This window comes from Lepisma saccharinum, chromosome 6, assembly GCF_977018435.1.
Source record: "Lepisma saccharinum chromosome 6, izLepSacc3.1, whole genome shotgun sequence".
NCBI lineage: Eukaryota > Metazoa > Arthropoda > Insecta > Zygentoma > Lepismatidae > Lepisma > Lepisma saccharinum.
Window position 1 is genome coordinate 73,317,715 of NC_139234.1, and position 72,089 is coordinate 73,389,803.

The following is a 72,089-nucleotide window of genomic DNA, read 5'->3' on the forward strand; positions in this document are numbered from 1 at the left end:
CGTAGTTGTATGACTAGGAAAATGGGGGCCCAGTCTAAGTATCCACTGCGTGGTACGATGTTCGCACGTAATTTGCTTCCTATATAGAGGCCAAATACGTAGGGATGTCATATCAGTTAAAAAAATTCAGGAATTAAATAATTTTATAAAATAAATTTAGATTATATACCCTACATAGCATTGTACTTTTACAACACTAGTCCACTATTTAATAAGAACTTAAAGATATATTTTTTTGTTGATTTTACAGTGTATTATACAAATATTATACTATTATAAAAAACATAGTGCTCAATTGATGTGTGTATATGTATAATGTGCGATGACAACATATTGTACGCAGTGGTAGCGTCGTCACCACTTTAAACTGTAGGTCCAGTCCCGATTAGCCTTACTGTGAACAAAGTGGACTTAAAACACTAACTCAAACAAAATAAAACCAAACCAGACAACATACTGTACTTTGTAAATGTACATGCACCAATGCCCCCCAGGGATACTTTCGGTATGAAAAATTCTCAATAAAGTTCTCAAATTCTCAATGTTCGTTACTTCACGTAATGTGTCGTCACCTTTGAATTTATTTGAACTTTGAACCTATAGTGCTACGCTAGCCACTCCGCCACAGAGCTTGGCAGTTCGGTTTAACCAAATTGTATCATCTTTGAATTTGCCGGAAGTGAGTGAAGGAAATTGCATCTACGAAAGACTGCCTTAAGTTCATTTTATTCATAACCGGACTGAGGAATTGAAATGTGGCTCAGTCGGAAATGGAACATGGGGTTTATTGATTAAGATGGCCGTGTTAGCCATTACGCTACTAGACACCTCACTGAAACACGTCACTTTCCTTTCTCTTCCTAGTTTCATCAATTGCTATTATGTCTTCACTCTTCCGTTCTTATTACCATCTATTTCTTCGTATGGTATTACAATCTTTTGATTCTTCCAGTTGTTTCATATAATTTCTATTTTCTTTTTATGCTTCGTATGTTCTATAATCCTTCATTCTTATACACTAACATTGGTCACGTTTTCATCTTTCTACTCTTTTAACCAGTCTTCCATTTTAAACGACTTATGTTCTATTTATCTATATTCTATGTACTGTGAATCGTCTTAGTAAATATGCACTAACCTCATCTGAGTGTGTACGTTTTTCTACCTGTCACATCTCTTTAAACTGTAGGTCCAGCCTCAAAACTCTACCACCAGCCTCTGTAGCGGAGTGGTTAGCACATAGCACTACGATGGCAGGTGTCCCGGGTTAGAATCCTGGCCTGGGCATGGGTGAGTGCCCATCAATTTCATCATATCATCACTCATCCCCATCTACGAGATTAGCCAAAAGTGGCACAAAAAGCGAAGTAAAATCAATCAATCAATCAATGAATCAAAACTACCTACCAGGAGATAGCCAAACATGCTACGTGCTCATTCACTATCTTCACAGCAAGGTTCTAGGTTCAATCCCTGCCCTAGGCATGAGTTTTCCTTTACGTCTGTCTCTACATCGATTTCATCTTCATCGCCACGATTAATCCAGCAAAATAAAAATGCGACGAGCAAAATGCAAGTACAAACTTTATATTTTTCTATCTTTATATTCCGTGACCTTTCATCTCGATTCAAGGAAGAATGTCTTCCTCGAAGTCCTTGAATGAACGGCTCTTGTTATCACCAGCCTGTGCAACTCCAGCAGAGGTGCAGAGATTGCCAGAACATGTTGATAATCACGTAGGCTACATTATGGCCAAGAATGGCTAGAACGCTTCCTCCACACGAAATGCGCTTTCAGCCTTTCACTACCCTAACTCCTATCACCAGCCTTGTACAGTGGGATCCATGAGTATTACCGTGCAAATTGCCCATCACCATGTTCGTGCACTTTATATGACCCAATAAGAGCTTCAAGAATTCAAAGAAAAGTCAAAACAAGCTGTTGACAACTATTGCACCAGCATACATAAAAATCCATCGCTTAAAAGCCCATAGGATGTAAGAGAAAAAATAATGAAAATAGTCATGGACAACTTGCCAAGCAATACTAATGGATCCCACTGTACACTCGCCTCAATTAGTACTCCGGCAGTTTGTTTCTTTATACATCATATTTGCAGAAGATACAATTCAATCTACAAGTGTATCAATTTACGCTGTATAAAACACAATTTATTATTAACTTCGTTGACCCTGCCTGTACAGTGGGATCCATGAGTATTATCGTGCAAATTGTCCACGACTATTTTCATTAATTTTTCTCTTACATCCTGTGTGTTTTTAAGGAATGGATTTTATGTATGCTGGTGCAGAAGTTGTCAACAGCTTGTTTTGAGTTTTCTTTTAATACTCATGGATCCCACTGTACAGCCACTGACACTTATGGGTTGTAATAAAAGAGATAATGGTTGGCATTGAAACCAGATGTACATATATGTGCTGTAAAATTTATTTGTTTATCATACATACAATTTTAATACACTTTCTTGAAACTTATTTGCTGAGAAAGGGTGTTGTAGCCGTTGCTTTCAACCTCCTCGGTAGAGCTGAAGAAATCTTGCGGCAACTGAATAGATTCTTTAATTACTGAGTACTGGTAACACTGCATAAGAAACCTTGTGCATCTGAAAAGTGATAATGAAACATGAAGAGTTGTGCTGACATCTAGCGTAACTTCTTTAAACTTGATTGTAATTAATGACGAGCGGCAGCTTTAGGAACTTGGAAATATGATGTCTGTAATAACTGCTATGCAGTGGTGCAATCACAAGGGAAGGGGGTCACGGGAGCGAGTTGCCTCCACCCCCAACCTTCAACGGAAACCAAATCTAGGGGAGGGGGAGGGAGGGCAAACTTTGAAACTAACTAAGAGTAGCAGGACAAAATTATATTCAAGATGGAATTAGTTTTCATGTATTTCTTGCATTTTTTTCTTCCAGATGGCCAAAAACTCATAATGGTTTTTACAGTTTTTACAGTAAACCTCATCTTATACCTAAAGATAATATTTTAAGGGAAGTCATAGTTAAAATCATTGATTAATATTTTTATAAATTAACCATTGTTCAAATTTACTGATAATAATAATGATTTTTTCTTGTTTTGTATTTTGGAACGTTATATACTATTGTATTCATAAAGTATTCACTATCAATCCTATTTGACAAAATGTTTTGTATCAATAAATTAATTTTATATTTCCTTCTTGTGCTCAAGGTTGTTAAATTAAATAGCTACCTCAAACCACTCCATATAATTTAGTGATATGTAACTTTTCTTCATTTTCATACAAAGCAACGTAATAAATAATTTCTGAGTTGATTAATTTTTCTCGGTGTGACTATTTGCTGCTACGTTCCATAATAATAATAATACTAATAATAATAATACTAATAATAATAATAATGATTGTGTCATTATTATTATTATTATTATTATTGGCACGTTTATCCTCCTGGCACTTGCTCCTCCCCCCCCAGACAAATATTCGTGGGTGTGTCTCTGCTCTATGACATTTACGTATTAACTGTCTGCTGTGCAAAATACGATAAGCACTAAACCTAAACTGTATAACCTAATCACATGTTTATTTTTGCTATTACATACACAAATGAGTAGGTTATGCCGGTCAGGTTTGGTGCTATTTGCATTCATCTCCAAGTTGCTATAGCTCGCGCTAGCCGATCGTTAATTAAAGAACTGTTTCTTAATTGGCCACTTAGTAAGAAAAATGATGTAAGCCACGAACGATTGGTTGACGAACTTGACAATGTTTGAAGCGACATCTGTTATGTGCTATATTGTAACATGCTGTGCTTCTTGTGAGTCATCGGAGAGGTTCTCCCAATTGTCCTTACCGTGAAAGTGAAAAGTCTGGAATACAGACAGCTTGCTCACGAAGTTGTTGCACTAGTCGTGTGTTGGATGACGTCATGCACGTCCGGTACATTCTGCCAAAAGAGGTAAATTAAATTATGTTCTTCAACTTGAAAATAATATAGTATTTATTAAGAAAGAAAGATTGCTTTATTGAATGGTTTGGTTTATTTTACTTTGCTTTTCTGAGACCTTTCGCTATAATCGCGAAGATGATTCATTGATTGATTTTAACATGTTGGGTGCGTTAGCACCTAGGCTATTTTCAACTCGTCACATTATACGGGGTCCAGCCCCTTACCATGACTAAAATATAACTAATAATAACATATTTGCAACTTCAGAAGACTAAAATATACTAAAAAGGTCAAAATCTGAGGCTGTAAAGGGGCACTCAGCACACATAAGGACAAAACAGAGGACAACAGACACACGGTCCTACGAAGTATACTGGCCGTAGATCAAGACGCCAGAGCAAGATGCAGTCCAGGGTGTACTACGAGGATGGGTGAAGATATGAAATTGAAGAAGGGACACTCACAAAGAACACCCATGGCAAGGTCGATTTTCGAACCCGTAAGAGAGAGAGAGAGAGAGAGAGAGAGAGAGAGAGATAGAGATATCTGTTAACTGGACCACTGCGGAATTCATAAAGAATCATCGGAAGAAGAAAACGAGAAGTAAGTGAATAGAGAAGCAGAGGAAAAGAAAAAGATAGGAAACAGAAGAGGAAAGAAAATATAAAGAAAAACAGAGAAAGAATGCAACTTAATGAAAAGTAAAGAAAGAGAATAAGTAAAAAGGAAGAGCAAAGTAGAGAGAGAAACAGCGATAAAGAGAGAAAACGTAGAGAACAGAGAATGAAAAGAAAGGACGATAAATATAGGAAGAAAGAGAGAAGGAAATAGGTAGGTAGAGAAATAGGAAAAGAGAGAACGAAGAGTAAAGGGAAGAAACATATAGACAGCAGACATGCCCACCCAAACTCACTTGAAAATATTGCATAAAACATCATCCAATCAGAACGAAGCTTTCTGGTGATGCCATTCTGGTTGGAGAAACAACGCTCTATCATGAAGCCATACGTAATCTATCCACATATAAAATACAAGTGTCTGAACAATTAAGAATATTACTGGTCATATTAATTTACACACGTCAAATAAGAGAATAATCATGGGTATTTCTATGCCATCTGCTACGAGTTGTAACTGACAACTATGATTTACCCTTCCGTAACCCAAAAACGAACCAACCCACAAATTTCATTGTCGTAACATTTTTACATGTTTGTGATACCAAGTTGCAGATATATTTTTTTTAAAAAATGACTAAATTTTGCAACAGCAAAGCGAATTTCAATTACATATTATCACTCACATAGTGTTGATGCACATTTAACTTAATTTTCCAGACATCTGAGAGCAAAGAAAATAATGCTTTTATAATTTACACATAAACTTTTTTTTGGAAATACTTAAGGATAGATGTTACAGTTTATTGTCATTTTTCTGTTATGTTTGTAACCAAATTTGTTCTTTATCTTTGTATAGATGCTAGACATGTAGCTGTACGTACATATAAGTTTTTATAAATTATATTTATAAATAGACTCTTGATAGTAGTTTTAGTATAATTCTTCTGAAAACTTAACACTCCTGCCACCTATTGTTGAAAGTAAAAAAAAAATGAAAATGTATTTTCAATCTTTCCTTTGTAATGATTTCATATATTTCAGAGGGATAAGTATTTTAAATAATTTACTACTATTATTGTTGTTTGAGAAAAAATAATGTATAATTCGCTACAGTGAATCTTAATATGTATATTTATTTTATTATCATCTGTACTTTTCTCAAATTTATTTCTATAGATTCTACCATTGGTGAACAGCAGTGTACCTTAGTTTGGGGGGTTGGCAGGGGTTAAATGCTTAAAAATAGGGGAAAATATTAAAAGAAAATCAAAAGCTGCAACTATATTCCTCTTTTCAAATCTATGGATACACCAGGACCTCACAAGGTAATCAATTAAGTATTTTAGTGTTTAACTTATTCTTTCGTGAATAGATCGTCGTGGAAGTTCACTTTACACTTTACAGTTCTAATCATTGCCATCAAACTCGCTTGAATGTTTAAAGACAGTTATGAAAAGTGTTCCAAACACTAAATTTGCCAACCCAGAGAATCAATAACCACTCTTTGGAGGAGCTACATAAGAATCCCATTACAAATTAGACTTTTTTTTTGGATGCTGGACGCAAACACACAAAGTATAATGATTCATTTTCATTCATTTATATTAAACTAGCTGATTACCAGGCGTTGCCCGGGTATTTATTTATCCCAATCTTGTATTAGACAGGAAAATAATTAATTCTAACTATAGTGTAAAATGTAACTAATTTTAAATGTGATCCTGAATGTCACCAATTCGCTTAGCGACTCCGAAAACTATGGATTCGACACTAATCTAGGTCATTTGTGGCATTTTATTTTTCACCAGACCAGGATATTCGTCGTTACTGTACATAATGCACGTCAACAATCAAAAGTTTGAGACCGACAATTTTCTCTAATAAGATGTAGAAATATGAATAAACATGAATAACCACGTTTTCTTGAGCACAAGCATCATTTTCTAAGTCAACTATAAGCCGTGGGCTACCTTTGGGACCCACAGGCCACTTTGGGAACAGATGTAACGGTTTTTAATTTTTTTTATTATTATTATTTTCTTAAAGTTACAAGCAATATTATAAAATGTCCATTTAGTACATGTTGTTAAATAGTTGTAGGAGTTATTTCTGTTAATTTTAAAAAAATCTCTCTCATTAGAGATTTGTAAATTGACCTAGAAGCTTAACTAGAGACACCTTTGGTTCGCCTACCTTATTATATTAAAATTACATGTAATGTAAACGCCTCACCGATTGCGTACTTGTAACGTAGTCGCCTTGTACTCAAGTGGTCTCGGATTCGATACCCGGTGGAGTCACGAGGCAAAGTGGATTGGATCCCACTTTAAACTGTAGTTACAGTCCCGATTAGCCTATTTATGCATAAAGTAGGCTTAAAACAGAAACTCAACAACAACAACAACAATACATACAAGATATTGTACATCACTGCTTTCCAGATGCGAGAAATTGGTGTTCATCTATCTATTTATTATTTATATATATAAAAATGGATGTATGTGTGTGGTGTGTGTGTGTGTGTGTGTGTGTGTGGGTGTGTATGTATGTTTGTTCCGGCATAACTCTCGAACGCCTGGAGAAATTTCAACCAAACTTGGTACACGTATCACTTGCAATATGGAAATAATATTTTGGGGTAAGACACCCCTGGCACCCCTAGGGGTGGGATGGGAAGGGGTGACATGCAAAAATAATCGAAATTAATCGATATTAAATTCCGCACAAACAGATATCCGTGACTCTATTCAATCCCGCACAACGATAGTGTTTCTCGGGTTGTCTAAAATTCACGCTGATATGACTTTGTGTTGCGAAAACGCCCGATATTAGTGTGGAATCTATAATTTTCGGAGTCGCTCCCAATGCCGTCCAACTCCAAGTTCATCACCTATCGGCATGGGGGTGAGAGGGGGGCGTTTACATTACATGTAATTTAAGTATAATAAGGTAGGCGAACCAAAGGTGTCTCTAGTTAAGCTTCTAGGTCAATTTACAAATCTCTAATATGAGAGATTTTTTTTAAATTAACAGAAATAACTCCTACAACTATTTAACAACATGTACTAAATGGACATTTTATAATATTGCTTGTAACTTTAAGAAAATAATAATAATAATAAAAATTAAAAACCGTTACATCTGTTCCCAAAGTGGCCTGTGGGTCCCAAAGGTAGCCCACGGCTTATAGTTGACTTAGAAAATGATGCTTGTGCTCAAGAAAACGTGGTTATTCATGTTTATTCACATTTCTACATCTTATTAGAGAAAATTGTCGGTCTCAAACTTTTGATTGTTGACATGCATTATGTACAGTAACGACGAATAGCCTAGTCTGCACAGTCCCTACGACGCCACAATACCTTACACAAAATGGCTGCTGACAGACCGTGACAGTTCGTTTTTTGCATGGTGCACCTGAGGGGGACTGGGTTAGTGCCATGGGCGTATTTAAGGGGGGAGGGGTTCAACAGGTCGAAACACCCCTTATGGTTCAATAAAATTACCAGATTACCTGTTCTATCCGCTTGTTCATAAAAAATTCTTCGGACTTATTTTATTCTCCTAAATTCGAGACATATAGGACGGGATACGGATGGGAAGAAAATTACGTAATTTCACACACTAGATGGCACTGGAGACCAAATGTCTGCAATTTCCTGATAGTTTCGGAATTTCTGCGATGAGAAACTGCATTGGGACTGTCAAATGAGTTATATTTTTTTCCTTTGAGTTTTCTTAAAGAAATGTGTTTTTTAAAAACTCAGTGAAGAAAACCAGAGAAACACCGTAACATTCTCAATTTGTTTGACACAAGATGAACAGAAAAGCATCAATACTAAGTAGCGTGGCTTGAATTGTATTCACTTATAGGAAATGGAAACTATGGACCTTACAATTTCCTAGTAGAAGATAAATTTTTCAGGAAGATCTTCACCTTCTTCACTGTGGAACCTGTGGTGAGTTTGAAACATCTTCATTTTAACCAAATTGTTTTCATACAATGCAAGATTATGTTTTGCACCTCAAAAGGGGTACTGTGAACATGTCAGTATTCTAAACGAGATAATAAAAAAAAATGCCACCCCGAATTATGAACTATCCGCAGATTTTTTTCCACGGAGGGACAAGCAAGGTATTTTTACACGGGGCATATTACCCCGTTAATAGTGTTGCTCCCTCAAAAAATACCACTTGAATTTGAAATTATCGCACTCCCGCATCCCCATTATAATAATTAATGTAAATTACTGTAACTGAAATCAAATTATACGTGAGAAATATATACTTTTAGATTGACATTCGTTTTCTAAGGGGGAAGTATGGCCATCCTTGTCCCCCTTCCAGATCTCCATTCGCCTGTATTATACTTTCACCTAGAAATTTAGTGTAGAGGAATCTTATTACCGTTATTAAACGATATTATATTTTCAAGATGATGAAAGTTCAAAGCAACTGCAAGCAAGAGGGTGCAGTGGACGGAAACCAATTCGGGGGGGGGGGGGGGGCAAACATTTAAGTCAAAGAAAACAAGGCTAACCGAATCTAAGAGTAACAGGACAAAAGAACACTCAATATGGTATTAGTTTTTACGTCTTTCTTGCATTATTTCTTCCAGACGGCCAAGAGAACCTGTAGTGGAGGCACAGAGGGGTAATTGCTCACTCAATTTAAAATTTTACCGAGAGTTGGCCCTCGGCGCCAAACAATCTAAATGAAAAAAATGTAAAGAGAATGCCATTAAATCAATATTGTTGTCAGTTTGCAAAAAATTGAATCAGAAATTTTTCTTGCTTGCTTCGCTTGCATTTTACTTATTTTCTGTACTGCATTGTAAATTACTAGAAAGACAGAGAGAGAGAAATAATAACAACTTAGAACTTCAGACCGTTGCTGCTAAACAGTCTTGTCTTAAATACAGGAACAATTGTTCGGAGCCCGGCCCCCGTGGCGGAGTGGTTAGCACATCGCGCTACGACGCCAGGGGTCCCGGGTTCGAATCCTGGCCCGGGCATGGATGTTTGTGTCAATTCATGAATTTCATCATATCATCACTCATCCCCATCTTCGCAAATTAGCCAAAAGTAGCACAAAAAGCGAAGTAAAATAAAGCAAATCAATCAATCAATTGTTCGGAGGTAAAGGTGCGGGCACATATCAGAGACAATTTATATCATTTTTACTGTTGATTTGTTATGGGAAAGATGAATTAATTATGTACGCCCTCAATGCAATAAAACAAAAAGAGTGAGATAAAATTAGGTTTTTCTTTCCAGACTGAACTCTTTCATCAAGGCTTCTCTCCTCCCTAATCAGAGGGTCTGCGCACGCCTATGTCAATGATATACTTCGAAATAGATTTCTGTTTCCTTTTAAGAAGTGTAAAGAATATGATAATGGGTATGTACGTACATACACTCAACTTTGTCGGGTCCAGCACCTCTACCTCTCCCCCCCCCCCCGCTCCCCAACAAGCTTCAGGTCAGCTGTGTTCCGGATTTTCACTTATGAAATATAGCAAGCAACCCTAATCATACCAAAAGTTGACCCCCTCCTCCTTACGTGAACTATATATACGCCCATGGTTAGTGTCATTTGTTAGATATTAAATACTAATATGATTTTCGTAATGTGGGCCACCTTGGGAACACGGGCTACCTTTGGCTCACCTACTTAACAATAAAATATAATATAATATGTAATGTAATATATAAACTATGTATGCTGTCTGTTTGCGCATTGGAGCCGGTTTTACATTCCCGTTCAGTCTGTGTCCTCTATTTGCAAATGAATTTCCTGGCAAAGTTGGCTAAAGTTAATGACACTTGTTATTCCAGCCTGGCTAAAGACTTAAAAACAACAAGATTAGGGCCAAAATCAAACATATGTAAGAATCGGAATCTTATCTCATGTTGCAAAAAATCAGCACAGGCTACATCCACTTTCGTCGGCAAGCCTTCTATTCTGAAGAGTAATTAGGTCATTAGAATTTATTGCACCTTGCTTGACATGACGCCCAATTATAGCTAATGATCTTCTATTTCGAAGCGACAGAATAGGCAGGAATACACTGCCAATATGACACACATCGAAAGGAAAAGTTAAATGACTGCTGTGCTACTTGTCGACACGGAATATCGAGACAAAATTGTACATTAGCTGTATAAATTCTTGCGAGCATTAACATCAAAATAATTCGTTAATTACACTGGTGGACATTTTGAGAAAAACGTTCGGATGTTTTCAAATCAATAGGTGTTTCTGGAACAATTTTGAATGCTGATCACGGAAATAAAATCCATTTTTTTCTGATCAAGTCAGTATTTTACAAAATTTCACGATCAAAATTCTCATATTCGCCTCATTATTACGCCTGTTACAGAACGCAACAAGAGAAATTTCGGTTGTTTACAAACCAATAGATGATTATGGAAGTATTTTGAATTCTGTGACGTAGGGTTTGTATGACGTGGAGGAAAATCCTGACCTGATGGGAAGAAATTGATGTCATTGAGTATTGGACATTTTCTGAAGAAAATCTTCATGAGAGATTTCAAAAATAAAACTACGTAATCAAAGTTCGTACAATTTTCATGCCAATGTGTCAAATGAAGGTGGAAAGTGGATTAAATACACACAATTTCATATACATTTATGTTCAAAATTGTAGGACTTGTATTGTAGAAAATCAATATTTTACCACTATCTAAACAGATCCATCTATTGGGAAAATAATGGAACTACACATTTTATTGTGAAATTATGGCAGTTAATATATTATTGTATTTTTTTAAAAAAAACTAGATGTGATGGGTAAAAATGGATTTGATTTTTGGAATCACCATGCTGAAATTATTCAGACAACAGTCATCTGCGAGTCATGTCGACCGGTGTTATGCAAAGCTGGGTCAGAAACTTTAAGTACCCCTTATTGGGGCACCTGAAAAGGTTATTCTTGAACCACAGCTTTGAACCTTTGTTCTAGTCATTCTCAAATTTGTAATATTTGGAAGATACGAATTTTGTAAATCATGCAGACGAAAAGTTTGACGGAAATTTCTGAAAGTAACTTTCATTTTCGGCATACAATTTCCATTTACATAACTTAATATGATTGGTCACGTATAGTAATACTGTCTTACTATAAAAAGGTTCCTATTTGTGTGTTGAGCATCAAACAACCATAACAAAGGTCTGCGCAGTACTCATTTAACATCCCTAAAACTGGGAGACATAACGACGAGCAGCATGTAGCTATAATAGAATTGTGAACAAAAGTCATAAACCTGATTTCAATCTTGATATTGCAGAATGTTAAAAGGCAATAAAATCAATACTTGTCAATAAATAATCATTTTCACAAATTATTGTTAAAATCTTCACATTCATTTAATTATAATTTTCTTTGTGCTATAATCTGTATATAATTATAAAAATAACAGACACACACACACACACACACACACACACACACACATTATACACACAAGTATAACACCATTAAGCCTTGTTTCCATGATATAAAAAACTCAATATGCTGACCAAGGCAGTAATTTATTTTATTATAAAACATAAACTAAACGTAACGTTTCAACCTTCTAGCAAGGTCTTCTTCAGACTCTGCACCAAGTACAAATGTTTTTAACATTTGTTTATGTTTTATAATAAAATAAATTACTGCCTTGGTCAGCATATTGAGTTTTTTATACACACAAGTGTGTGTTTGTGTGTGTGTGTGTGTGTGTGTGTAGAATTTAATATCATATTTTTTGCAAGATCATATTTATAGGTAACTTTTCATTTACGTTGTATCATTGCCACTATAATTGAAGAAGTAAATATTTCCAAATAATCTAGTCATAGGCGCGCACACGAGGGCAAGAGAGGGTCAATTGCCCCCTAACATTTTGACTTAGAAATTTAGAGCAGAAGGATGCTATCATCATTATTAAACAATATATTAAAGCTTCAGGCAACGAAGGACCATTTTTCCTTATGTACTTGAACTTTCCAACTTCATTCCCTAGCAAATTCCTATTTGGTAACATGCTACACGCACAAAGGAACTCCATGTAATCAAGGGGTTGTGGGTTTAATACCCGGGTGGAGACACCCAGTACAATGCTCGTACCACACTTTAAACTTTAGGCATAGTTCCGACTAGCCTGAACATATTAATACGCAAAATATAAACCAATAACAATGCAATGTTGCCACCTTGGGATCAAAGGCTGGCGATTTCGATTCTGAATCAAGTCACCGTTGTCTCTTTCAAACATATCAAATTCCACCTACATTACTTCAGCGTGTTGTAGTGGATTTTCAACAAGCATCGACAAAAACTAGTTCCTCGATAGTTGTTGTTCAAGTGATTCACCACAGACCAAGTAAATGTTACCTCTTTGGTATCACGTTTCGCTGTTCGAGTCCTCTGCCAAATAGACTGTGACAAGAATCCCAATGCCTAATCAGCAACACCCATTCAAGCCATATTCGTTTAGGTCATAAGTTTTATAGGGCCTTGGTCCTCTGCTTTGTTACCATTCGGTGCAGTGGTGCTAACCCTATCATGATAATCCTGAACCTAGTATGATTTTAATTTCGTTCGTACTTTCTCGGAAACTATACTATTGTAGATCCTTTTGTGCCTTTTTTTCAATTTTTAATGCAAAGCTTTATATGTTGTATATAAATTTCAAGAATCGAGACGAGACGAGACTTGGTAGTGTTTCCATCTCATTCTCATCTCGTTCTCGTCTCAATTCTTGAGATTTATAAACCAAATATATAGCTTTTCACCGCACAAAGAGTCACAGTGCATAGAGACTGTTAATAAAGACAACTTTTCTTAATAACGCATCGTTTCTACGCCACGAATCCTCAAAACAGTTTTATCCTGAATATATAGGCAACTACGCAGCACAGGCTCACAATGTTACTTGTGGATTGGCTACGCAAATAATATAAACAATTATATAATGTAAAGGTAAAGTTTCCAGTGCACTTTGCACCATGCCATGAGGGGGTGTGGGGGGAGGTACCCACACATTCCATCGATCTCGGTTATGCTGGAGGTGATGTGATCAGCACCACGCTACAGTCGCCTTTACCCTCCAGAGTGCTCCCAGATACCCATTTCACTGAGGCTGGTTGAGCACCAGAGCTGCTACACGTTACGTTTCTACACTATATCAGGGTCCCCCTCAGATGGAGAAATAAACTAAAAAGCTTCTTTTTTAAGTTTGATTTTTAGTTTAGTTGATGATGAAGACCCTGATATAGGGTGGAAACGTTACATGTAAACTGCTTTTAATTCTTAATAAACTGCCTTGGTCAGCAACTTTAGTGTATTTAAGATGGAAACAAGGCTTAATTGTGTTCAGGTAATTTTTTTTTCAAATAATGTATTGAACGAGACCGAGAATATTGGGACACTATGTCTCGGTCTCGTCTCGATTTTTGCATGGCGTTTTGCATGGCCTTCTCGGTTTTGGTACAATCTCCACCGTATTTCTTTAAAAAATAATTTGCGCGCTTTCTTCCTTCGGTGAGTTGGCAACACTTGTTGACATTCGGCAACATTAAGGTAGTCCGGAGTTGGCATCCGGCGTAGGCATCAACGGGGGCGAACAAGGCCGGGGAGATGTCGCTCCTGAAGGGTCGCCGACCTGCAAACGTCTGGTCACACCTAGTGGGAAAACCAACGACACCTTCGCTTAAAACTATTGACAGCTAGTGGATGGCTACACTGAGCATCATTTCTGGGATATTGAAGAAACCCAACTGCGTTGAAGAGTGAAGTTGGTGGTCCATGGAACTTGATTTTCCAATTTAAATTCAACACTGGAAAAGGTTCTGAACTGGAAACGAGTCACAAACTTGATTTTACCAGCTAAACAAGGACATATTTAGGGGGGTGCAGGGGTCTGGACCCCCCCGGAAGAGTTACTAATAACAAAAATTAAATAATGAAGTAATTGAATAATGAAAATAAACTGTTCTTTAATCGAGGATTATTTATTTTCGCCAAACTTATTGGAAGGCAAGGATTATAGCTATTGTAATCATACTTTTTTGAATGACATGCCAAAGTAGATTTTTGCAATATTTATTACTACTTACAATGTAACATTCATAAAATATCATCAGGAACTCTACTTTTCGTCAACTGGATCTAACATTTTTTTTATATTTAATAAATATTCAATTCTTTATCTATTTGACATTAATTTCCTTGCCAGGGCAGTTTTTTTTGTACAAATTTTGCCGACCTTAATTACACGTAAGCTAGATAATTAATACGCGCTGTTGTATCAATATTCTTATACCGTCCTTTTACCTATTCATGTAATACAATACAATATTATTTAATTTTAATATTTCAATTAATACTATTTTAATTAATTTAATATAATAATTATTTTTGTATAAAAATTCTTATTATTATTATTATTAATAATTTGAGACACTTGGTTCGGACCCCCCCCCCCGAAACATATTTCTAGATACGCCTGTTGCTAGATCATGTCTTGTATGTCCTGAATGTCGAGATCAGCCAATCAGAACCAAGGTTCATGATGCGACAAGGATTGCGTAAGGTTCTATCAGTTAGGCTACAGCATTTAAAATGAAGATTCTAGGTTCGGGAATATGACTTCGATTTGCAGTTTATCGTTCGAAAAACGACCAAAGAACCTCACCATGAACGAATAGAAAATTGTAATCGTAAACTGGACATAAGCCCGAAACATTAAACATGCGTTTTGTAGCTCGATAGTAAAACATAACAACAGAATATGCCCAGCTATGATTTATTCCCAGACCAGCTCAGTAGCCGTGTCAGAAAAAGAGAGGGGAAAGATGCTCAAGAGAGACACAGAAATAACTAAAGAGAAAAAGAGATACTCGAGGGAGAATAAACTCGACGTGGAGAGAGAGAGAGAGAGAGAAAGAGAAAGAGAAAGAGAGATAAAACAAACCAGAAAAGGAAAGATATGAAAGAGAGAGAAAGTAACAAAACGAAACTTGAGTGAGAAAAAGAGGAAATAGAGAAGAAAGAGAGAGAGAGAGAGAGAGAGAGAGAGAGAGAGAGAGAGAGAGAGATAAAACAAACCAGAAAAGGAAAGATATGAAAGAGAGAGAAAGTAACAAAACGAAACTTGAGTGAGAAAAAGAGGAAATAGAGAAGAAAGAAAGAGAGAGAGAGAGAGCGAGAGATAAAACAAACCAGAAAAGGAAAGATATGAAAGAGAGAGAAAGTAACAAAACGAAACTTGAGTGAGAAAAAGAAAATAGAGAAGAAAGAGAGAGAGATAAAACAAACCAGAGAAGGAAATATATGAGAGAGAAAGTAACAAATCGAAACTTGAGTGAGAAAAAGAGGAAATAGAGAAGAAAGAGAGAGAGAGAGATAAAACAAACCATAGAAGGAAAGCTATTAAAGAGAGAGAAAGAAAAATGAAAGTTGAGTGAGAGAAAGAGAAATGAGAAGAAATGAAAGAGAGATAGAGAGAGAGAGAAAGCACTCGCGCGCGACAGAGACAGGTAGAGAACGAAAGCAAGTAAGAGACGGAGAGAGAGTAGGAAACATGGAGATAAAGGAAGAAAGAAAGAAGTAGTGAGAGAAGAGGGAAGGAGAGAATCTTAGCAACTCATGACAACCGAAGGAAACAGAGCTAACTAACCCTTGGCTTACAAGGGGACACAGTAAGCTACTACACTATCGGGGAGGCCCTTTTAATTTCTTCCGTATTTGGAATAAAAATGTCGATGCTTATGAAAAAAAAAATTCTGTTAACACTTTTTACTTGACAAATATCTGTTAGTAAACTACGCGTTCAATAGAAAAATTGTTTTCCACAAAAGTTGTTTATTTTTGCACGAAGACTAAAAATAACAAACAAAAAATTCGGTTTATATTTTTAAAAAATTTATAGACCTACAAATGACTTCGTAAACACTCTAATAAAACAAGCATAATTAAGTAATAAACTTGAATTTGAAATGAAACATTTATTTCTTGATGCTTCGTGAGATATTTCGTAAGATCAACTTAAAAGGTCCAGCCTATCTGTATAAGAAAGGTGTATATAGAAAGAGACAAGATGGGATAAGGAAAAAACTCGATTCCTTCCGCTTCCAAGTCCTTATTGCGTATCTCTTTATTGCACATTTTCTTCACTGCAATCACCTTTCAACATTCAATGGCTTCTTCACTAGATCGTACAACGTAAATAGCAAAACCAAGGAGACATCTGTTGGACAGTAAAGGCACTAAATTGACTATTTCTAAACGTATTGTGGCACACGGACGCATAAATGAACTTTAGAACTTTACCACAAACGAACCAAGTCATAAAAATGAAAGGTTTTATGGAAATTGTTGTGGTTAGATGTTTGTATTGCGTAAGAATGGACTGATCTTAAGCGAGAGTAGAGTTCTGCATCTAATCATATATTTTGCAGTCTTTTTCTATATTCGACATTTTATTTTATTTTTTAAAAAAGTAAAGGAGCTTATAATACATTCAGTATGGACGATGACTCTAGTAATAATGTTATATTCATTTTTCACTCTTTGTAAATATGATTTTAAAATATCTTTCACCTTCAGTAAGGAGGGAAGTTGTAATTCACAAAAATATAGAAAATATGGCTAAAAAACGATTCAATAATATAGGTTGAAGTATATTTGGAAATATGCTGCATAATGAAACGGTTTGCCGCAACACTGAGGATAAACAGGGTGTTTCAAAAGTCGCGAATTGTTCTTTGAGTCTTTATAACATGGAAACCGCAAGAAATTTTCACACCAGATTTTAGACATTGTAAAGCTTCAGCCATTGAGATACTTTATATTGCTGTTGTATTCTGTATTCGTTTCATTTTCCCCACTCTACCTTTCTCTCTCTCTTTTGCCTGATCCTCTATTACTTTCGTCTGTTTTCCCACCTCTTTCCACCTTTTTCTACTCCTATGTCTTTTCTTCTTATATCCCCGGTCATCTGTTTTCTCGATTTTCCTTTCTCCTATCTTCCTTTGAATTTCTCTCTTCGCTCTTCCGCCTATATATTCTATTTTGTCTCATTATCTTCTTCCTCTCTGCACCCCTTTGCTTGTGAGAAGGATTCTGTACATTTCCCTTTTCAGAAGGCAGGCTGGTATTATTTTACCGGCCTGATGGCAATAAAACATACATAGACGGGATTCGATACCCGGTAGAGGCACATAGTGGTTCGGATTCCACTTTAACACTGTAGGTCCAGTCCCGATTAGCCTTTCTGTGCATAAAGTGGACTTAAAACACCAAATCAATCAATCAATAGACGGGAGTATGAACCTTTACAGCTGAACATGCCGTACAAGCTTATATGTATAGTGACGGCGCCAACCTTATACACATGGGGGAGGGGGGGGGGCTACAAATTGCCTTTCAAATATTCTCGGGGTCTAACATAGGCGTAATTTGGGAACTAACTTTCGGAGCGGAGCGGGGAGGGGGAGCAGATTCGAAAATTTATCCATTGCATAATAATAATGTCCAGGACTATTTTACTAAATATCTGCTACACTTGAGGGAAGAGATAGAGCAGTCAACCTCTAGTTACCAATCCGATTAAGAAGGGAACACTTGATTTGCTGCAAACTAGAGAAAAATGTCTTTCACACCCAGCCGTTGATGGGGGTATGCGCATTGCAATAAAACAAAAGACAATTTAAGTTTGAACCATTGCAAGCAGCTACTGAAGGATTATTATTTTGAGTTTCCTCTCTGCCCGGTAGCGTGTCATAAATTTAGGCATCAGTTTTAATTCAAACTCTAAAACTGTGCATGTCACAACAGTATAGTGGGCGGTAAAAGATTGTAGCTTTTCGTCGGCACTTTTTGAACTGAAACTTCTAACTCCAATTAATACATCGTTATCCTTATTAAAGCTTTCATTTAATTTAGAAATTAGCGTCATCAAGAAATGTAAAATGGATCTTCCTCTGTACATGTGCTTTCACATGGAATCGAAATGGGGTGCTATGGCATTACTGCAGAATTGATTTTTAACTTCCATATGCCCTCCTGTTGCGCCGTCTCTGTATATAAGGAATGAAATAGCCTTGTATGATTTCAATTATTGAATTGAACGTTGTGCAGGAGGAGTTTCTATACATTAATCGTGAATGACAAAAACAGTTGGGAACCGAACATTCGTAGCCACCGAATGGGCTAGTGTGGGCTCCGTACTAAAAATAGTATTGACGGGAAATTTGAGAGTATAACACACAGTGGGGCAAAGACAAGGAACGAGAAAGATAACAAATGCCAGACGAAAATAAAAAGAACGTGATATGATATTAGTGATTCTAGTAGCATTGGAAGAAAGAAAGAGAGACAGGGAGAGTGAAACGGAGGAAGAAGTAAAAATGTAAAGATAGAAACAAAGAAAATAAAGAAAGGAAAAGCTATATAAAAAGATGAACGGGCTAGAAAACAAAAGAAGGAAGCAATTAATACGAAAACAGATCAAAATATAGAAAGAGCGACAGAAAGATCAAGAAAGATAGAAGGATAATGAAACAGAGGAAAAAAAGAGAGAAGGAGACATAGAGAAACGGGAAAAGTAGAAAGAAAAACTAGAAACAATAAATAAGTAGAAGAAGACGATGAAAAATAGAATAAAATGAGGGGAAGAAAAGTAAATTTAAGTTAAATATTTGTAATGTTTGTCAAAAGATCTCATATATATATATATACACAGGAGGAAGCCCGTGCGTGCAAAATTACTTTTATTTTGCACTGTCAAACTCCAATCACCTACCGAGGAATTAATTCGAGCAACGGACCTGCGAAGTGGACCTGTATGTCAGACATCGTGAAAAACGAGCAGTCCCTAGATCCTTCACCGCTCTGAAGCTTTCGTGCCCCGTGCGGGACAGGCATGATGGCAGAATCCGAAGGCCGGTTGCGTACAAGGGGAAAGAAACGAACACATGCGACTCTAGATGACATTTCGGAGGACATCGCGACGCAATTCGAGGCCATTCAGGTCGTCGGTCTTCGCATCGGATCCGAAAATCGCCACTTCGGATTCGAGAAGCGGCGGAAATTACCGCAAACGACCCGGAAACTGCCGAAAACGTCTCGAACGTGCCGAACTTTCTCTCGGAGACTTGACGTGACGTCACACGCGAGGGACGTGTGCCCCAGGTGTGCGGTGCAATGTTGTTCTGCCTCCTTCGGGCTGTCGACAGCTGACTCATCGTTCAAGGTCGGGGCACGAACTGGGGCCTGAGAGGAAAGCATTCTCAAATTCGAAGCCGGAATGTTATACTTCCAGCGACCAACTTTTTATATGACCAGAGAACGGATTTATATGTAAATATATATTTATGTATGAAACTGAAATCAATTATATTTTGTATTATCCTTGCGCATCATGGCATGTAGACTCATAAAATTCAGTTTTTATTTTCCATATTTGTAAATACCGTGCGTCCATTTCGATCTGCAGCCGAGAGATCGGGAGAAGCGTGGCGGGCGGCGCTGACGGAGAAGCCGACATTTGCGGCCTGTAATGCCCGCTTATTTTTATAGACATATGCAGACATTTATATAAATATTGCAAAACGATCACTAACCTGTGTTATAACACGCAAAAGTTCTTCTGTAATTCATCCAAGTTCTGCTCTTATATACACAAATAAATGCGCTATAGAAACGATGTTAAGAGCCACAGATAAAAAAGCATTTTAATCATGGTTTTGATCAGTAAAGTCCTGCTTAAGTTTATATCCTTGAAAGAGTTTTGTGGCGATGGGAATCGTTTGGAGGTTTCGAATGTGCAACACTGTATCACGATTACACTGCAGACGAAACCGATAAAAGTGAATGGTTTTCGTGAGCTTCCTCGCAATCCGAAATATCCGAGCTCGAGTTTTTTGTTCCTTCGCGACTAGATGAAGACAGAGTTGTAAATATAGTGGCGAGCAATGTAAACCAAGAGCGTGTTAATTTCGTACTGTGCGCAAGAGTGTTATTCTTGGTTACTTGCAGTTACTTGTTTGTGTTATTGTAGTGTGTATGTGTGACGTGTCAGTGAGACGATTGGAATGCCAGCCGCAAGATTCACGTTAGAACAAAGATTTTTTATGTATGACACGTACCTACGTGAAAACAAACTCGCGTAGAGACGTGTGTAGGTAATTTGTACAGAAATTCCCATGCGTTTCAACTCCACACAGAGATACGGTTAGATATCTTGTCCTTAATTTACGAGAAACTGTATCGTTAAATTTTAAAACACCTAAGCAAAAACGACGGATTCTAACCGAAGCAAAACTCGATGATATTGGTGCAGCGTTAGAACGTTTTCCAAACAAACCTCTACGCCGTGTTTCACAAGAGGTGGGCGTGTCAAAATCATCGGCACATACAGTCACTAAGCTACTAAAATTAAAACCATACTCTTATAACACAGGTTAGTGCTCGTTTTGCAATATTTATATAAATGTCTGCATATGTCCATAAAAATAAGCGGGCATTTCAGGCCGCAAATGTCGGCATCTCCGTCAGTGCCGCCCGCCACGCTTCTCCCGATCTCTCGGCTGCAGATCGAAATGGACGAATAGGATTTGGCTCATATTTTACATATTATTTTCCATATTTCAGAATATTTTCAGCATATTCGCGCAATAACTACATGTCTCCGTGTAACCCAAAGAGTTTCGAATAATTGACAAATTTGAAATACACTCCCATTACTTCTTGCGATGTTGAACGCAGTTGTAGTCAATATAAATCCATTTTAAGATACAACTGAAGGAAATTCATGTTCGAAACCCTACAACAAAATTTTGTTATTCATAGTAGTACAGGAGCACCGGTTCTGAAACCGAAAATGAGGCTCGGTGAGGCTCGCAGTGTTGCCAACCCCTTACTCGAAAAAATCACCAAGGTTTTTATCTCGGTCTAACCTAATTTAAAGCAAAAAGCTGGCAATACTGCGAATCTCACCGAGCCTCATTTTCTTGCAGTGTTGCCAGCTCGAGCGAGGCGTAGCCTTTTACGGTGTATGTTAACGGTTTGCTCTCGTAAGGCATGAGCCTTATTTTCTCGCAGTGTTGCCAGCTCACCCCAAGAATATTCCACCATGTGATATTTTACAGGCGAAGCTAACCTACAAATGGGAGTTGGCAACACTGGCAACATCAATTGCGGTTCAGTGTTGCCAACTTACCTCAAGAATATTTTACCATGTGATATTTTACAGGCGAAGCCAACTTATAGTAGTAGGTGGAACGCTACGTTCTGGAAGGGCCTTTTGACCTACTTTTGAAATGACAGTGTTGCCAACTTCTTACTCGAAAAAATCACCAAGGTTTTTGTTTTTGGGTATAACCTAACCTCAAGCAAAGAGCTGGCAACGCTTGAGGCTTTCTCGCAGTGTTGCCAACTCACCCCAAGAATATTTCACCATGTGATATTTTACAAGCGAAGCTAACCTACAAATGGGAGTTGGCAACACTGATTAGTGGAGGTGCACGGGTTCTGCAACATCAATTGGCGATCAGTGTTGCCAACTCACCCCAAGAATATTTCACCATGTGATATTTTACAAGCGAAGCTAACCTACGAATGGGAGTTAGCAACACTGATTAGTGTAATCAGCTCAGTTGAGCGCCATCAATTGGCGATTAGTGTTGCCAACTCACCCCAAGAATATTTCACCATATGATATTTTACAAGCAAAGATAACCTACGAATGGGAGTTGGCAACACTGACTAGTGGAGGTGCACGGGTTGAGTGCCATCAATTGCGGTTCAGTGTTGCCAACTCACCCCAAGAATATTTCACCACATGTTATTTTTACAGGCGAAGCTAACCTACAAATGGGAGTTGGCAACACTGACTAGTGGAGGTGCACGGGTTGAGTGCCATCAATTGATGTTGCCAGTGTTGCCAACTCACCTCAAGAATATTTCACCATGTGATATTTTACAGGCGAAGCTAACCTACAAATAGAAGTTGACAACACTGGTAACATCAATTGCGATTCAATGTTGCCAACTCACCTCAAGAATATTTCACCATGTGATATTTTACAGGCGAAGCTAACCTACAAATAGAAGTTGACAACACTGGTAACATCAATTGCGGTTCAATGTTGCCAACTTACCTGAAGAATATTTCATCATGTGATATTTTACAGGCGAAGCTAACCTACAAATGGGAGTTGGCAACACTGACTAATAGAAGTGGCCGGGGTTGCGTCCGAATCAGCAGCAGATGTCACCTAGAGCGCCGTTCCATCCGGGACTCAGCCAATCTCTGTTGTCCGAATTTGCGGTAGACGTGGAGTCGGAGGGAAGAGCAGAGAGGCGCGACAGATGCACGCTTGAACTCGCTGTGACGCTGCGCTTGGCAGCCATATTCTAACTTTCATTTTGTACAGGCAACATTTACTGATTAGAGGATGTAAAACTCAGTTATATTTTAATATTTTATCGATAATACTGAATGCAGAAAACGTAAATGATGAAATAGCGTGTTATATTTTTAATGTGAGTAGTTAGGTGGAAATCATTGTCATGTTTGTTTGCGCCCCCAGAGCGCGGTGGGTGAAGTTCGGGCTGACACCTGGCGGGAAAAGTGACAGCCGTACTACAAGGGGACATGCAGATTCGGACGACTTGGACGCGACTTCGAGTGCACGCGAGAGCAACGGGGGAGAACGGGATGGAGCGCTTGCCAATCCGGACACGGCTTTTGTAAACCTCTCTCGGGAACGATGTGCCACACACGCGCGCGCGCGCCTATCGGTAGATTATGTTTCGCGTATTTATTTGTTGCGCTGACACAGCGTGATGAGTAAATAATGCATTTTCTCATTTTTGAAGTACGAATGCACTTTATCGTAATCTTCCAAGTCCCGGGGACACTAATGTTTGTATATCGTGACTTTTGTAAACCTCTCTCGGGAACGATGTGCCACACACACACACGTGCACGCGCTGGCGCCTCTTATTATTTGTGCAAGAAAAAAGATGTTAAACATGTTAAAACTGCTCTGTGACCCTCTCGTTCTTCACGTCGTGGACAAAGGACTTCTCGGCGACCAGGATGACACTGCATACGGTATCCTCGGGCAACGGACTGTTGAACTCGCAGACGACCTTGATGTTGGTTCGATCGTTGACCACCACCTGCTTCCTCTTCGTGGTATTGATGACGGACATGGGTCTGTGGGTTATGAATTCGCTGGGCGTGTAGTACATGTCCATGCTTCCCTCGGTCACGCGTTTGTAAGCCGTGTAAGCTTCGTAAAGTTTTAGGTAATCATCTTTGGTCATGTCGAGGTTGTAATTCTCGCGCGGGAACACTTCGTTTCTTCCATTCTTCAGATAAACATTCTTGATCTTGCAGTTGTCGAATTTGCTGGAATTTTTTTCCTGATTCTTATCGCGCCCGGTCTGAAAGAGCACCACGACGAAATCTGGCATGTCGAACTGTATGTTGTTGAACTGCGTCGTCACGTCGAATTCCATGTGACTTCCCGACGCCACCTTCTGCACGCACTGGTAACCGTGAAAGTGAATCGGTACCTGTGGACTCTTCAAGATTTCTGCTTTGTACTTGAGGGCGTAGTTTGTTTCGTATTCTACGATCGGCATTCTCAACTCCATGCTCCGGATGACGCACTTGGCTGCTTCGGGTAATGTGTTGGCTATCGGCGTGCCGTCGGCGTTCAAGTTGGTGTATCGCATCAGTGCGTCGTTGTCGTTGGCTGCTCTTCGAAAAGTGACGCGCAATCCCCCCTTCCACATGATTTCTTTGTAGTCGGAGAAGAATCCCGGTAGCAGACGCATGGGAAAGAGTACTGTGTGACTTTTTGTTGATATTTTCGTCCCTGCTTCGAATCCTCCCGCCTGGTAGTATGCCGCGTCAGTTTTGGATAATTTCAATGTTCCCACTGCCGTCGACGTGATGCCTGGATAATCGATTCTGTCGATGACGGTGTTGTGTTTCCTCACCTCCACCTGCGAGAACAGATGAGGCACGAAGTTGTCCACGAGTATCAAATTTGCATTGGGCGGAAACGCGTCTCCGCTTTCCTTCTTCACCACGTCGAATTGAAGGTAGAGGTCCGCTCTGTGAGGATGAACGAACCCATCCCCTACGTCCACGTCGTATTCGATCTCCCTGTTTGCTTCGTTGAGATTGGCGAACGTGCGACGGTTGGGGGGAAAAGATTGCAATTCGTAACTTTCGATTTGCTCCATTTTCACTATGTGTGTTATTTATTATATGTTGATCTCCACGATGGCCGTCGTAGTGGCACCTGCGAAATCCACCACGTCTCCTTTCTCGTTCGTCACCACCAACTCTATGTCGTCTATGCGGTTGCGGCATACTGGAAAATAGATCGGCGAAGAGGGTGTGTAGATGATCGGTTCCATGAATTCGGAACTGGGTTTGAACGTGGCTATGATTCCTGTCTGCTTGTGACTTCCTAACAATCCGTCCGAGGATTTCGTGATCATGCCTTCCGCCACGTTACAGTGAACGTTTAGAGTTTCTATGGCTAGAAATTTAGGAATGTTGGTTGCCGTGTGTTTGATGCCAGCTTCGAGTTTGGTGTTGTTCTCGAAACCTAAAAGTTCTCCCATGGTACCCAGGTTTATGGTTTCCGTCGCCGATAGGATTTCCACTCTGTGCGTGACCGAATTTTGAGAAAGGTACGTGCCTTTGGGTAATTGAGCTTGCAAAGTGGAAAGATTGTATTGGCCTGGCGTGACGACAATGTGTTCGCTTCCGACGCTAATTTTGTTGTTGTGCTGCGTGACGTTAGGTATGAGGTACATGCTGTAGAATGCACGCAGAGCTACGGATTTAGGATAGACGATGTCGTCGTGCAGCGTGAGTTTCAAGATTGAAGATTCGCTCGTGAGATGGAACACGCCCATCGTGTTTTAGGTTCCACAATGCTTTCTGAAAATGTTCCACCGAGGGGTTATTTATTTTAGACATGTATGCGAGAACGGAAAGACATAGGTGGCCACAGTTAACATCGGTGAAACCCTGGATGCGTTTGTCATTGTAGTAGAGGTTGGCAACACTGAGATACTTTACCAACCTGGCAGGTGGTGTGCCACCGAACGAATCGAAAACAAATGCATTGTTATCGTCAATTTTGAGGTAGCATATCCAATGTGTACCAGGATTTTTGTAACTGTCCAGGTTGACCACCCCATACTCCTTTTTCTTCACAGCAGAGGGTAGAGAATCGGACATGAAAACACCCCTGAAGTTCTTTATCCCCAACAGTTCGATCAGAGATTCAATATCGAAGTTGGACAGGGCTTCTTCTTTTTTTTATATTTCTTCAAAGCATCGAGGTTGCTTTTTTGTTTTTTGGTTATACCTTTCCCCTTCTTCTCCATAGCCAGGTTGTGACGTTTCTGTTCTTCCAATTCTGCCTTGTTCTTCTTCGAGTCGATGACGGTTTTCGCGATGGCGGCACTTCCGCCGGCCAAACTTCCAACAGCCCCCAATGCTGCCAGGATGGCTGGGATGCTGAATATGAAACCTCCGATTTTTTGCTGTTTTCGCGAACGCTGCAAGCGTTTCAATTGAGGTGTGCTGAGAAGTAATTTCATTCCGTGTCCTTTCGTCAAGCAAGAACGTTTCTTCTCGCGTTGTTTCTTGGTGAGTAAACCATCGAGGGTACCTAGATTTTTCAGATTGGAGTATGGTATCTGGTACACGACACCTTTGGGCTTCATGTTGATGCTCTATATGTTATCTTCACGGTATGTTATTTATATATATGTTCTGAGATTTTTTTGTTTTGTGTAATTTTTTTTGGTATGTTATTTATATATAAATATTCTGAGATTTTTTTGTTCCGTGTAATTTTTTTCAAGGATATACTTCGCGCAGAGTCGTTACACAAATTCTATTACGTGCTTTGTTTTTTTACCAAGAAGTTCTTTTGTACCCTTGTACACGATTCGAGTTTTGTTCTCGATTAAAATAGCTAGCTTCTCGTTGGATAACATGTCAGCGTATCGATCTGGTAAAAATAGACTGTATTGTGCGTTGAGCAACAGACGTGCCTTGGGACCATACTGGGTAGAAACAATTGAACCGGAAGTTATCGTGTAAGGTTTGTCCACTTCCAATTCCCGAATTTTTACATACTCTACTGACAAATTTAGCATTTGTTTTAATGCTTGGAGGTCACTCATTTTTTCAGTCGTCATATCGAAGAGAAATTTTCAGTGTGTGTGTTAGAGAAATTTAATTTTTTACAATGTGTGTTATTTATATATACACTGAAGATTATTTTTTTTTTCACGATGTGTGTTATTTATATATATATATTTTTTTCACGAGATTTTTGTATCGAAGATTTTTTTGTCTGTGTTAGAGGAAGAAAGTTCGTGCTTCGGAAAACGCAATGATGTGCGTGATGATTTCTTCAGTTTCCTGTTTGGACTTACACCAATCATCAGTATATCGTCTTCTCCCCTGCCTCGCCTCGTGCAGTTCGTCTAACCTATCGTTTAATTTTTCCCCCGCAACCGAAAGAAGAGTGTCAAGATCACCGCTCCTCATTCCACTGATCTCCCGAAGATGGCCCTTGATAAGCATTTCACAAGGGATACGAAATTTCGGAGTTGTTCTTGCTACGTGTAAAAGTTTCCCTACATCCTCGCAAGCGTGTTTGAATATTTTACATAGCAGTTCGTGCGGCAAATCGGTTATGCAAGACATGTTGTTATTATTTCTTTTTTACTGTATGTTATTTATTTATACACCCCATCCAAATTTTTGTTTCGTGTTCATGGCGATGGTGGTGCCCAGTGCTGCAACTCTTTCTCCCAGCGAAGCGTCTCTACTAACGAATCTTTCGAAAGCTGCGTGCTCTAACTTTCTGTCTGCTTCGTGACGTGCATTCAGATCGGTGCGAGTGGTGTTGTAGGCAATGTCGTGATCTTTGCATGCGACGTCCAACAGATTCACACCCTTGTCTCCTCTCTCCAATCTTTTCTCGAGTTTGGTACCCGGTCCGCAGAACTGGTAGCCGGGTAAATGCATCTCGAAAGGTAACTTGTTGATGATGTCGTTCACGAGTCCTTTTCCTTCGGCCACGTTCCAGAATCTCGGAGGCAGCGTGTTGATAATTTTAATGAGGTAACCTATGCCCTTGTCGTTGTTCACGATGAAGTTGGAAAGTTTTGTGCTGATCATGTCCACAATTCCTACCTTCTCGTTGTAGAAATTACGATTGCCTGCATTCTCCTCTCCTGCAATAACCAACAATCGGTCTATGAGCTTGCGCACGTCGTCCACCCAAACGAACTCTTTGGGTAGGGTGTTGTAGAGTTTGACGCCGCTGCCTGTTTTGACCTGGTTCCATATCGGCTTGATGAGATTTCTGTACTTCTCGCCGCTGCTCGATTTCACCCTATTCTGCGAGGCGTCGTTGTTCTGGTACAAGGCATCCGTCATGATCAAAATTTCCTTGTAACTCTGGTAATCTTCGTCGGTGTAATCTTTCGGCTGCTTTTTGGCAACGAGTTCCCACAGTCCCACCGTACCCGGATACCTGTTCCAACTATCCTTCTCGCCTAAATTAACTTTAATGTCGTTGCCTTCGAAGGTCACCTTCGATTTTCCAATCTTCCAAACCACACCGCCGCCCTCGTTGCTCTCCATGCTCGGATACAATCCGAACACTTCATCCTTGTCGAATTTCCCCGTGCTCAGGTAGTCTCGTGCCAAAGGTCCCAACTCGATCTTATCCAAAGACGACGACGTGCTACCTATGGCTTGACGTCGTGCCGGTACGTCCTTCAGTTCGAACGGCGTCGAAGGAATGCTCGAAATAGGCGTGGGTACGGCGTAACTTTTAGCTGCAAGTGGTACGAGTTCGTTGATCAAATTTTTATTTTGTTCCGTGACGCCTTTAATTTCTTTACCTAGATCGCTGATGGCGTCGATCACAGGTTGATCTTGACGTTTCTTCTCTTCGTAGAATCCGCGATTCTCGGATTTCCAACCTTTGAAACGTTTCGCGAGGTAATCGCGAAGCTTGAGATTTTCGTCTTCGATTTTTCGTTTCGTCATAGCGTTATTTATACACGTTGTTTCTCACAACGTTGCAACGTTTAGAAAGTCGTTGATTTTGTTTCTGTATTTTCCGTCGTTGGGTTTTCTCGTCATGTCGATCGTCGCGAATCCGAAATCGTCACTGTTCCAACAGTGGGAGCAGCAGCGTTCCGAAAATTGATTGTAGTTCATGTCTCCGCCTACGTAGTCATCGTACGCGTGCTTGAGGTTGGTGTGATCTTGACGAAACAAACATATGAAATTAGCGTTGTCGCGTACTAACTGTTTTGGAATTTTGGAAAACGTTTGAGCTAGGAAGAAGCAATCTATTCCTTTGTGACGACCTTGCGTGAAAAAATTGCGAATTCCATTTTGATTTTCCAGGATGACATCGTCGAACACAACGACTGAATTTTCACGACAATCATCGAGTGGCTTTATTTCCGAAGCGAACGTTGCAATGTCCAGACCATCGTACAGTTTTATCAGTTGCTTGTATTTCGCTTGTTCGAGACTTTTCGAAAATACGTAGAGGTGCCTGTTCTTCCAATCTAACCAATTCGGTGCGAGGAGAAAATTGTCCACGAGCAATGTTGTTTTCCCACACCCTGAAGGACCTACGATCAGACAGCGGATGCTGTCGGGAAGCAACTCGCCGTTCCTTTTCTTCTTTCGATTTTCCGAATCAGGTAGACGTTTCACGACATTCCACGCACTCATAGAATCACTTCGTTCGCGTTGATCCAACTCTTTTCCGGAAGTCCCAGCCATTTGACAAACAGTTTGTCGCCTTTTCTACGCAATACTTTCTCGATGAGGTACGTGTCGGGATGTTTTGTTTTAGAGAGTTCCTCTTCGTAAAATCTTCCTTTCAAAATCTCGCCGCTACTATCTTTTATTATATACGTGTGTCGGTTTCCGGGTAAAACTCGAACCACCGTAAAAAGTTCCGTGCTCCAATTTTTTGTGAACCCCTTCTCGAAGGTGCGTTTGAATTTGCTGATCCTCACCTGGTCTCCAATTTTGAATTTTGAATTCTTGGTAGTCGTGGGAGTGTATTTTGGACAGTAAACTGTAGAAATTAAACGCTGCTCGTCAGATTTCGTAACGTCAGCTGGCTTCATGCCTATCGTTCTGTGTACCGTATCATTATAGGTGTCGACGAGTTCCGGCAGTATGTCGACCCATTTGTAATTTCCTCGAAGCGTGAATCGTTTCCACATGTGTGTTTTCAAGGTTCGATTAAATCTTTCCACGATGCTGGCTTTGATGTGACTGAAGGTTGAATAATGTCGAATGTCATGTTTCCGAATAAATTTTTGGAATACGGCATTGTAAAATTCCTTCCCGTTGTCTGTTTGCAAAAACCGAGGTCGTCTGTCGCTTTCGCGAAAAATTGTCTTGAATGCTTCCGTGACGCACGTTCCTGTTTTGGCCTTCAAAGGTAGAGCCCATGCGAATTTCGAAAACGTGTCTATGACGGTGAGGAGGTACTTGTTGCCCTTGTTCAATTTATGTACATTTTTTAGATTGCCGCTACTCATCTCCACGAGATCACTTTGCCAGAGGTCATCGATTCCCTTGGTTACCACAGCTAAACGCTCGTAGTTGCGGCGTGCAGGTTTATGCAATTCTTCGACAATAGCTTGCCTAGACATTTTTTTTTTTAGAGATTACGTTTGAAGAGAAGCACCAGCGTGATGGGATTCAAAGAGGGTGGCACTTCGCTCGTGTTTTGAATGATCAGCTTATCGCCGGCACTCACGTCAAAAACGGTGAGATCTTCGTCTTCGTGTATTTCATATATGTTGCGCGTTTCGTTCCAACGTGCCAGAGGAATGTTTCCTGCTTTCTGGACACCACGATTCGATATCAAGGTCATGGTGGGAACGCTAGCTTTTCTGCCGTGAGACCAGTACGAAAATTCGTTTACCTGAATCGTGCCATCGAGGAGAAACTTGTAGTACGGATGATAAGGATGCAACATGTACAGTTTGTTACCTTCGACGAACGTGGAGATTCTCTGCTGATTGGGTATGCTGTTGATTTCGATGGCTTGCAGAGAATGCAGTTTAGCGAATTTAGTATCGACGCTAACGAGGTTGCTGTGAAGCTGTCCCAGTGTATTTTGTACGGGCAACAAATGTTCGACGATGGTATCCGTTACTGTAGAAAATGACGGTTTGATTTTCACTTCCACGTTCAACTGCTTGTAGCTTTCGTTGAGTTCTTGCAACTTGGCACCGAAAGAGGCCAGCGTCGATTCCTGCGTGGATTCCAGCACTCCAACTTGATCTCTGATGTTGACGACGATGTTCTGAAGGTTCTCGACTTGATTCAATTTCGAGCTCTTCTCGGTAAGATCGTTCACGATGCTTCGCATTTCGGTAAACTGCGTGTGAAGGTCGGCGACGCTCTGCGAAGTGGGCAGCGTCGACACCAGCGAAGTAAGTTCGTCTCGAATCTGTTCCACGTTCGCCGTTTCCGTTTCCAGTCGTTTCAGCATACGTGATATGCTTCTTTTCAAAGCGTGCAATTCTTTGGAGGTGGGGAGATTGGCAACCCTACTCTCGAGATCGCTCAACGAACTTTTGATGTCGCTCGAATCGGATAGTGCCGTCACCGCCGTTTTCAATTTTTCCAAATCTTCGCTCGAAGGTACGCTCGTCCGTAACGATTCCAAGTCACCCTGTATGTTGTCCAGTACGTGATGAAAATGAGCAAGGTTCGATTCGACGTTCAAATTTTCTAAATATTCGATCTTCTGCTGAACCGTGCTCAACGTGTCTTGTATGCTCGTCAACGCACTTGCTTCAGCGTGAATATTTTTAATTTCTTCGTTGATCAACTCCAGAGACGCCTGAAGCGTAGCGATGGTGGTTTGAATGTGTTCGAAATCTTGATAAGCCTCCAATTGAATTTTTATGTTCGCGACGCTTTTGCCGATGACCTGCAGTTCGTCTGACGATGGTAGGTTCGTCATGGTATCTTCCAAAGTCTGTAACTTGGATTTAATTTCTTCCAACGTGCTGGCGAATTCTTCTTGTAATTTGGAAACAACAACATGCAAGCGTTCTACATCAATATCCTTCACGACGGTTTGAAGTTCAGAGAAATTCTTTTCGATTGCGGAAGTTCGTTCTTCGATTTCGAGTTTCAATTTTTCCAAATCTTCATTTTTCGATTGAAATTGTTGTAATTTGGCCAAATCATTTTGAAGCTTATCCACGCTCAACTGTATATTTTGAACATTGTCGTAAGAAGGTACGTCGACATAATTTTTTATGAGCGTTTTCAGTTCGGAATCGATTTTCAGAATGGGGTCCAGACATTGCGTTTGGAGCGTAGCAATCTCCGACTCTAAACTTTTGTTTAAGGTCTCCTGCAAAGCGATCAAATCGCTCCTCAACTTTTTAATTCTGACATCCAACATGAGAATCTCTTCTGCGTGGTCTACACGTTTGGTGTGGCCGAAAATATCGTTAGGCATTTTGGTTAACGGTTATTTATAATAGGATAGACGATTCGTAATTCTACGAAGAGAGGAATAAGTTTGTCGTAATCTCCTAGGAGTTCAACGTATAAACAATCTCCTGCAGAAACATCGTACGTAATGTTAGAAAGCATCTTGTCGTGCTTGATTCGAAAAATATTCTTGCCGGTAGATATTTTGATTTCGCCTACGTTTTCCGGATTCACGGTGATTTGAAGTTTTCCGTCGATTGGAATTTTGTAAAAATGTAAATTGTTGTTGAAGACGTAAAACATCTTGCCCACATCGTCATCCAATTTCGTCCAAATGCTGTTAAGGTGAACAATCAGTAGACCGTTGAGTTTAGTTAACATGGAAGGTAGAAATTCATGATCTGTCGTCGTGTGGTGTACAGTCTCCATGTTGGTTTGTTTTCGGAAACCAAAGAGATTCATAGGTATGCTGGTTATTTAAAATACGGTCAAAGTTTTTTGTAATAACAGTCAGTGTTTTTTTTTTGTAATGACTAACAAAATATTTTTTTTTTGTTTTCTTTTTTTTGTTTTGTTTTATGAATCTTCTGTTGAAGATGGGCATATGTTGCAGGTTTTGCTTTCTGCTAAGCGATAGTGCCCCCACGGCAGTGTGTGGATTCCACATTGGAGAACGCACCTCTTGTCGTCGTTGGGATCCAGGGCAATCTTCCTCACTTTGTTGGTGGTCAACACATGGTCGACGCTCTGGATGCGCTGTTCTGCTCTTAGAACCGACGACCTGGTCTTGAGGCAATCCACGAAGTCCTCGAATGTGAGATGCTGCCGAACCACCTGTCTGCCGACACCCTTGGCCTTTTTGGTAACGCTACCCTCGGCTTTGATGGTATAGGCCTTGGCGCGAAGACCTGCAAACTCGAGAATTATATCACCGTTCTTCTCGTCTTTGAGTTTGCCAGGCTTCTTCTTGTTGCAAGTCGGGATTTTGTATCGGTTTGGCTGGGGATAGCCTGACGTGTCAAAAAGGTTCACAAAAGCTGGTACCGTGGCTATATCCCTGTACGCATCGGGTGAGTGGACGTGGTACATCAAACTATCTGTGTCCGTGTAGAGTAGGTTGATATTGTCGTTATAGTGCTGGCGTAGTATCCCATAATATATTTGAAACATGTGCAGTTTGCTCAGGTCTAATACTGAGGCACCAACATAAATTGGCTTGTTGAGCATCACCTTGTTCTTCCTCATATGCACTAGAGCAAGCTGCTCATTATAAATAGTCCTCGATTTAAATAACGGGTTTGCTACGAGCCTGCGACATTGTACTTTGTTTGATATTAGCCTCACATCTACATGATTTCGCACATTCTCCATAGTTTTCCCAAACACCGCATTGTTCATTAACTTGAAGAAATCGCGATCGAAATCAGAAGTGGCGACTGTACGATGTTTGGTGTTGAGCTCGATGTATGACCTCAACCATTGAGAATGCTCGAACATCAAAACTTGATGTACTGTGCGGACGGTAACCCCTTGCTTCATCAACCACCGGAGGTTTTGGTAGTGCAGGACATAACGCTCTTTGGGCTCGAAGTCCATGACGAGCTTCTTCTGGTTGGAATCGGGTGGACACTTGAACTCGGGTGCAGGGGGAAGATCGCAGAACAAATCCTGCAGCTTCTCGGAGAACTCGAGGTCCACCTCGGCAAAAAATCCGCATTCCTCATCGTTGAAACCTTCAACGTCGAAGTTGGAGGGATCAGCCCACTCGAAACCTCTAAAAGGGAGTGGCTGCATCATGGAGTGTCCGTAGAGGTTATTAACGTCCGTGTACATGATGTAGCTGGACGGTTGTGAGGGGTCGTAACCAGTAGCCATGTGATGGTTGTTGGCATGCGAGTGTCGCTGCGACACCTGGACCATTCCACCCCGCACGGCACGTTCCACAAACAGCATCATGTCTACGTCCGAAAGAAGCTCCAGCTCAATTTTCGTCACCAGAAACATGGCCGACCATGCCAGTCCGGGGAGACTATAGAAGTAGGCGGGATCCAGGTGGTAGATGGTCTTCGCAGTTGCACGAAACGCCTGGATCACGTCGGCGAGGAGCGTCACATCAAGTCTGAGGTAGGCGTCGTGGTAGTCTCCGAGATTTTGGCAATCCAGCTCGCGCCACATGGACTGAGCATGGTTATAGTCATCCTCAGAGATGCCCGAGCCTCGCAGTTTGCTATAGAAGTTTGCTCGAGGAGGAAGCGACGTCTCCGCAAACTTGGTAGAGTCGGTGACGTATTCGTAGGGGTAGACCCCCTTACGCCTGAAGAGACTGGCGTCCAAGTTCGGAAAATTCGCAGAGGTGATGAGCATTTTCTCGTCGCTAAGCTTCCCCGCGAGAGCATCGAGGCTGGCCGGGAGGAACCTCAGGGAGTCGAGGAAGCGAAGTTCGACGGTAGAGTCGGATTCTGGGATTCGAACCCATTTGCTCACACTGATGTAACGCTCCTCGTTCTGCGCCAGGACGTTGATTCGCTCGTTGTCGTACCCAAGATGCTTGATCAGGTGGTGAAAGTCGTACCCCGAGCCATTGTGAAAAAACACAGGGATGAAGCGCGGGTCCCGAGCCAAGCGGTTGCAGTCGTTGCACCAAGAACCAACATACCTACCGTTAAAGTGATCGTGGTGTCGGACTTTACAGTTGTTGGCGGTGTACTCCTCGACGCAGACAGGGCAAGCGATGGCCTCGTCGTGTCTACGTTGATCGTCGGGGGACAGTGGGAGCATAGACTTGGGGGTCAACAGCACCTTCCCTATCTCGATAGCCTCGACAACCATCCTCTCGAGGAAGTGTTTGGCTGCGTCGAGACCACGGTACACGTAGGGCTCGGAGGCGATGTGTTGGTCTCGTCGTACCACAACGTATGCGAAACTGGATGCCTCGTGGAGTTGGTAAGGGGTAGTGGAGGAAACTTCGGGATCGGGATCGCAAGTGGACAGGGGTTTGAGGAAGGCTTCGAAATCCGCGATGATGATAGCAGGGTGCTCCACCATGGCGCCGTGCATGTGGAAACGCTCCACGGCGCCAGGTTTGGGCAAGTCTGCCAGCCCCGGTTCGTTGGCTTTGCAGTAGAGCTTGTGGTTAGCGAGCTTCTCGGCAGCGATGTTGGGACCTCTGATGCGCTGGTAATCCTGCTGTTTTTGATTACGAAATTTAGACAAGCACCTGGGACAAACTTCTATGTGGTGTTCGTCTTTGCTCAGCTGGCTCGAAACAAGCCGAGAGAGGGAGCGGATGAGGGTGTAATGGTGGTGGGCCTTGTTCTTGATGAGTAGGAGATGGATTTCTCGAGCATCATTGTCCTCTACGTCGCTCACCCGGATAGGGTACACCACTTTTTTGTCGGTGGCGCCATAAACGTTGATAGCCAACCGAGGGTTGTGTGTACGGGCCTCAAACTTGCGAATGTCCGAGACCTCCACCGGGTAGTCGATCCCAGCCATCGCATCTTCCAGCTCTGGCTCGTAGGGTAGGTAGTGGTTAACTCGGCGTGGTTGGTTTTTCCGGTCGACAGGGTGTAATGCTGCAAGCACCGACCAGAGAAAGCACTTGGCGTCACTGTTCTGAATGTTCAGGACGGCCTTCTTTGCCTCAATTGCTTCTGGTAAGCGGACGTAGCTGGAGGCGGAGAGAGGCACAAACTTGCAAAGTTTGACGCACAGTTCGTGAGGCTCACCACACAGCGAACCTCCCGAGCTCTTAGCTTCATGTTCTTCTTGCTTTGCCACCAGCTCCTCGGCAAACTTGTTGTAGATGACCTCGAGGTTGTCGACATCCGCCAGATGCAGCGTCTTCGCCTTGGTGTTGTGGCAGAAGCTGTAAATTTCATCAGACGGCTTCTTGTACCAGCAACGAAGCGATGCGTAGAATTTAGTGGAGGAGTGCGTAGCCAGTGCATTACTAAAAATAGAAACTATTTCTGCTCGCTTCTCCTCTAAAAAGCTACGAACATCGCAAGAGCCATCCGACAATTGAACGTAATCTCCTAATATTCCACCGAAAGCAGACCGGTCTGCTTTTATCGCAGGCTTGACGCGTTTAGCAGGTGGTGCATTGATGGAGGCTGCTTCTGCCTTCCTCTTGGTGAAGATCGAAGGCTGGGCCCCAGATGTATTTTTGCTTAGACAAGTAAGCTTATGCTTCTTGACATACGCAATTGTAATGTATTTATTGCATCCGGAACACAGTTCGGTGGCAGCCAAATGCTTGCTTGGCACGCAGGTGCGACAATGTCTTGCAAAATTTTTGCTTGATATGGCTGTTTTGCACACAGGGCAACTTTTCATGGAGCGCATTTTTTTTGGGTATGTTTATTTATATGTGATCGGTTGGTGGTAGAGTGTTGTCTTCCTCAAATATGTGTTTTAATCAACCCTATAAAAAAATTGAAAAAATATATAAGAAAAATATGATTGTAGATAGAAAAAAAATAAATATTGTATGCATGTGTAATTCTATTTAGCTTATTTTTGCTAGACACAAATCTTCTTCAGATTTTATTGCCCACTAATATATTTTTCTACCAATTTAATAGAAGTGTGAAACTATGAAAATGTTCTGAGACAATCTTCTCTAGAATATTCTTCCCCAAAGCTAATGTTAACAACCTGTTGTAACCTAAGCATCGTGTGTATTGCATCCGGCGAAGCCACGCTAACGCCCAAGCAGCTCGCTATTATGTACCTGCACGCTCCGGATGTGCTGACGATCTTCCATCCCAGCTCGCTGTTGTGTGCCTGTATGCTCCGGTTATCTCGCTTGCTCTGAAACAAAATATAAACAAAACAAATTGTATACACCCAAGCGACCCGCTATTTATGTACTTGCACGCTCCAGATGTTGCGAGGTAGGTGTACTGACGAGGCTCACCGTTGTGTAACTTTCGTCGTCCCAAGGCTTACGTATTGTTGATAGCACACGTAGAGAGGAGAGGGAGCAAAATTGTAGTTTTTCTAGATGTGTTTGCGTCATAATACAGAAATAATAAGAGGCGCCAGCACGCGCGTGCGTGTGGCACATCGTTCCCGAGAGAGGTTTACAAAAGTCACGATATACAAACATTAGTGTCCCCGGGACTTGGAAGATTACGATAAAGTGCATTCGTACTTCAAAAATGAGAAAATGCATTATTTACTCATCACGCTGTGTCAGCGCAACAAATAAATACGCGAAACATAATCTACCGATAGGCGCGCGCGCGCGTGTGTGGCACATCGTTCCCGAGAGAGGTTTACAAAAGCCGTGTCCGGATTGGCAAGCGCTCCATCCCGTTCTCCCCCGTTGCTCTCGCGTGCACTCGAAGTCGCGTCCAAGTCGTCCGAATCTGCATGTCCCCTTGTAGTACGGCTGTCACTTTTCCCGCCAGGTGTCAGCCCGAACTTCACCCACCGCGCTCTGGGGGCGCAAACAAACATGACAATGATTTCCACCTAACTACTCACATTAAAAATATAACACGCTATTTCATCATTTACGTTTTCTGCATTCAGTATTATCGATAAAATATTAAAATATAACTGAGTTTTACATCCTCTAATCAGTAAATGTTGCCTGTACAAAATGAAAGTTAGAATATGGCTGCCAAGCGCAGCGTCACAGCGAGTTCAAGCGTGCATCTGTCGCGCCTCTCTGCTCTTCCCTCCGACTCCACGTCTACCGCAAATTCGGACAACAGAGATTGGCTGAGTCCCGGATGGAACGGCGCTCTAGGTGACATCTGCTGCTGATTCGGACGCAACCCCGGCCACTTCTATTAGTCAGTGTTGCCAACTCCCATTTGTAGGTTAGCTTCGCCTGTAAAATATCACATGATGAAATATTCTTCAGGTAAGTTGGCAACATTGAACCGCAATTGATGTTACCAGTGTTGTCAACTTCTATTTGTAGGTTAGCTTCGCCTGTAAAATATCACATGGTGAAATATTCTTGAGGTGAGTTGGCAACATTGAATCGCAATTGATGTTACCAGTGTTGTCAACTTCTATTTGTAGGTTAGCTTCGCCTGTAAAATATCACATGGTGAAATATTCTTGAGGTGAGTTGGCAACACTGGCAACATCAATTGATGGCACTCAACCCGTGCACCTCCACTAGTCAGTGTTGCCAACTCCCATTTGTAGGTTAGCTTCGCCTGTAAAAATAACATGTGGTGAAATATTCTTGGGGTGAGTTGGCAACACTGAACCGCAATTGATGGCACTCAACCCGTGCACCTCCACTAGTCAGTGTTGCCAACTCCCATTCGTAGGTTATCTTTGCTTGTAAAATATCATATGGTGAAATATTCTTGGGGTGAGTTGGCAACACTAATCGCCAATTGATGGCGCTCAACTGAGCTGATTACACTAATCAGTGTTGCTAACTCCCATTCGTAGGTTAGCTTCGCTTGTAAAATATCACATGGTGAAATATTCTTGGGGTGAGTTGGCAACACTGATCGCCAATTGATGTTGCAGAACCCGTGCACCTCCACTAATCAGTGTTGCCAACTCCCATTTGTAGGTTAGCTTCGCTTGTAAAATATCACATGGTGAAATATTCTTGGGGTGAGTTGGCAACACTGCGAGAAAGCCTCAAGCGTTGCCAGCTCTTTGCTTGAGGTTAGGTTATACCCAAAAACAAAAACCTTGGTGATTTTTTCGAGTAAGAAGTTGGCAACACTGTCATTTCAAAAGTAGGTCAAAAGGCCCTTCCAGAACGTAGCGTTCCACCTACTACTATAAGTTGGCTTCGCCTGTAAAATATCACATGGTAAAATATTCTTGAGGTAAGTTGGCAACACTGAACCGCAATTGATGTTGCCAGTGTTGCCAACTCCCATTTGTAGGTTAGCTTCGCCTGTAAAATATCACATGGTGGAATATTCTTGGGGTGAGATGGCAACACTGCGAGAAAATAAGGCTCATGCCTTACGAGAGCAAACCGTTAACATACACCGTAAAAGGCTACGCCTCGCTCGAGCTGGCAACACTGCAAGAAAATGAGGCTCGGTGAGATTCGCAGTATTGCCAGCTTTTTGCTTTAAATTAGGTTAGACCGAGATAAAAACCTTGGTGATTTTTTCGAGTAAGGGGTTGGCAACACTGCGAGCCTCACCGAGCCTCATTTTCGGTTTCAGAACCGGTGCTCCTGTACTACTATTCATTGTTTTGGAAACAGAGAATGAAAACACATTTTGTGTTGTTTTGCAGTTAATGTTAACATAAGCGTACTGTATTTTATGTAGCTTGTGTAGCATCTTACGCCCGCCGAAAATGACTTCGGACCTCATAACAAACGCACAAAAAATACAGAAAATTCATGTGAAAAGTTATTATTTCGGATTCCGTAAAAAAAAATTCATTCCATGTCAAATATTTAGGCTTCGTTTCCATGGAAACCTTTCTTACAATGGAAAGTCTAATCTCATTTTTAGCCATTGTTGTTGTTTCCATGGAGATAATTTGAAATAAACAATTACCTAATTTCAAACGCCCATATCTCCGTTGTTAATTAATATAGATAATTGATTTTACACGGAATGGATTCAGCTCGATGCCTTCTATCGAATTCCGTAGAAAATTTCATATGTCAAATATTTAGGCTTCGTTTCCATGAATCTTTCCAATAATGGGAAATCCCATCTCATTGTTAGGATTTAAATTACTTCAGAAGTCTTAGTGAATCCATGTCCACGCGCATCCAAATGGTTCTCAAAAGTATGCATTTTAGCTTATCACATAAATTTTCTGTAATTTTTGTGCTTTCGTTATGAGGTCCGAAGTCATTTTGCGGCGGGTGTATATTATTAAAAAGGTAAATGTTTACAATTTCAAGACCATATTTAACTCCATATTTTGCTGAAAAAAACTAAATATGTATTTATATATTTAGCACATTTTTACTGTATACAAATCCGTTCCCTCTATATGACCAACACCAAACAACCGACCTAGCTAAAAAATATAGTTATAACATGTGTGTGGGTGTGTCTGTGGGCGTATTATACACACACATACATTAAGAGTATTTGAAAATAAAATCCTTAGAAAAATATTTGGACCTAAAAGGGATAACGAGACAGATGAGGGGAGAAGGTTACATCATTTAGAACTGCATATTATTATAATAATTAAATCAAGAAGACAGGTGGGCAGGCCATGTGGCACAATTGGGAGAGGAAAGAAGAGCTTACAGGATTCTTGTAGGAAAACCTGATGGTAAGAGACCTGTAGGAAGGCCAAGGCAAAAATGGAGGGATAACGTTGAGATGCACCTAAAGGAAATCGGTAAGGATGGAAAAGATTTGATTGATCTTACCCAGAATAGGGACAGATGGAAGGCTTGTGTTGCTGCAGCCATGAACTTTTGGGTTTAAGAAGGCTAGAGATATTGCTAGTTAGTTGTTACACAGACACACACACACGATTGAGTTGAGTTTCTTTTGTAAGTCCAATTTATGCAAAGTAAGGCTAATCGGGACTGCACCTACAGTTTAAAGTATGATCCGAACCACTTGTGCCTCCACCGGGTATCGAACCCGGGACCCCTTGATTACAAGGCAATGACGCTACACACACACGAATATAAATGCAAACGTACGTTATATTAGAAATTACGAGGTGTACTGGCTGCATGGTTGTGTTATTCAATCATTACCCAGATGAAAGAAAAGGAGTTGGAATTTATCGTACAAAAATATAGGTAGCTTAGTTAAGTTAGTCTTTTTCTAAGTAATTTTTCGCCTCATTTTGCTCGTACTAATATAGATATTTGGATGAGGTGAATGGTAGGGTAACCAAATACTCAGATTTTCGCAGGAGAGTTTTGGGCAGTGTTCTGCAGGGCATCTCCAAAAAGTCAAATAGAACAGAGAGATGAATGACAAATTCTATGGTTGCTGTTTGCGTAAATATTAATTACATAGGGCTGTAGATTACAAGATTCGCCCTAAGACAGTGGGGGTGGCGAACTCATTTCAGGTTGAGCCAAATTCTGTTTTTGCCGCGAGTGCTGATATGTTTAGCTACGACTGATCTTCCATGATCTGTCTCTTCCTTTCTTTTTCCTCTGCTTTCCTATTCTCTCCATCTCTCTCTATTTCTCGAACTGCCCCTGGATTTCTCATTCTTTATTCTCTATCTGTCTTACTATCTTTCTCTCTTTCCCTGTTTATTAATGTCAACTTTATCCTTCTCTTTCTTTTCTCACTAATTTCCTATTTTTTCCCCATCACTCTCTGTTTCTTGATCTGCCTCTATCTTGCTTTTCCCTCTGCTTTCCTATCCTTTTCCATTTTTCTCTGTTTCTCCATCTGCCTCTGGCTTTCTCTCCCTCTGCTTCCCTATCTTTCTTCATCCTTCTGTTTCTCGACCTGCCTCTGGCTTGCTTTCCCTCTGCTCTCCTATATTTTTCCATCTTTCTCCGTTCCTCGATCTGTCTCTACCGTCCATTTCTCTCTGCCTCCCTGTTTCTCCATTTATCTGTTTCTAATGTCTCCACCTTTCACTTTCCATTTCCCTATATTTTCCTATCTTTGCATCTACTTGTGCTTCCCAGTCTGTTTCTTTCCTCTGTGCGTTCCTATCTATATTTTCCTCTGTATCTAGCTCTTCCTCTCTACTTCCATATATCTTTCTGTCTCTCCCTGTTTCTTGATCTTTCTCTTTCTCTCGTTCTTCTCCCTCTGCTTTCCTATCTCTTTCTAACTTCCTCCAGATTTCTCCATCTTCTTATGTGTCATTTTAGAACGCATGAGCAAGTCAGAGCGAGTGATGGTCTCCCTGAAGACAAATGTCTTGTAATCTCTTTACAGTACCTGTCGTGGGAAGCTGTCCTTGACTTCCAATGCATTTAATAAGCAGTTAGCAGCCCGAGGCGACCACTTAGCCTTAACCCAGTGATCCGAAACTCCCCGCAAAGCAAAGAGCCATTTGCAATGTATCATTGCATTTTTCTCGGTTTAGCAAAACGTCCATTAGCGGAAGCACCAACGCGTGTTGTGTCAGAGTGGAACAAGTGCATTGGAAACCCAACAATGCACGTCCCACGATTGTTGAAGTATGAGGCTCTCACCGTCACTTGCACGTTCGTGTTCTTTGCCTTCGTATGATGTACCGTCCCTGGACAAGGACGAACGCCCGAGGTGCCTAAAGATACGCCTGGCTCTAACCGTGAAAGTGAGAGTCATCCTTGTTAATTTGGTGAAGTGGTATTCATCAAGCTTCGGGAACGTTTCATTCAAGCCCTACGGTCAAAAGGACCTCCCAAAAAAAATAAACTCCGTGACGCAGCAGCCTGCCAACTGGCTTTTCGTTTGGTGACGTGTGGTACTGAGTCCCATCGCCGCTGTACTTTTTCTGTCTATCGTAGGATCGATTCCCTTCACCGGCAAAATCAATCACATCTCAAGACAAGAGAAGAGGTGCTCTAGTGAATAAGTATAGTTTAAAGCATTAGACAATGTATAATGTTCAATTAACATTGTATGCTAATATCCGTGCATGACACCACCAATGAAACTTTCTGTCGATTTATCGCCCCCCCTCAGTTGAAACCTTCACACAAGCACAAAATATGTACCTAAATATGTATTATTAAAATATGTACAAAATATGTACCTAAATATGTATTATCAAAAAGATATGTAGCTAAATTTTTAGTATCATAGAAAATGTAATATTAATAATAATCGAGTATCCAAGCAATTTCAAGAACTTTGCTACATATATATTATATTTGAACATATTCAACATAATTTTAAAGACATAAGTTGTTCAAATTAAAATTTGTATAAACTCAAAAAAGCACAGCAACGTGTCCATATTTTAGAAATCAATTTTGTCAACTATTAATTACTTTTCACATCGCAAATTATTATAGAATATGTAAATATGTAAGAGAGAGCTCTTTGTAACTTTCGAAGCGTCTACAGAAAGAAAAATGAAATGAAAATACATAGCTACTTTTGTACTTTTGTGTACAAGGAAACATATTGTGTAACTCGCTACGTACAGGAAAGTAGCTTTCTTGTCCACCGATATCAAGTTTCTAGGTTCTTTGCATAAACCTAAAAGCGAAACGAAAATATGTAACCAGATTGGGGGGGGGGGGCTAAACTCCAGCATTTTTAGATAAATAACAGTTCCAGTATTTTTTTTGGGGGGGGGTCTTCAGCCTGTCTTTCGACTTGGCAGTCAATTTAAGTGACCGTAAGCCCCATGCATCTCATTCATTAGAGAATATGTCATCACATGAGAGCAGTGGCGTGCCCAAAAGGGGGGAGGTTGGTGGGGAATATACCCCCCCCCTTAAACCCAGTATTCTTTAAAAAAAGAACGTCAAAGGTACGGAAAGATGGCAAAATAAGAGCTGACTACCAGAAAAAGTGTACGTAACCCCTCCCTTTCGAAAATCCTGGGCACGCCACTGCATGACAGACAAATTTTCTTCATCATGTTTCAGAGATCAAAAATATAGGAAAATGAATCAAGATAGGAAATAATTGCCAAAATATGTTGTTTTATGTAAAGTAAATTAGCAAATATGTAAAATATGTAATAGCTATCCTGGCAAATATGTAGAAATAAGTAACATAAAACTTATGCAAAAATTATGTCACTTACATAATTCGTAGACACTTTCGTGTTGAAGGTATGTATCTAGAAAGGAATAGAATATGTCATTACATACAAATCCTAGCGTTAGTCATCACCCTTTGCATGGTGCTGAATGACCTGAGTTTTCTCTTACTTAGGGTAGCTTTTCTAAATTGAGTTAAAGGTACAGAAATAAATACTCTGCCTGTTTCTAGTAGAGCTTCAACATCAATGCGTTTCACACAATTTCATAAACCCCCACCCCGTTAGCGGTGAAAGTAAAGTCACCGCCAATAAAAATGGGAAACGTATATCTCTACGGTGGTGATGGAAGCTGTTATTAAAAATGTGTTATTAAAATGAACTTATCTCCCTAGAGTTAGGCAACACGCATAACGTCTTGCAGTGAAGCAAGTATTTCAGGGTCTACGTTTCTCATTTTTATTGCCGCTGATTGTACAATCAATTATAATTACCATCGCCCTGGACTTTAAGTTATAAGTATGTTTTTTTTTTTTATTTGGCATAGGATCGAATGCTGGTGTGAGATCTTTATGTGTCATGAAAAATCAGCCGAAACAGACGAACTTGATAAGGCATATCCTGACATATTTTACTAATTTCGCGTCTTTACAACATATTTCTTCAACTTTCTAGTAATAATAATAATAATAATAATAATAATAATAATAATTGCTTTATTTAGCGGGCGAGGTTCAGCCGTAGGCTGCTCTGCCACCTAACCCTTGTCATGTGCTACATAAGAAAATATGTATAAGTATATATAATATAATATGATAATATGTGAGTACAGATGGAAAGCTTGATTACACTAAAGAGAAATAAAAAAGAATTCACATTACCTACAATTACGAATATTCTCATTTCAGTAATATTAGTAATAAGATAATATAAATGTGAAAGAACAAGAAAATATTAAAAAAAATACAAATGTGAAAACAAAAAATATTAATGTGAATGTTAACATAAGGTTGCATTTAAGTAATAATAATAATAATAATAATAATAATAATAATAATTATAATTTGAAGGCATTAATAAAATTGCAATAGTTACTGTTATAGAATATGAGTGTTTTGTCGTTTGTTGAGTGCCAGTTCACTTCTAGTATGTGCTACTGTTCTGCTGCTGTTCCTGTAGAAGCATTTCTTTCAATTTAATTTTGAAACTCTTATTGAGTTTTATGGATTTAACATTTGTTGGTAGTGCATTCCATGCTTTCGGGGCAGATATAGCGTAGTCAAATGGTGAGTAGGGTGACCAGATATTTGTTGACCAAAAAGAGTATAGTCTATAGGTTGAAGGTGCGCATGCATTTTGGTCTTTCACAGGGTCCGCAAAAATCCCACGCGACTTCTTGACAGTCTAATTATCCTGGAAATTATGCAAAATTAAAACTTCCTTTTTATTTTACACTAATTTTGCACGAAAAATAATATTTTGGGACTACATAATATCTATTTTAATATTCTGATGGAATTCTTGAATATTCTAAAGCAAATATCTTGGTATGTTGGTGCATATAATTGGAGGAGAATATTTACACACCAGTATTGATCTATATTTTGAACAAATTTTAATTATTTCAATTTTCAAGTATAGGTATCGGTATCGGTGGGAATCGGTATCGGTTCAAAGTGGTATCTGCTCAGCTCTAATCATTATCATTAAATTCCAATGAATTTGAAATATGTTTTGCTTGTTGATGGAATATGGAAATGACTCTTGAAATTGTTCATAGGAAATTCTTGAGTCAAGGAGTAAATACTTCAGTTTGTTGACATCTTGATGTTTCCGTTCTGTGGATTTTAAGGCATTTTTACGATTAAAATAATGAATGAAATTAAATAGCAAGGAAAAGAGTATATTTGGGGATTTTTGCAAATTGAAATAGTATAGAGTATATGAACCTCTAAAAGAGTATAATACTCTTAAAAAGAGTATGTCTGGTCACCCTAATGGTGAGGAATGTGTCAAGACATATTTCTGTATAATTTCGTAATTCTCTTGCATATAATCGGTTATTTTTATAATTTATTCTTCATATCTTTAGCGCAAGGGGTAGTTTATATTATAGATGGCAGAGGAAGGAAATTACGGACGAAGAAATTAAATGCAGATGCAGTCTATTCTTGCCTACTACTACAGAATAATAATACCCATCCCCTTTTTTGTCGACAATTGATAGTCGTGTGAACATTATTGAGGATAAACGTTCTCCGTCATTGTTGTGAGTGCACAAGAACTACCGGACAGGAAGTAAACAAGTTTCAATTGTTGTAATTTCTTTACCTTCTTTCGCTTAAAACGTTGTAGCGAGCTTATGCTTTAGTTTCCACAAAGTTGTAAATCTGACATGATAGTACAATGAAACTTAGGATAATTGCAGTGAACCTCACAATATTTTCAGTATATTCCAAATACATTCTTCGGTTTAAGGTATTCTGACTTTATTTAACCCCCCAAACTAGTCGATCTTCCCTGGAAGATACTGGCTTCCCATATAATGAGAAATTCGAAAGTACTGTTGTGCATATTTTTGCCTTTCCTGGGAATATTTCTGCATTTTCCTGACATATATTTTTAAACTTGTTATGACATATTTTTCAATATTTAGTACATAATTACATACATATTTTGCAGTTTTATAGGATATAATTACACTCTCATTTTTGCTAGTACTTAATCTCGCGTTCAACGCTTTGTTCGGGATGGCACAACAAACCGTTAAAATAGCTGCAAGAATTTGAAATTTGTTGCAACAAATAGAAACCTATATTTCACCAGCTCTGCTACTCTATACATGTCCATTGTTGAGTTTCAATGAAATGGAATCTTATTATATATTACTAGTAGCAGTAATCGAAGCGGTCGATAATTTAATTCGTTCATTATTTTGACCTATAATTCAAAAGAGGACGGAATCAGTGTTTATTATTACGAAAAAGTTAGAAAAGTACATTCTACATTAACTGGAAGTGAATGAAAGGAAGCGAAAGTCAATATGATTCCCAAATTCTTAGTTATTGTTCGAATACTCCGCGAAGATATTGAATTTTTTGGAGTGGAGGACTTTTTAATTTCCGCACGTCCCTCCCAGGGCCAGCTCATGAATTCATCACTGCTTTGGAAGATTAAGGGTAAGCCATTAACTACCCCCGCCCTTCTTGGCCTATATCCACTACATTCCCAGAAATTAAATTACAAATTACTCTGTAGATGGCAGAACTTTTGTATATACTTCGTAAATATTCATAGATAATTACTCTTAAATAAAAATGTAACAAATTCTGGCAGGTTTTAAGAATATATATATATCCTACCTAACACAAAGTTACTCAAGTTTCTTTTTTTAATTTTTAAGACTTGAGGAACAATTTACCAATATGTTCAATCTTCCTTTCACATATTATGGAGATAATTATTACTAAGACGAGCCTACTTGCAAATTTTAATTGTAGCTAACTCTATGATTGAGTACTCATTGAAAGATTGATTGATTGATTTGCTATATTTTACTTCTGCCACTTTTGACTAATTTGATATGATGAAATTGATAAATGGACACTCACGAACTTCCATGGCCAGGCCAGGATTCCAACCCGGAACCCCCAACGGCGTAGCGCGATGTGCTAACCACTCCGCCACGCTACTGGTTGATAGTGCTGCGCAAAAGCTTGGACTACGGATTTTTACATGTCAACTTATTTTTTTTAAGTGCACTGGAACATTATTAATATTAAGCCTTTTGTCTTTAATATATGACCAAAACAGTGAGCTATCTCTTTGAATACTTAGTTCGGAGTTCGCAACGTATTGGTTATAAGCGCCATCTATTTCTCTCCTAATTTCTGCACGTAATTCATTAAATTTATTGTAATGATATTGCCTATTTCTTATATCTTGTTTCCATTTCTTATGGTGTTAATGTTTTATGTTAATCATTTTGATACTTCTTTTATTAAACGGCATTTCCTTTTGTTTTTTAGCCTTAGAGGGACATATTCATCAAAAATTTTGTAAATAATTTCATAAAAACGCATTTACAGCCTAGTTTACATTTTTATGTTTTTTTTCTAGTACATCCCAAAGTTATACTGTTCTATATTTGTAATTTTGTGTCGTATTTTCTTAACGGGATTAATATTCAAAAGCAACGACCGATGATGGTTATCTTCGCGAACAAGAGGTATTGTGTTCCTCGTCACTGAAATTCCCTGTTCATTAGTCGGAATCCGATCAAGTGTCTTTCCGTTATTATTCTTTACGTCATTTAAGCTTAATAAGTCAAAGAAATTTATGAAATTGTGCAATTCTAAATAAGGTCTAGTCGAAGTAGTTAAGTCATGGGTAATTGGAGTCAGTTATGTCTTCGGCCAAGAGGAGTTTAAGGCCGTACTAAAGGCAATTTTGTGGTAATTTTTCGATAACAGATGGCAGCACCGTTTGCCCTGGCAACCGAGGGCCATGTTGCCAGATCTCCGCGTAAATATAACCAAGGTAGATACATACAGGTTGGTCGATTAGGGTACTCGATGTGAGATGACGCCATATTGGTTAGAGGTGAGTTAGTGGATTAAAAAAAAATTAGTAGTAAATCAGGGAAACTGATAATCATGAGATTTTAGTTATAGCCTACAGAAATAAGCAATATATCATCAGTGGAAGGTAGTAATAGTCGAAATATTAATATAAAATCCGTTGTTTTATGTTCAGTATTTATTTTAATACTCAGAACGCAGAGAAGAAAATACAATAATAAGTGTAGTTAATTCAAACACGAAACGGACCAAGTAAGGACAGTAATTGAAATAATTGAAAACATTTTGTGAATTCGTTTGAAGCAAATGCTGCGTTGACTCAGACACGTATCCAAGAGGGCGCTCAGGGGTCTAGAGCCCCCCCGAAAGTTTTCGGTTTACACTAGATAAAATGAGGGTTTTTGATTTCTTGTGTGTGTGAAATAAAATAATGTGACGAAAATTTAAGGAGAGAAATAATTTTCGAGGCAAGGTAATTCTTTCTACAACCCTGTAATTGATAATAGCACGTGTCCAAGGTGGGGATAAGGGGGGTTGACCTCCCCCACCAGGAAATGTTTCAGTTTACACTAGATAAAGTAGTTTTTTGGCTTATTGAATAATGTGACGATAATTTAAGGAGAGTAATATTTATCTAGGCAAGACAGAAAATGTTCTATAACCCTGTTATTGATAATAGCATGTATCCAGGATGGGGATCAGGGGGGGGGGAGTCGAGCCCCTTCCAATGGAAATCTTTCAGTTTACACTAGATAAAATTAAGTTTTTGGTTTCTTGAGAGATGCGACCATAATTTAAGGAGAGAAATAATTATCGGGGCAAGATAGAGAATGTTCCATAACCATATTATTGATAATAGCACGTATCCAAGGTGGAGATCAGGGGGTCGAGCCCCCGCAGGAAATCTATCAGTTTACACTGGATAAATTAGTTTTTTTGGCTTCTTGAATAATTTGACGATAATTTAAGGAGAGTAATTTAATTATCGAGGCAAGACGGAGAATGTTCTATAACCCTTTTATTGACAATATTGCACGTAAACGTTTCTTGCGTTTTTATTGTTGTTGTCGCAGCGAGCGCGATCATTGTGTAAAGATTTGTCATCATTTGGAAGCTGTACAACAAAGCGTGCCATGAGTAGGACGATTCTTTGTATTATTTATTCTTTGGAGAGCGGGAAAGGAAACGTTCTTAAATAAGAGGTGGAGTCGAACCACTGGTAATATTAACGAAACGTTTTATCTGCGGAACATTCTAGAATATAATGAAGACGTAAATACCCGGCTTCAATTTCCCGGTTGATCAGTACAACAGAATCTGTTAGTAATTCTAAAATGAAGGGGACTAGTGACACAATTTCCCGTAAACTACCGAAGTCCACTTCTAGTTCGTGTCCAAAGTTGAAGATATTGAAGTCTGTGGAACTCTAGGAGCCTCAGTGTAGTGTCCGGGGCATGAGCCGAAGGGATCGAAGGTCTAAAGTGAATATTTCAGGAGTACCGGATATTGGGGCGGTAAATTAAGACATAAATAAGTTGCACAGATCAACTGTAATTTTATTTGTCCCCGGGCCAAATTTCGTGTATGCAGTCCGAGACTTTCATGGGATAAAAATGACTTTTATTTAAGCCAACTGGGTTCGACCCACACTCAAAAACTTAACCACTACAAAGGGACAGCCGAAAATTATATGAATGTCGAGAAGAGAAAGCAGGAAGATGTTGCATATGTAGATATATTAGCGGAATTTTCAGGCTCTGCCAGGACCCGAACCAGGGTCTCTGGCATGTCGTGCCGTTGCTCTACTGGCATACCTAGGATTTTCGAAAGGAGGGGGGGGGGGTTACGTATACTTTTTTCAGTAGTCAGTCCTCATTTTGCCCTCTTTGTCTGCCTTTGACGTTCATTTTTTTTTAGAAATTCTGGGCCAAGGGAGGGTTATGACCCCCATCACGCCACTGGATATAAATGAGTGAGCATTTTATCATATTGGAAGTCGAAATATTAGATGTGTTGGAAACGGAAGGGTTTTCACTGTGCATTAATTGTTTCTCGATCCAGCTGTGTTCGAGAAGACTTCCTTTGTGTCGTGCCGATATATGACAAGACTGCGGAAGCTGTGACGGACAATTTTGAACACTTGCGAATGCTTAGGCCTGAATATGAACAATTTGGTGGGTTTCAGCTTTTATAAGAGCTGCATACATGGGAAGACAAGACACATTAGTGGTGTTCAGGCTCGAATCAGGGAGAACTATTCGAGAACTGTGTGCATCCAGTTCGCAGCCCACAGTTTGAATCTCACATCGTCGAGTGGATTGTCCATCCATTGTGTAACAGCTTCGTGAAGAGACTTGCTTTCGTTCGCTTGCTCCAGCAAATTTCTTTTCTTGTGTATGGAGCGACCGTTCAAAATATTCTTGAGTAGAAAGCAACACAACGCACCGTGCTTTCATTGTTGAAATGCCATTTGCAAGATATTATTTTACGAACCCTGCATTAGTAAAATGAAATTAAAGATAAAACACGCTTTCAATTTTTTCAATTATAAACATTGTTGAAAAATGCTTAAAAGTATTAATGTTAATTTTTCCACAAGGCCGTAAATTTCAGTTTCTTAATGTATTTTTCTTGCAGAATTCCAATTGATACAAAAAAGTGTTACATTTTCTCAGGATGATTATAAGACCAAATAATCTTTGCTTATTGTCAATTGTGAATATTCGTCTGAAGAAGCCCCTGTTAGAGGGTGGAAACGTTACGTTTTTATGTATATTTTTTAATACTATAAAAGCCTTCCTTCGTCAACATTTTAATGACATGGAAACAAGGCTTAACAGTGTTACAATGGAAATTAAAGCTCAAATTACTATACTTTAAGAAAATTATTTATTTTAAAACCTTGAATTGATGTTTTAAAGACATTTTTAGACTAATCAGGACTGGACCTACAGTTTAAAGTGGGATTCGAACCACTGTGCAATGCGCCTCCACCATGTATCGAACCTCTTGAGTAGCTACAAGGCGACGACGTTACCATCACGCCATCGTTCGTTTCATAATACTTAAGTACAATTTTACTCACGTTGCCTCCGCACAATGTCCAAATTCCTGTTTCACAGTTCTTCACAAATTATACTGGTTTGTTCTGCAGCTGTCTTTGGAAGTAACAGTAACATTTTCGATTGGATTAATTTGTTGTTTTAAGTCCACTTTATGCACAAGAAGGCTAATCGGGACTGGACCTACAGTTTAAAATGGGATCCGAACCACTATGTGCCTCCCCCGGGAATCGAACCCGGGATCCCTTGATTACAAGGCGACTACGCTACCACTCCGCCATCGGGGAGGCAGTAACATTTTCGAGTAACATTAACTGTAAACTACTTACTTTATGAAATTAGTACCTGAAATTCAGTTATTTTTCCACCTAACTAGTAACTAAGTTCAAAGTTAGTTGTACACTCCTGTTCACATAAAGTGTCACTCTTTATAGGGTCGAACAGTTGAAGTATGTACCAATTGATCTGAACAGAAGTGTACAATTACTATTTTTTCGCATAGAAAGGAATTTTTTTCTGTTCCATTTTTAAAATTTGTTGAATAATATCCTCGCCTGAAAGAATGGATGAATTAGTGATTATTGAAATCGTGAGACCATGAGAACAATCTTATTTATTGCCAAGAATCAGAATGTATCTATTCCAAGTGTATTTTAATTAGAATAATTTCGACATAAGGCTATATAATCTCCAACAATCCTCATTGGTATACCACAGTTCACAGTAATTCTGAATAATATATTGTTTGCTCAACAAAAATACAATAAAATATTATTTTTTCATATTTAAGTAAAAGATGTGGATTTTATTGCATCTGTATTTACATATAAAATATATTAACTTAGTTACAATTATATGGTAGATTGATTGAGTATATTTTACTACGCTTTTCTGCCATTTTTGTTTAATCGCAAAGATAAGAACGAGTGATAAATGATGAAACTTATGAAGGATCACATACAAAGAATACCCATGCCGGGATTCGAACCAGAGACTCCTAGCGTCGTACGGCGCTGTTCTAACCACTCCAACACGGACACCAGCAGTTATAATTGAAGACTAAAATTGGTAAACGCTGTAAGTGCCACAATAATTCAAACACTGTTTTCCACGTTAAACTGTGAAATGTGCCATGATTTATAATGTGGTAAACGTGAAATGTGGCTGGTAGCCCTCTAAGTAGTTCAAAGGGCGTGTAAAGAGGTCACTAGTGTGCACGTTCTTACGGGCTGATGTGCGGAACGATGCGATTTCCCAACACTTTCGCTTTTGGCACTTACAACGTTTACCACTTTTAGTCCTCAATTATATATGAAACTTAATGCTAAGTTGTTGGTGGTCATCTGTGATGAAATGAATAGTGCGCTTGCATTTCATGTTCTGAACCATGTCTTATAAGATATAACTAATCTAGAATAAAGTAATTGTAATAGTAACTAAATTAGATTAAGGTTATTGCACCTGCTGAAGAGAGTTCCCGTGTCGACGACGGTGTTCCCCTTGGGGAAGCGACACTCGGCCGAGGCTCCGCTCTTCAGGGAGCACTACGCCAGATATAAGTAAACGATTTATTACGACCATACAGCGGCGGCTCAAGGGGTAGAGCCGCCGTGCCATGGCACTACCCTCAGAAGAAATGCATACCTCGCCAAGTATTGTTAAATGAATACATTGATAGTTTACAGACAAGGAGATTCGAATCTTGCAAACGGTCAAGCTGACTTGACGACCGCCCCAACCTCCTCACTGCATCGCAAGCTGTTTCTTTCGCACCCTCGCGAGGCAACAGTCCGTGCCGCCCAAGAGTTGGCCTAACCCATGGACCTAACCAAGTTGAGACACGTGCAGAGGGTTGAAGAAATCTCAGCGAGGAACATTTCCACCATGAGCCAAGAACAAAGTGGCAGGGGGCGGGGTTAGCCCATTAGAAACCGTGCCCGTCTTCGCCTGGCACGGCGAGGGAAGTTTCGCAGTGTTGACACAGTTGCCACTTTCAGAGAAAAGTCGCTAAATACGACTGATATGTAAGACTTGTAGGGGAAGGGAAGTAATTTCTGCTTACTTTTAGAGAAACGAACCTAGTATTTTTCCAAAGTTAAATGAACATTTTTGATAATAGATAGATGCACCAAGAGAGCCATCCAGACTTTTTTAAAAATATAAAATTAAAAAATCCTATGATGATGCGAGTTTCCTATGGCATTTCGACAATTTCTTTTAATAACAAAGATATTTTCGACATCCAGTTAGAATACGTGTGCATGGAGGAGGAGAAGGTGATAGGATTTGTTTTTCCTTTCCTCTTGTAATTGTTGTGTTTTTAGGGAAGTGTCCTGTAGTGTATAAAGATAGGTTAGTGAGTGAAGATGAATCGGAATAGTACGTTATAACTTAAACACACGTTGTTTTCCACGTTACCAAACAAGGATAAACATCTTGGCCAGTGGCGGAACCTCAAGGAGGGGGCGTGGGGGGCATTGCGGAGGTTTTTTTTTTTCGATTTCTTGATCACGTTGGCACTACCCATCACAGTTGCTGCCGGCCGCCACTGCGATCATATAGGACATTGTTGCTTCCAATTAAGCAACTAATTTGATTTTTCTTGACATGTAAGGCACTGCGTACAGACCATGTTCAAACATTTCAATGAAAAACAATTAATATACACTATTTGTTTCATTATAGAATGACAGGGTGGCCACTCTAGGACTTTGAAAAAATTCAAGTATAGTTCCCGGTTTTCAAGGCGAACTTTAAAAAACTCCAAGGGTTCAAGCAGATGATTTCTCTATTCAATCTTACGTATTACCGACTCTCACCACCCACACACAAATATATTAACAATATAAAGGATCTGTGTGATTCCAATCGTATCCAAAATTCTAATTAAATCCAATTAAACGATATATTTTGCCACTTCATGTACTCAGTCTCGATATACAGCTAGAAACACAAGTCACAAATGTTACGGTGTACTAATATACCAAAAAATGGTTAATTGTATAAGAATTTCAAACTAAAATTTACCTAATCAAGATATCTGATCTTGCAATAATCTTCCGTGTGTCAGGTAGGTAGGTAAAGGACACCAAAAAAGTAAAACGGATTGAGAGAATTCTGTTTTATTTATCCACACAGCTTTCTTTTCATTCCTCGATAAAAATAAAATTTAAACTGAGAAAAACTTGCCTCAGGGCATTTATATATAAGAATAAATTCAATGAGATGTCGATCAATAAAAGTTGCAATTTTTCACGTATACGGAGATAAATTCACGCAGAATTCCCTGAATTCAAGGAATTCCCTGTGAGTACCCACCCTGAATGAAATCATGAGGTGAAAACATTAATTTATATGAACCAATGTAAATTCACTGCAGTGCCAAAATTAACTGAAAAGTAAACAAAAAAAGATTTATGCCAGATAATGATTAAAATTTTCCAGTTTGATAGATATTGACCACACCCAGCTTTGTAAATTTGAACGTCGCATGAGCGACACAGCGGAAATGAAAAGAAACGCTAATTTAGAAGTTCTTGTTATTGCTCAAAGCTAATAATACAAATTATACAAATTAATTGTTTATAAATTATAACAATGTTTAAATTGTGATCATTGGACACCTGTACGTCAGACTAAGGGACAAAAATTTGAGAATATGGGTTTGTTTCGGTTTTCATCTGAACACAACCGCAACCTATCGCAAACTACCCGATATGGGCGAAAATTTTGGTAGGGAAAAAAATGTTATTCTGAGTTTCTCAGATCTCCGACAAATTTTTGTTAGAGGCTTCGCGCATATTTTATGATGCAGGCCTAGCACCCACCAAAGACCACCTTGTCGTCGAAGGCACGTCGCCACTCAAATGTAGAGCTTCATTGATTCCCTCTTCCTTAATATCAGGTGGAAGATGAATAACCAACCACCTTGAGGTAGTCTTGCAATGGGGCGGTGGAATAACCGCGAAACGGATTAAGCGCGAAAGGTTTAAACGCGAAACGGATTAAGCGCGAAATGTTTAGCCGCGAAATGTTTAAACCCGAAATGGATTATGCGTGAAAGGTTTAAACGCGAAACGGATTAAGCGCGAAAGGTTTAAACCCGAAACGGATTATGCGCGAAAGGTTTAAACGTGAAACGGATTAAGCGCGAAAGGTTTAAACGCGAAATGGATTACGCGCAAAAGTTTAAACCCGAAACGGTTTATGCGCGAAAGGTTTAAACGCGAAACTGATTAAGCGCGAAAGGTTTAAACGCGAAAACTGATTAAGCGCGAAAGGTTTAAACGCAAAAACTGATTAAGCGCGAAAGATTTAAACGCGAAACGGATTAAGCGCGAGATGTTTAAGCACGAAACGGAGTAAGCGCGAAAAGTTTAAACGGATTGATCGCGAAAGGTTTAAACGCGAAACGGAATAAGCCGAAAGGAATTACAGCGAAACAGACTAAGCGCGAACGGAACAAGGGGATAAGAGCGAAAAGATAAACCCGAAACGAATTTAACGCGAGGGAATAATCGCGAAAAGCACAACAGCGAAACAGATTAACCGCGAAAATTTCACTTTCGTCATTGTTCTGGCGATCCGTTGTAATGATAGCCCCACGGCGAAATATACATGTTTACGCCATTTTGCCATCCTGGCAAGGGTGCCCGTAGGATGGGGGAAAATGGCGCGGACCACGGTATCAAAATTTATTGGAGGGATTTTTTTTTAAATGTATAGTTTTCTTAAATTTATGTAAAAGAAGTTTACACCTTCATACCATGCTGCAAATATAGTGAACTTGAAACACCAAATCAATAAATATGTATTTACATATAAATACGTTCCCTGTTGATAAACCCTTGCGCTGGGATTCCAAACCAGAAATGCACGTTACGCTACCCACTACGACACGTAGCTCGGCAAAGGGACCACCAGCTTCGTGAAGTTTCCGAAAACATAGCGCCCGAAACACTTTCTCATGGGAGAACGAACGAACCCGTTTGCTGAAACCAAGATGTCGAACGCAGACTAACAAACAGGTCCCTAAACACACTGCTGTTCTGTTTCCAAATTTGGCAATGTTGAGTGTGTGGGCTGTCCTTTTCTCCTTCCACCGGCAACCACGAGACCTTATGAGGGGGAGGGAGTTCTTGTTACAGCTGTTGGAAGTTTGTTGTAAGGATGCAGTGACCAAAAGTAGGGCAAGCGAGATTTTGAAACGTTGTGCTTCAATACGGGGTCACACAAGCACACACACTTTTTCCAGTGAGCCAAGACATAAGGTAGAGAGGGAACAGGCGATTCCCAAGGTCTTGCTATTTAAAAAAAGGAAGAAGAAGACGAAAGGATTATCTGTTACGCTGTGACTCACAGGTGTCCTCTTACCCGTGATTGTCGTTTCATCGTCTTCCCAGCGGTGTTGGCTTCTCACAGAACTAACAAATGTCAGCTGACATTTTTAAGTGCGGAACCAAGGTGTGAACGTACAGGTGGATCAATCACTGATAGTGAACGGGCATTGGCTGACGAGAAATGACGTCAGTGTTTAGGGCAAAAATAAGTAAAAGATGAACCACACAGTCGATTTACATAAAATTCGGTACAGTGTTGTAGAATTAGAGTGCAAAAATCTAAAAACGAAGGAAAATAATTACGAATATTCGACTCACGTATATGATGTCGCAACTATATGCAAAAATAAGCATCTTCTTAATTTTTAATAAACAGAAACTAAAAAGTAACTGTTGTCTGTCCGTCAGTGACAACCAATAGTATCCCAGAAACTATCAGAACTACGAAGATAAATTTTGGTAAAATGTTCAACTTACAAAATAGTACTTCAGTGTCTGACAGTGGCGGCGAATGGGTTCTAAAATCGGGGTGGGGGTGGGGGGTGCCAGAAAGACCTGTCGATATCTCGGAAACTGTCCCATACGAAGATCTAACATTTTCTGAAGTTGAAGACGTAACGAATGCTCATTAAACGCGACTATTTCGATTAGTCCACCAGTCCGTACGTGCAGCAAAATATTCGAAAGTTAACCATCATATTTAATATTCTAATACCTGCGAAACTATTCAATTTACACTTATGAAATTTAATGTGTTAAATGAACTGTGAATTACCATCTTGATGCATACGTACCCAATCGCATCTAATCGATACCTATTGAACACTGCGAATCTAGGAGTAGCAGAGATACAAAGATCAAATGGATTCCAATAGCTAGCTACCTTTTCTTATCATCTTTCTTCTGATACATTGTGTTTATATTAGAGTAGCAGACATGTATGTGTTTGAGGGAGGAGGGCTGTTCATGTTTCCAGAAATACATATCCCACCAGCAGTGGCGGCTATTAAGGGGCCGTGGTGGGCAGTTCCCCCCACCCCTTTTCCCACTTTTGCCCCCGCATTATGCTAAACCTTATCTACAAAGGGAAGTAAACTGTCCTTGCCCCTTCAGTTTTCGTCCCTTGCCCCCCCCCCCCCAGTTTTGAAACCCAATCTCTGCCACTGCCCACCACCTATTCTCACCCCGCAACTGCTGGTAAGTCAACAAACTTTCTGGTGGCGTTAACATTTAGACTGTTTCTGGTTCTATGTGAGTGTCCCTTCATCAATTTAATCATAACATCATCCATTTCCATCGTAGCAATTAGCCAAAATTGGTAGAAAAAGCTAATTCAATCGATCATCCTTTCTTAAGCTTATCACCAACTATGGTGCTCCGAAGTGACTGGTGGAACATTCCTTTCGGCGACGATGCTTCAAACAAAAGAGCCGCTCTGTGGTCGGAAATTATAACATTTGTATTATCTTTATCTCTAAAAGGAATGCCGAATCTACACGAAGACACCCGAAATGACACGAGAGCAAATTCGGAAGCGAAGTGAACTGGAAAGCAATCCCCTCCTGAAACTTCTGGCATGCAAACTCCCCTCGCCGCTTCTGTGTGTTTCAGAGCGACGCACTGTATTGAGAATTGCATAATTCGATTTCATAGAAAGCAGATAACGGAAACTTCTTCATCCTTTAAACGAACATGGAAACCAGGAATTTTTATCCATTTATCCATTTAAAAAAAAAAGCCATGAAGCGCGGACAACAAACATAAATATATCGACACCCAGGAGTCTTAGATCGTGTGTTTCGAATTTAGAAGAATCTGCTATCGAACTCTGAAAAGGACTCGAATATCTTCTCTAAGATTCAATATTCTGACATCCACTCCACGACTCGAGATTCGGGCATCCGATCCAGGATTAGGGATGTTGTCCAGATGAGACGAGACTCAGTAGGTTTCGTTCTCGGTTTGTCTCAAATTTCGAAATAAATAGTATAAAAATAAACCTTGGAAAACCAGAACTGGTTGCACAACTCTGGACCACATATATCAAGTAATTGACAAATCCGTTGTGACTCACAGATCCAGGACTCAAGATTGGGATATCCGATCCAGGTCTTGATATTCGATAGCTATCCGATCCAGAACGCGAGGTTGGATATCCAATCTAGGACTCCAGACTCTGATATCAGATCCAGCACACTTGAGGTTCGATAACTATCCGATCTTGAGATTCGGATATCTCTGCCAGGCTCGAGATTCGTATATGGCATGATGGTAGAGGCATATAGTTTTGGTAAATAAAAAAGCAAAATTTCGGTACAAAAACTGAGTTAATTTCGGTTTCAAAAGCGGTAAATAAAATAAAATTTCGGTGAATAACCACACCAAAAGTGCTATATAAAATGACATTTTGGTTTTAAAATTTTGAATATAATTCTAAATTTGATTTAAGAACTGCACTTATTACACAAAATAAACATATCCCTTCTAATAGCACATTTATGTAGTTACCAGAGTATTAAGTTTATTCCTGTGTAAAGGGGTCCATTTTTGCTTCTGAAATATTTACAGCAGAATTAATCAATTTTCCATGAATTGCATAACTCACAGGATACTTCAGACTTCAGAAAGTGTCGCGTTGGTATATAAACGGTAAATTTCGTGTTTAAGAGTCTATTTCGTAATTTTTTTGTGACAAAACAGGGTAGGAAAATGCACCTCACACCTTTCAGAAACATGAAAAATGAACATTACAGCATGTTATTTCATATTTCGTGTTTTCGTCAAAAACGAAATTTGCATGCCTCTATGAATTCGTGTTCCACTGCTTTCTAAGTCCAACGCCCAGTTTACATGTAACTGAACAGCTACATAGAAATAGACACATCCACGTTTTTCTTGGGAGATGACCTTGAAAACTCCAAAAGTCCTTTACAGCCGCCCTACGGCCTGATGCACTTCCTCGTCCACATCGAGTTCTTAATAAGGGGGCCACGAGAGAACTCCATCGCGCATTTTCACCAAGAAAACTCGTTTGAACGCCAACCCTCTGCAGCGCATCGCATATCCCACACTCGACACGTGGGTCGGTCAGCCTCTGCACGAATCAATTCACCCATTATGCGAGGTTTACGCGGAAGGTGACGTCACCGCATCAGCTGAGTGGGACATGTACCGGTTGAAGGGATGTGTCGGTTCCTCCATATGGGGAAGGAATTCACGTCCGAATGAATGGTCTGGCATCTGTTTAATGTCTTTCGGACCCTCTGCTCTAGAGGACAATGAACTTAAGGTGCCAATTAAAATAAGGGTGCCTGTGCCCCGCACTAGATCAAAGCATCCCTGGTAAATGAGGTGATCCCTGACATGGATAAATTTGTCCTCTGTAACGATATGTCACATTTGTAACGCGACCAGAAATACAATTGTTCATGGTGCAAGTACATTTTCTTGCTTTCAAACGTCATAAGTACAATCACCGACATTACAACGAATTATTGTGAAACTGGAAGTGTATACACAGGTTATTATCAATAATATTTTATGTTGGGTATGAAACACGCCCATGGATCACTACGAATTTACGAAACAACGGCTTCAGTCTTGTCTCCCTTTTTAAATTAAAACAATTCTCTTCTTAACAAAAATATGATTCCCTTTCTAAAGTAAAACAATATCTTTAAGCATTTGTATGCTTGGCTGAAAGTCAGTTTGTTATCAGAAAGTTTAAACATTGTGGGGGGGGGGGGAAGTTGTGAAATTGCACTGTGCAAGGAGGAAACTGGCTAATAGCAAAGTACCCAGGCTATAGCAGATGTGCAAAGTACTGTTTTGAGTGTGGTGTGTAAAGTGTCGTGTTAGAATCAGAGGAATGCCCAACGGGAATTATAAATTTAACACAATCAGTTCTGACGTAGAAAAATCGGAGGAGATTTACTTCAAGACTTGAGAGAGTCTTTCTGTTACTCACAGATATCAACTTCCAATCCAATCATGTGAACTTTTCAAATTGCAAAACAGTAAAAAGTATTATATTTTCCCAATACATTGCTAACTATCTAAAGTTCACTCATGAGGTTTTAAATTTTTTAAAGTAAGCAAGAAAATATTTTTTGTATAATTTAAAAAAAAATTACAATGTAAAAATAAGTAATAAAATAATATAAAATGTGTTCAATATTTAACAAAATTTTCACATCAAACCTGTTTATACTGTCATTCCAAGTGCATATTTGAAGGAAAATATCTGTATTCTGTGCATATTTTATGCACTTTTTACTATATATAAGTTCGAGTCCTCCTGTATATTAAATCAGATATGGCAACAATTATTTTCCCCACAAAATTTATAAAACTGTAAAATTATGTAAGTGTAGTAGCAATTAATTCCGGGACACTAGTGAAGAGATTCAAGTGATTGCATCACGAAAATCTTCAGTGTGCTGGTGGAGATTTTCCTGATGCAATGTGAGCACCACATCGCAAGACATACGTCAGTCGAACATAGCCGAGTTCAGCCGAAACATGATCGAATGTGCCCATGGGGTTACAAACGTGGTTAAAGGCATGCAACAATTAAAGTTTTACTTTCAGCACCCACAATTCAAAATTATTCCTAACGATTATCATCGTGTATCCAAACTATTTTAGACACTAAGTAGTCGTGCATTAATGGCATTAGTAGCTTGAGACTTCAGCTTCCAAATGGAAGAATAGAAGAATTTGCACTATTTACTTTGGGCTGACGTTCCTTGTTTGATTGATTTGGTTAATTTTACTTCGCATTTCTGCCACTTTTGAGTAATCGCAAAAATGAGTATGAGTGATGGAAGACATGATTAAACTGATGAAGGGACATTCACGAAGAACACCCATGCTCAAGCGCCAGAGGCGTCTCGTGAACGCATGCGGTGTATGCTGCGCATGCGTCAATTATGGGAAAGAGGACAGCTTGCTCTGCGACGACATTCATGAGCATTTCTACACTCTAATTCATTCATATAGGAGAAGTATTTATTTTACACGCGAGCGCTGAACTAAGCTTATATTACATTTCTTGGATCTGAAGTGACGCATGCGTCAATTGTGGGAAAATAATTATTACTTTCATTCACTTCAGATCCAAGAAATGAAATATAAGATTAGTTCAGCGCTCTGGTGTAAAATAAATACTTCTATATGAAGAAAGTAGAATGTAGAAATGCTCATGAATGTCGTCGCAGAGCAAGCTTTCCTTTTCCCCACAATTGACGCATGCGCAGCTTTCACCGCATGCGTTCACGAGACGCTTCTGCAAGCCGGGATTCGAACCCGGGACCCTGACGTTGTAGCGCGCTGTGCTAACCACTCCGCCAGAGGTAGGCAGGCTAACGTTCCTATTCTTCTAGTTTACGGGGGTAGCCTTTTGGGTGTTACGGCGTCCGGAGTGTGGTGTTGATGACATCACCTCCACAAATCGCCGAGATTGAGAATGCGTGGAACTTTACCTCCACAACCTTCCATATATGCCTTCACGGCGTATTTACCTTATTTAATATTAGGCAACAGCAACCCTCGACCTATCAAGGAGAACAGCATAAATGACAGACCTGTAGCTATAGTGGTACTCGTACACTAGACGGAAGCCTAGGGCGGCATTCAAGGCTTTTTTTTAAAAAAAATAAAGGAAGTAAAAATATGCGAGGAAGAAATTTACACTTGGCAGAGTTAAAGGGAGAAGGAAAACATACAAGTTCTTACTCGACCCTTGTTACCACTCCAAGTGACAAAATGACCCCTAGATACTTCCTTGAGGGGGTGATGTCACAGTTCAACTCGGTACATGACGTCCCTGTTCAACCGCATTACGAAAAGATCTCTATCATAAAGCCTTTCTGATTTTTGAGGTTGGTACGAAGTTACAGACTTACCTTGCATATACACGTAGATATACGTACAGGGTGTCCAAAAAGTCTTTCCCTGATTACAAAATTTATTCATATCCGCTATATGCAAGGTAGAGGTGTGAAAGTAGTGCCAAAATGTTGGAAAACTAACCAAGTTTTTTTGTTGCAGGTTTGAGTAACGTGGCTGTAGTGTAGCAGTGTCAGAGCCCGGGAAACCGGAATTTATGCTCTTGACATCGGGTGGATGTTTCCATACAGTGTTTTATGGACTTGACAGGATTTGGGAATGAAGATAAATTCCATTTTTTAAATACCAACTTATTGATGGCAGATATTCTAGACGAAAGGATTCTGTACATTTGAAAGTTTCTCTGCACTGTTATTGGTGACCGGGTCTCCTGATACCAGAGGACACGTTGAGCTTTTTCCTGATTTGTGAACATTTCTGGTTTTCTGGCCACTGATACTGCTACACTTCAGCCACGTTACTCAAACCTGCAACAAAAAAACTTGGTTAGTTTTCCAATATTTTGGCGCCACTTTCACATCTCAACCTTGCATATAGCGGATATGAATAAAGTTTGAAATCAGGGAAAGACTTTTGGGACACCCTGTATATTATGCATTACTTAATGACATTCTGAACTTGACCCGATATGTTATTCTCTGTGAATCCTTTCCGAAAAATAATACCACGAAATATTGCACGTACTTGTTAAAGAAAATGTTATTCAGTTTCTTGTATATGCGTGTGTGTTATAGAAATAGGCTATATATAATAAAAAGATTGATTGAATATTTGATTTTTGTTATTTATTTTATTTCATTATGATACAACAAATAAATATTTGAAATAATAGAAGATATGTGTAGTTTACATATCAGGAGGAGAAGTTTTACCAACTAAAATGAAACGTGCTCAGTTCATTAAACAGTTGTTACAAATACACTACAGCCCAAGTTACATGCTCTGTTCCAGCCTGCCGACAAAATTGACACTAGAAACGTATTTAGGAAATATTTTCTGTTTGTATCAACACTTGATTCCTCTCAATTCATCTCCCGTTGATCATGAACAAACAATATGCTCTAGCAGTCATTTAAGGTAAATTTCAAGGGAAAAAATACACGATATTTCAAACAGTAAATTACAATCACATTCGATATATGTAAATAAAAAAAATGGAACAGGGCCCGGATTTTGATGATCTAATAATCTTTGAAAAATGACCTTGAAAATTACAACAAAAATCCTGTAAAATGACCTGAAAAATGACCCAAAAATTCGTACAAAACTCAATCTGCTTATTGAAAATATATATATTTATATTGTACACTTACTTTATGGATCACAATGAATAACATTGGGAAGAATTCACAAATATCAGAGTATTACACAATCATTCCGAAACAAACTATTTAACAATTGCTTCTTCAACGTAGTGTGTTGTACGGACTGTGAATAAGAAACTCGACAATGTTGCATTTCGCGATTTTCAGACAGGCTTTGTTGCGCTGGTAGTTAAACGCAGAGTAAGTACAGCAAGATAACATTCAGACAAGAAAGAAATTGTTGAACTTCTTATGTTTCAGCATGCAATGACACAAAAATTTTAAAAAATGACCTAAAAATGAAGCAAAATTTTAAAAAATTACCTAAAAATGACGCAAAATTTAAAAAAATTACCTAAAATTAAAAAAAATGGTAAAAAATGACCAAAAATGACCCAAAAAAATACATTTCTTCAACCTGAGGAGGGTGTTCAGGATTTTTGTACTAGTTAGCAATGTCTACGTTGCACCAGTTAAAAGATGAAATGTCATCAAAATCCGGGTGCTGGATCGTTGTTCACCTCGTTGTGCATGCTTGGCGTATATTACGTATTATGGAAACAGGATTTATGAATCGATTCACCCGTCATTGAATCTTGCCGCATACGTTCACTTGCAACACATCTTTAAGGCAAATATTCGTTAATGCAACCATGGTACAGCCAGACAGCATAGCTGAACCAGAAAGTATGTGGCTGAACTGGTCAAAGTCTGCTGATCGGAGAAAATTCGCGGATTAACTTTGACCTCAGATCGACGGGACTTAATCTCAATTCAACTTTTATACAACACAAAATGAGAGTTCAGCGTGATTGCCCTTAATGTTGGCAAGCACGTAGCCAGGGGGTGGGCTCTGGGGGCCGAAGCCTTCCCCCCAAATTCCTACAAATATTTCATTGGAGATAGTGGTAATTAATTTTACTCCCTCATAAGAATTAAGCCCCTTGTATAATAAGTTGTATTGTCCTGAAAAATTAAGCTTCGCCTTTAGACGGCGGCTGTTCATTAAAGCTGAGCCACTGTCCCCGAAAGAAAATTCTAGCTACTGGCCTGAGTGTCGGTTTTCTTCTGCTTCTACCAACCGCGAAGATGAGGATGAGTGATGATAGGATGAAATTGATGAAGGAACACTCACAAAGAGCAGCCATGCTCAGGCGGGGATTCGAACCCGGGACCTCTGGCGTCGTAGCGCGCTGTAATAACCACTTCGCTACGGAGGTCGATCTACCCCTGGAGAGCTAGGTAGATTTGTATTACGCTTCTCATACATAAGTTTTGCAAAAACATGTACAGATGACAGAAACTTTTGATAAGTCACTTTTAAAAGCTGAATTAAGAGACAATTTAGCCGTGAATTATGGACCAATATAGGTTTATTAATATTTCCGTCAGGCCCGTACCCAAGGGGGCCTTGCCCTCCCCTTCGAATCATCAAATATTTGAATGCAAACCTATAAAAACCTACAAAAATAACGATTTTTAAGATTTTGCAAGAATTTCGATCCCACCAATGATTTTGTTCTATTAAAAATTTTCCCCCATCAATATATTCCGATGGTAATATTTTGTGTTATAACAACAAATATAAGCAATTAGTTTTGACATCAAACATACTTTACTAAGAATAATATCATAAACACATACAAAGAAGGAATAACAAAGAATGATGTCTGTCTATGTGTGAATGTTGCATACATCTCTTGCTCTCTCTCTCTCTCTCTCTCTCTCTCTCTCTCTCTCTCTCTCTCTCTCTCTCTCTCTCTCTCTCTCTCCACCCCCTCAAAAACATTCTGGGTACGGACCTGATTTCCGGAATTGCTATTTGCAATTGCATTTCTCTTGCTATCAGTTTGTTGTGTATTGGGTTGGGAATGCAGTGGTTGTTAGGCAAGGAAATCAGGTTTAATGGCCTTCAAAGGAAATAGTAATTTCGTTCTATCCACCCTTGTTGGATTTCTAGAAAGACCTGTTTCATCTCGTAACTCATATGTATTGTACGTACAATACAATCTCAACTAGTAGCCTCACACCATAAAGTTAGAGATGAAAAATCTCGCGGTTAGTAAGTAAATCATATTTACTTTGTGGTATGGAGCATTCAACATAAATTATTAACCGAAAACATACTGCATGTTAGTCAGCTTAAAATGAACAACAAATCTTTTCACCTTACAATATTCAGGTTGTGTTTTCTCCTCTGCTCTGCGGTGGTTTTTGTTTTTCACAGACATGTTTGAGTATTTAAGAGGCATGGCAAGGGCCTCCTAAAGGCTTGCTCATCTTCGGCCCCCTCCGCACTGCGGGCTTTTGCGGTTTATAGGTACGGCACTGTGTGATCCATCCTCAGTTCTTCTGTCATTTGCGAAATCTATATGCTTCCAGTACTGGAATACGCAGGATTTCTTTCCCGCGAGGGTCTGGAATTGTAAATGTGCATAGTACGTAGCTGCTTTTTATGGGAACGGTATACACAATAAGATATTTCGTATATTTCTACTCTCAAAAATGGCATTTGGCAATTTCACCACATTGATATTGCTGTTGCGTCTTAAGAATTCGAGTGCGTACAGCATACCCTTGTTTTGTGTTCAGTGGTACGAAATGAATGAAGACGAGAAAAAATATCTTCCTTTCTGTCCAGAAAACTGATAAAAATCGTAGCGACGTTTTGTTGTTAACTCTCCGTCCCTGAATTTAATTGAACATGATTTATTTTTCTTATAAGAAACATTGGAAAACCAGAACAGGTTGCACAACTCCTTCTGAGAAACTCTAGACCACATATATCAAGTTGATGACAAATCCGTTCTGACTCACCACAAGGTTAGAACATCTTGCCAGAGATTTCTAGGGATGGTGGCCAGATGAGACGAGACTCAACAGGTCTCGTTCTCGGCTTGTCTCAAGTCTCGAAATAAATAGTATAAAAATAACAGTCTCTCACAGCACAAATTTTCATGGAAAAACTTATTAAGAAAAAAGTTTCATATCTCGTATCGATGCTACGACAAGATCTCGACAAACGAAATTTTATCCTTAATTTTTATTTTATATGTTGTACACTATATGTATGTATGCACACACACACACACACACACACACACACACACACACACACACACACACACACACACACACACACACACACACACACACATATATATATATATATATATATATATATATATATATATATATATATATATATATATATACACACATCAAATGTATACAGTTGACATCAGTGGCGACGATTGGGTCCCAAAACTAGTGGGGCAAGGTGCAAAAAGTGGGGGTGGGGGGGTCAATGACAGTTTGCTTTCTCTTGGTACATAAGTGTCAAAAAGTCCCTCCAATCGCCGCCACTGGTTGACATTAATATATTACATATTATACAGTAATTAAAACAAAGTAATATATGGATAAATCCATAAATACGCAACAAAATAAATTTTAATACAAGCAAATGGCTTCATAATACAGAAAAATCAGTCTGAATCTGTTCTGCAGGTCTCACGTTGTACGCAAAGTCTGTGTTACTCAACTTTTGTCATTTATTTAAAAGAAATAACACCTTTATAATTTTCTTTGAGACTCTTAGGTCATCAACTCTCAACTGATTAAATGAGAATGATGATGGAACCCTCACCAAAAAATCAAGATCAGATCTCGAACCTAAGGATGTGCGATATCGATTTTTCTATGTATATTTAGTATTGTAAATATCGACTTCGATATCTATAATATCATGAGCACAAATTTGTCTTCACACGCGCACGCACACGCACAGATTTTATAGCGAAATATTAACCCTTCACGTCTCGATTAGTAACATAATCTGTCTTTTAAATTAAGAGAATGTGAAAATAAAATCCTTAGGATAAAATTTGAACCTAAGAGGGATACAGGTGAGTGAAGAAAGTTACGCAATTTAGAACTGCATAATATGTATTCATGTCCAGATATTATTAGAATAATTAAAACAAGAAGACTTAGATGGGCAGGCCATGTGGAACGAATGGGAGAGGAAAGAAGAATTTACGATTCTTGTTGGGAAACCTGATGGTAAGAGACCTGTAGGAAGGACAAGACGAAGATGGAGGGATAACGTTGAGAGAGTCCTAAAGGAAATCGGTAAGGATGGGATTGATCTTGCCCAGGATAAGGACACATGGAAGGTTTGTGTTGGTGCAGCCAAAAACCTTCCGATTTAAGAAGTCTAGAGAGCTAACTAGCTAGTGTTTACTGCAATAACAAATTTGTCGTTTCACGACAGTCAAAATACATGGCACTGGCAATCTTGAATCTTCATCACATGGTTGCACACATGCAGGATAGAAAATGCCGTTCTCCGAGGCCTCGCAGCATGGTAACGAGACCCCAGCTAGTAAAAAACAGAGAAGAAAAAATGGATTCTTGAAAGATTAGTAAATGCTGATTTCGTGTCATGTCAACGCACAATCTTGACAACACGTGATGCAAACAGAAGCTTGAATCACAATCCGATTACAAATTCCACGTACGTCTCGAGTTAAAACGAAAGTCTGTCGCGGTATGCACACGATGCAGACGCTCGAAAACTTAGAACCATTCCGTATTCTCGTCACTATCCACGTCACCATATGGCTGTCATGTTTAATAATCTTTCTGGGTCGGCAGTTTCTGCACACGGAGCCGTTGACAGCACTTTAGCACATTTAAAGACAGGACCGGCTTACAGAGTTGCAAGGAAAGCAGTGACGAAATGATTATTATTCTTGTAATTGTCACACTCTTGTTGCGAGATTTGTATTTGCCACACGCCACCCAAGGTGTAATATAAAGGTGGGTCCATTCAGGATATTGACCGAAGTGCTTAGTTTACGTCACATGGTGGACCTTGACTTTTTTCCTATGCTGCGACCAGTGTGCGAATGAACGGGAGGATGGAGGAAATTTTCACCCACAAAAACGTTTAGCCCCTGTAGAAGATGTCTTAATCCTCGCCAAAGAAAAAGGAATTGAAACCATATACGTGGTGTAGTCTTTCCAAACTGTGGAACCAGCGACGTGTCCAAGGGTGGGGGGAGGGGGTTGTGGGGGCTATAAACCCCCTATGGTTCAGGATTCTTAAAAAAAAAAAGAACATCGAAGGCAGGAAAAATGGTAAAATTTGGACCAACTACTAAAAAACGTATAGGCTATTACATAACCCATATTTGTTGAACGAGAAATAATGGAGAATGACTTTCTCAAAAAACTGTTCTAAGGTATCAAATTGTCAAAAACAGGCGTGTGGTCTACAATTTAAAATACTAACTAAATAACTCTCTAGCCTTCTCAAACCCGAAGGTTTATGGCTGCAGCAACACAAGCCTTACATCTGTCCCTATCCTGGGCAAAATCAATCCAATCTTTTCCATCCTTACCGATTTCCTTTAGGTCCATCTCAACGTTATATCTCCATCTTCGTCTTGGCCTTCCTACAGGTCTCTTACCATCAGGTTTCCCAACAAGAATCCTGTAAACTCCTCTTTCCTCTCCCATTCGTGCCACATGGCCTGCACATCTAAGTTTTCTTGATTTAATTACTCTAATAATATCTGGAAATGAATACACATTGTGCAGTTCTAAATTATGTAAACTTCTCCACTCACCTATCTCCTCATCCCTTTTAGATCCAAATATTTTTCTAAGGATTTTATTTTTAAATCCTTTTAATTTATGTTCCACTTTTAATGTAAGGGACACAGTTTCACATCCATATTATTATTTTTATTATTAATAATAGTAATGATAATAACGACACCGGAAATCAAGGTCCCTATATTTGTACGGCAACACTACTTGTATTAATATTGTTTTAAATTAGAAACATGGCTTGACTGTAACCCTGTTGAGTTAAATATTAATAAAGTAACATTCCTGGACCACGTCATATCATGTGGAAATTTTACGACCATAGAAAGACTCACCCAGCTTCTAACGAATGAGGTTAAGGCGGCCAGAGCATTGTGCTGATCACATCACATCCAGACGTGACCCAGATTGTAAATGTGTTGAATTCCAACCTACGCATCGCCCATACGCCTTTACCTGTGACTGTAGCGTCAAAGGGGTGAACCTTTCACGTAGCACATCCAATTGTTAACCTCACTTCCAAGTAGTACATCCAATTGTCAACCTCACTTCCACGTAGTACACCCAATTGTCAACCTCACTTCCACGTAGTACACCCAATTGTCAACCTCACTTCCACGTAGTACATCCAATTGTCAACGTCATTTCCATGTAGTACACCCAATTGTCAACTTCACTTCCACGTAGTACACCCAATTGTCAACCTCACTTCCACGTAGTACATCGAATTGTCAACCTCACTTCCACGTAGTACACCCAATTGTCAACCTCACTTCCACGTAGCACATTCAATTGTCAATCTCACTTGCACGTAGTACACCCAATTGTCAACCTCACTTCCACGTAGTACATCCAATTGTCAACCTCACTTCCACATAGTACACCCAATTGTCAACCTCACTTCCACGTAGTACATCCAATTGTAAACGTCATTTCCACGTAGTACACCCAATTGTCAACTTCACTTCCATGTAGTACACCCAATTGTCAACCTCACTTCCACGTAGTACACCCAATTGTCAACCTCACTTCCACGTAGTTCACCCAATTGTCAACCTCACTTCCACGTAGTACATCCAATTGTCAACCTCACTTCCACGTAGTACACCCAATTGTCAACCTCACTTCCACGTAGTACATCCAATTGTCAACGTCATTTCCATGTAGTACACCCAATTGTCAACTTCACTTCCACGTAGTACACCCAATTGTCAACCTCACTTCCACGTAGTACATCGAATTGTCAACCTCACTTCCACGTAGTACACCCAATTGTCAACCTCACTTCCACGTAGCACATTCAATTGTCAATCTCACTTGCACGTAGTACACCCAATTGTCAACTTCACTTCCAAGTAGTACATCCAATTGTCAAACTCACTTCCACGTAGTACATCCAATTGTCAACGTCATTTCCACGTAGTACACCCAATTGTCAACTTCACTTCCACGTAGTACACCCAATTGTCAACCTCACTTCCACGTAGCACATTCAATTGTCAATCTCACTTGCACGTAGTACACCCAATTGTCAACTTCACTTCCAAGTAGTACATCCAATTGTCAACCTCACTTCCACGTAGTACATCCAATTGTCAACGTCATTTCCACGTAGTGCACCCAATTGTCAACTTCACTTCCACGTAGTACACCTAATTGTCAACCTCACTTCCACGTAGTACATTCAATTGTCAACCTCACTTCCACCTAGTACATCCAATTGTCAATCTTACTTCCACGTAGTACACTCTGGACGGCAATTTGAAGACTAACGAGGCTCTGGCGTCTAGACCTACGACCAGCATAATCCTCGTAGGGCTATTGTCCTGTGTTTTGTCATTATGCGTGCCGAGTGCCCCTTTACAGCCTCAACTTTTAACCCAAATTAGAATATTTTAGTTATACGACATTACAGTTAAGTTATATTTTATTTATGGTAAGGAGGGGCCTCCCCCATGGCGCAGTGGTAGCGTCATTACCTTGTAATCGAGGGGTCCCGGGTTCGATACCCGGTGGAGGCACAAGTGGTTCGGATCCCACTTTAAACTGTAGGTCCAGTCCCGATTAGCCTTACTGTGCATAAAGTGGACTTAAAACACCAACTCAAACCAATTTATGGTAAGGAGCTGGAGCCCGTATAATGTGACGGGTGCAAACTAGCCTAAGTGCTGACGCACCCAAAATTTCAAATTCAGTCAATAAAAAATGAAATGTAACTGTAAAAGTGGCTTAAGCTTGTTACTAGTTACTGAGTTTCCGAAAGTAACAAGTCACCGTGACTGGAAAAAGGTTAGTGTTAAAAGTAACTGCGTTAGAAACTGGGCCGGATTAACCTATGGGCAACTGGGGCAATTGCCCCGGGGCCCCCACCAAAAGGAAGGGCCTCCAACAACAACAAAAAAATTAACCAGTTGGCTATGCTTGTGAAAAATTACATAAGAATTTGTATTTTATATGAAAGGGTTATCTCTAAAAGAAAGGTTTCTGACCGTTTTACCAAATTGTGGTCACACTGGGTCT